The 71,771-nt window shown below is 48.4% G+C and overlaps 1 protein-coding gene across 1 annotated transcript; it reads right to left on the bottom strand.

The window, feature by feature from the left end:
* Positions 1-16,887: 16,887 nt before the first annotated feature.
* On the bottom strand, positions 16,888-63,374 carry UBE2QL1 (ubiquitin conjugating enzyme E2 Q family like 1). Its single transcript, XM_060091578.1, has 2 exons — positions 62,577-63,374; positions 16,888-17,666 (listed from the first exon to the last, which is right to left on the bottom strand). Exons 1-2 carry the CDS (start codon positions 63,348-63,350, stop codon positions 17,535-17,537), a joined length of 906 nt encoding a protein of 301 aa, XP_059947561.1. The 5' UTR covers positions 63,351-63,374; the 3' UTR covers positions 16,888-17,534.
* Between the last annotated feature and the right edge of the window lie 8,397 nt (positions 63,375-71,771).

Below are 71,771 nucleotides of genomic sequence, written 5' to 3'. Positions count from 1 at the left end.
AGTCCCCACCAGGCCGCCCCGGGGCGTCCGTCCTGCTGCTGGTCGGCGCCTCGTCCTGCAAGGCACGTGCTGTTGCTTGCCCTGGTGCTCACGGTTGTTGTGGAGTTTGGCGAACGCCACCCCAGTATTTACTCCACTGTGCCTGCCTCGCTGGGAGATCCTTAACACTCACCTGACTGGAGGACGTCATAGCTCCGGTAACAAACAACCTGCCTTCCTTGGTGTCACCTGCAACCCAGGGTGACTCTATCGGGGATCCTGGCCCCAAGTGGGGCAGCCACCTACCCTGACTGGCCTTTTTGCCACCCATTCCACCCAGATTCTATTTTCCTCAACCCCTGTCTACACTGACCTTCTCACCAAATTTAAGAGAAGAGTGTAAAATTCAAGCCCTAGGAGCAAAGCCTCCAAAAACCAGCATTTTCTGATCTCTGCAAGTACACCCACCTGTCCCAGGGCACCCAGGACCTAAGACACTTTGAAATCCCAGGAATGGATAAATGCTGTTGAATGGGGCATGGGGGGAAATGAAATCTCCCTAAGGCTCCAGATATGTTCTTTTTTTAGTAACATAAAATCATCTTTTACTCGCTTTCTGTTGTAGAATGTGACTATACGTCACTAACTCAGCAATGATACCGTTTACAAAATTAAATAACCAGTTTTCTCTGTGACTGTTTGACTCCGAGTGAACAGTCAGGCTGATTTCCCCCCAGAGTCGCCCAGCCTACGGACCCTTGGTTGTAGCGGCCTCTCCTACCGTCTCCACCTCCACCCCTGCCGTCATCCCCAGCTGGGTGCCCCTCCCCTGGAGGTGGTGATGCCCCTCCCCAAGTAGAGACGGCCGGCCCAAGACAGAGCGCCGTGGGATTATTTTTTAATTTATTAAAACAATTTTTTTATACAGCAGGTTCTTATTAGTTATCTATTTTATACATATTGGTGTATACATGTCAATCCCAATCTCCCAATTCATCCCACCACCACGCAGGTCTAACTGCTACCTGGGCCTGGGCCGCAGCAACCCCTCTATCACTCACCATCGCCTCCTGCATCAGCCTTGCCAGCGAGGCTTGGCTCCCACTTGGAAGTACCCTCTACCGCCTGCTGATCAATCCTCTTTCTAATAATCCAGTCCTCTGTGAGCCCCACCCTGAGCCCCATGTTCTCTGTGAAAGAGGCTGTAAATGGAGTCGTTTGTGAGACCTCCCTAAGCCTGGACATCACCCCTCTTGTCTCCCATTCCCAGGCCTGCGATCCCTGCCCCCGCAGCGGCTCACGATTGGTGGTGGCTGAGACCTCAGGATTGTTCCAACACGCTTCTCTTCTCCAAGCCTTCCATTACGGTGATGCGACGTGGAGATTCTCATGATCACACAGTGCCAGGTCGAGGGGGCAAGTACAGAGCAAGGAAGACAGATCAAAACCTGTCCGTACATGTGCACTTCGGTGGAAAACAAAATCCTTTCAATCCCGTGAAACAAAGATAAACAGGACTGGAGCCAGCTGGGCTCACACAGGCCCCATCAGCCATTCTCTGCTAAGCTGTGTTGAGGTGGAACTTACAACCGAACCTGAGTGACTACACCCCATCAGAGACAAGTGAGGATGTGCGGGGGCAGGACGAAGCCTCTAACTGGGGCGCCAATGCCGGGAGCCGTTGGGGTCCCGAGCTTCATTACCCTCTGTGGTCCTGGAAGTACCTGATCAGGTTTATAGAGTGCTCTGGGAAGCCTCCCATGCCCCCCACTTAGAGATGGGTGTCTGATCAGGGTTCTCCAGAGAAAGAGACAGGACTCAAACTCAGGGGAGAGTAGGGGCTTCAGTCCTGAGTCTGAATTCCACAGGGCAGCAGGCTGGACACTCAGACAGGGTTTCTATGTTATAGTGCTTTTTTTTTTTTTTTTTGGCTGCTCCACGTGGCTTGTGGGATCTTAGTTCCCCGACCAGGAATTGAACCCCGGCCCTCGGCAGTGAACACACAGAGTCCTAACCACTGGACTGCCGGGTAATTCCCTCTGTGTTGTAGTCTTGAGGCCAAATTCCTTCTTCTCAAGGAGGAAAAATTCCAGTCTTTGCTTTTGAGGCCTTGTATTGACTGGGTGAGGCCCACCCACCCCATGGAGCTTGATCTGCTTTACTCAGAGTCCACTGCTGTAAACATTAGTCACACCTAAAATACCAGCAATGTCGTGTCTAGTGTTTGACAGAACTGGGAACCACGGCCCAGGCAAGCTGAGTCAAGCACAGGCCGTTTCTAAAGTCTCACGGTTTCCATCCATCGCCTCCAGTTTTCTGCTCTGTTTCTGGCTCTGCGGGCTGCTGGGACCACGCAGGTCTACCTGCTACCTGGACCTGGGCCCCAGCGTCCCCTCTATCGCTCTCCATCGCCTCCTGCATCAGTCTTGCCAGCGAGGCTTGGCTCCCACCTGGAAATACCCTCTACCGCCTGCTGATCAATCCTCTTTCTAATAATGCAGTCCTCTGTGAGCCCCACCCTGAGCCCCATGTTCTCTGTGAGGAGGCTGTAAATGGACTCCTTTGTGAGACCTCCCTAAGCCTGGACATCACCCCTCTTGTCTCCCATCCCCAGGCCTGCGACCCCTCCCCCACAGCGGCTCGTGATCCTGCCGCTTGGTGGTGGCTGAGACCTCAGGCCTACAGTGGAAATCCACCCGACCTGGCACTCATCGCTCGGGTGGCCCCCCCATGACGCCCAGCCCTCCCCCTCCAGTGACCTGGGTGACCACCGAGCCTCTGCTGGCTGACTCTGCTCTCCAGGGACCCTGGTCTCTCTCTTCTTGCCACCAGCCATGTGTCTCTATGTCGATCAGTCAGCTTTTCCTCCTTCACCTGTAACTGGAGCTGAGTCCTTCGGTGTCCTGTAAAAAAGCATGGGAGGTGTCTCACTAAAAGCATGTGTCCTATCCCCACATGCCCAGACAAACGGACACCTCTGGGGACAGGAATCACCAAGCGTCCTGGATCAGCCTCTGGCCTCAGGGACCCCTAACTTCTCGGGATTTGGGGTCCAGCCTTATTTGTTTCTTCTAAGAACTTTCCTTACTTTCTCATCTGTTCACTATGAATTTAAACATGAACAAAATTTTAAATATATATATAAAACCCAGGCTTTATAGGTCCATTGGAATGGCAGGATTCTCAGATTTTTCACTTTTCCCAGATTTTGTCAAGCAGAGAAGTGTGGAGTCTGGAATTAAAATCATTTTGCTTCTTGTGGTCCCAGCAATGCCCACATGGCGGCTGTCCCCGGACGGCCACGGATCTCAACGAGGCCGCCTGCCTTGGCGTTGGTGGCAGCAAGCGTGTCACTGCGTCGAATCCCGGATCCTCTTCTGCCGTGAATTACAGAGAAAGCCTCTCAGCCTCTACCTGTGTAAGCCGGATCCAGGATTTCACAGTGGTGTTTGTCACATTTCACCCAGCTTGTCTGGCGAGCACTTCAGCCTGCTGACTTTGCCTGTGGGCCTGCAGTCCATGAAGTGTGGAATCACTTTCCCTCCAGACTCCGGCCTTCTGCAAATCTCATAAGCATTCCGGCCATAGCTCACCCCGGCCACCAGCCAAGATGTTGGCCAGGAGAGATATTTGCAGAGGTGATTCTCAGGTCATGGTTCCATCCACCCTTCTGGGTGTCCAGGTCTCATCCTGGCATTGGGACGGAGAAAGATTCAGGGACACGGACATCTCAGCAGCGGACATCTCACATCGGGTGGACATCTCACCAGTGATCACTGAACACTCTCGGGGGACGGTTGTCCAGTGGTTTGAATCTACTGGGCGATGCTATTGCCCACTCTGGATTCTGTAATGGTGCCCACGGGACGCAGTGAGAGGCTTGGGAACGATGCCCCAGAACCAGATGTGCTACGTTGGCCTCTGTTCTGCCCCAGACACATGCCCCCTCGAGGAGAGGAGGCCGTGTTGCCCTGACACGTTGCTGGTCGACCACACTGACCTTTGGGAGACCAGGCTCGACGGTGGCAGGGCTGGTTTCAGAACTGTGCTCTGGACCTGCAGGCAGCCGTTTCCAGAACATAAGTGGGGAACCTGAGGCAGGGTGCCCTCCCTTCTCACTTTCCGGGGCGGCCTCTCTCACTGCTCCTGATTCTGGGAAGTTCCCTGAGCAGCACGGAGGCTCTTGGGAGACCCTCAGTCCCAGGGGTTCCGGTAGTGTGAGGGTCCTGCTGGGAGGCCTGGGGTGGCGGGAGACCACGCTGGGCTCGGGGGCCGTGGGGGAAATCGCATCCCCCTGGGCAAGGAGAAACTCAGCCTCTCTGCCGCTCTGCAACCCAGACGCTGCCGAGGGCTCGCTTTCCTGTCTCCTGCCGACTTCCGGGGCTGGGGGTCTCTGGCGCTCCGCCGAGGGCAGGCACCGAGCTGCGGGAAAGCGGGGCTGGTGCTTACTTCTGCTCCCCCGCCAGCACTCCGCTGCAAGCGTGATGAGTCAGACACTCCCCTGAGTCAAGCACAAGCTCGTCTGAGAAGCACTTTCATCAGCCGCATTTGTTGGAAACAGAGGTTGGGGACTTGTCACGAGTCCAGTTTCTAGCAGCGCCTGCCTCCCTCTCCTGTGAGCGCTTCCAGAGCGACTCGGCTTCTGCTGGCTGGCCTCACATCTCCTTCTCTGACTCTGACCCTCCTGCCTCCCTTTTATAAGGACCTGTGATGACACTGAACCCACCCAGGTAGTCCAGGATCATCTCCCATCTCTAGGTCCTTCACTGGATCCCATCGGCAAAGTTGTTTTTGCTGCGGAAGGGAAGTCACACGGTCACAGGTCGAGGGGGTTCGGAGGCCCGTTCGATGTCTTCGGGGGTCATAGGTCTGCCAGCCACGCTAGTTCAGGCCTAGGTTTTCACCACCTGGTGCTGGTTCTCCATCTGTGGGCAGGTCACGCCTGACACGTGGTACAGGTGTGTCCTCTGCCAGGCCCCACCCCCTCCTGAGTGAGCCCAGCCCCCGTTCGTAAGCCATCTCGTCTGATTTGTCCTCACTGCTGAGTTCTGCTCCTGGGTCACCTGAAGGTGGTGCTCCTGGGTCAATGGGGCACTGAGACCTGTGGGCCCTAGGCCGGCCTGAGCCTTCAGTGTGGGATCTGAGGAGACACCCCCCAGGTTGACCCACACCCTGAGAAGGGCACACAGAGAGGCGGGTGTGGGCGCCCTGGCTGGAGTCTTCCTGTCCGTATGACCTGGTCCCACCCCCTTCCCAGCCTCCAGGTAAACCCGGCGTCTGCCCCCTTGATTGTCCTGATGTAGCCACAGCACCTTAAATATTTTCATTTCTGCACCGCCCCCCCCCCCGGCTTCTTGCTCACAGCGACTCTCTCTGACCACGCATTTCCCTTTTCATTCCTGCTTTCTCATCTTTTTTTAAAGTAAAGATTATAGGAAATATATGGCTTTCCCTCCCTACCAAGATGGAAAAAAAAAAAAAGATTAAAAAAAGAACCCACACAAATAGAAGGAAGCTTAGGAAGCTCAAGTGGGCAGTTTGGACCAATCTGTGTGAATTCTATGCCTTCTGGGCTCAAGCAGGCCACCCTCCAACCCCCAGCCCGCTGAGGCTTCTTTGTTCTGATGGCCCCGCTGGGCCTGCTGAAACGTGGATCCTGGCCAGGCACTGGGGCAGGACAGGAATCTTTTATTGGTGCATCTCCTAGTTCCGTCCAACATTCAGAATTATGGGGAAGGGATGGAAGTTCTTGCAAGAAAAAAATATAGTTCTCCCTATGACAGAGAAAGTAAATTATAGGGTGAACTCCAGACGGATATTTCTGTACAGGTCTTGCTTATGTTGCTGGTTGGTGTCCTATTTGTGGTTGAGAAATGCCAGCCTTCTGTTTTAGGCTTGGAATCGGAAGGGGCAAGTCCTCCTGCAGGCTCATCTCACCAGCCGACCCCCAAATCCTTTGCAGCAAACTCACCCCTACCCCGGGGCTCTGAGGGGGCCTGGTCTCCAGGGCCATCAGTTCCAGTGGAAACCGTCAGAATCAGGTCCAACTAATCCCCGTAGAGAATCTCATCTGAGTGCAGATTGATTATTTCGAACACCACTTGGTGTCTCACTGAGTCCCAGCCTGGATGAGCTCTGGAAAGGAAAGTAATTCCATCGCCCAGAACCCCCCACCCGCTTCAACATGTTCAGAAGCTGCCAGCCCGGAAAAGGGGATGATGCTGAGCATCTAGTCCCTATTCCCCATCTTCCTCTAATTAAAACATTCTCTCTTTCTAGTTAACCCGCCAGCAGACCTTACAGCCTCTGCTCTGCACTGGTCAGACATAGCAGAATTGGGGCTGAATTGTTGCAGCTCAGGCTACAGGAACAACCAACACGGGGAAATGTAGCGCTGGGGGCAAATCCCATACAGACTCGTTTGGGAGAAGTTTGAACCTTCAGCCAATGGAGAGTGCGGAGGGGGCACCCAAGGTGACCAGGAGAAGCTGAGGGAAGGGTGGGGGCTTCCTCTGTTGGCTCCAGGCAGCATTGCTTCCCAGAGGGTGGTGGCGTGTCTTCACAGTTGTTGGTGATGATTTTACAGGGCTGGGGGTTTCCCTTCCTAGAGAAGATTTGCCTTTTCATACCAAGATCAATCTTCCCTTTCTCTTTCTCATGCTCTGTGGTCCCGGAAGACGTCCGTCTGTTCTCAGCCAGGAGGGCGGAGGGTGATGAGTCAAGACTGCGGGGCTTCTGCAGGACCAAATGGCAGGATGGGTGTGTCAGCTGGTGACTCAGTACACAGCTCCCCACAGGTGTTCATTATGCAGCGCTGGTTCGATAGAGGAAAATCCAGTTCAAGAGGAAAGGTGCGGTTTGGAAGTTGTGATTGCCTCTCCCAGAGAAGTCAGCCGTTGGGTTTCCTAATGAGATGCGCTGACCCGGAGGTGTCCTCTGTGGATCCGCAGACGGAGCGGGACCATGGCGGCCTTCCTCTTGCTTTCTCCCCAAGGTCTCACTTGGAGAAGCAGCGGACCCCCTGTCCCTCCCGCTGCAGGGCCTTGGGTGACCTGGCCTGCCAGCTCTGCCCCCGTCCCCTCCCCCTCCCCAGGCCCAGGATGCTGAGAAGAGGGACCCGAGAGCTCGGGCTTCCAGTGCTGAGCATGGGCTGATGGAGGAGCAGGCAGGACGGTGCTCTCTGGAGAGGGAGATCCGCAGACTCAGGGGACGGAGGCTCTGCCCCAGAGTCAAGGGCAGACAGAGCTGGGCTGCGGTGTGCATGTGAATTTCAACATCATTGGCAGGGGTGCCTGGAGCTGGTTGACGGGCAGCTCCCCAGAAGACGTGTCCATGTCCTAACCCCTGGTACCTTATTTGGAAAAAGTGTCTTTGCAGGTGTAATTAAATTAAGGATCTCGGGCTTCCCTGGTGGCACAGTGGTTGAGAGTCCGCCTGCCAATGCAGGGGACACGGGTTCGTGCCCCGGTCCAGGAAGATCGCACATGCCACGGAGCGGCTGGGCCCGTGAGCCATGGCCGCTGATCCTGCGCGTCCAGAGCCTGTGCTCCGCAATGGGAGAGGCCACAACGGTGAGAGGCCCGCGTACCGCAAAAAAAAAAAAAAAAATTTAAGGACCTTGAGGTGAGGAGATCATCCTGGATTATTTGTGTGTGCCCCAAATCCAATGACAAGTGCCCAGATAAGAAAAGGTGGAGTGGAATCTGGCACAGATGGGGCAGAGATTGGCAAAATGGAGCCACAAGCCAGGGAATGCCAGGAGCTTCCAGAAGCTGGAAGAGGCAAGAAGGAGCCTCCCCAGAGCCTTCCGAGGGAGTGTGGTCCCGCCAGCACCATGATCTCAGACTTCTGGCCTCTAGAGCTGTTAGAGAATACACTTCTGCTGTTTTAATCCACCTACCTTGTGGTGATCTGTTATGGTGGCCCCAGAAAATGACGGTGATGCCCAAGGGCCCCAAAGAAAGCATCACTTAACATCTGGGCAAGTGCAGGCCCGCTGTCCTCTGCCAGAACCTTCCCTTCAGCACGGAGTTCAACCTCTCTCAATCGGGGAAGAGGAGGACAAAAATGTGAGGTTCTCCTGGTATATTAACTTTTTACTGCTATTTTTATTGTAGGTGTTCGCTGTTAAAATAACATACGTCTGTCGTCTCACGTTTTGCGGTGGAGCGGGGTCCAGGCAGAGCTGGGCTTGATCCTGTGCCCAGTGTCTCGCCAGTTTGCAATCAGGGGTCAGCCAGGCCATGTTCCTTTCTGGAGCTGGGGGTCTTCTCCCAAGCCCAGGCCTTGCAGCTGTAGGACTGGGCCTCTTGTTTCTTGTAGGTGTCAGCTGGGGGCCGCTTCCAGCTCCTAGAGACCCCTGCAGTCTCCCACCATGAGGCACCCTCACAAGTTGGCAGTGGACTTTTTCAAGGCCAGCAGGAGAATCTCTGCTTTCAAGTAAAGACTAGGCTCCACTGCTTCATTCTTGCCAGGAAATGGAACATAATCAGGGGGTGTACCCCGTCACCTCTGCCATGTTCTGTCCGTCTGCCCCACCTCCACTGTCGGGGGGGCATTGTACAAGAGTGTGACTCACTGGGGGCTCACCTTCAGGGGTGGCTGACACACCTGGAGTGTCTTCCTTCCTGGGTCTGCTCTTCGCAAGCTTTCCGTTTCTTTCCCGCTGGCTTCCTTCCATACCTGCCACCTCGGCACCATCACACCACTGTGATCTTTGCCTCCGAGGGAAGAGAGTGCCAATGTCGTGAACGTCTTGGCACTTACATTTTCGGAGATTTAAAGAGAGAAGCTCAAAGGGACGGCTTTTAGTAGGACAGCATCTAATAATCTGCCAACCCATGAAGTCCAAAACTGGGTTTGGTTCCTTCCGGAGGCTGTGAGGGAGAATCCATTCTCCACCTCCCTCCCAGCCTCTGGTGTTGCTGGCCATGCTTGGCGTTACTTGGGTGGTAGACTCATCATTTCAATTGCAGCCTCCGTCTTCACGTCACCCCTCCCCGTGTCTCAGTTTCTCAAACCTCCCTCTGCCTTTCTCTTATAAGGACACCTGCCATTGTCTTTAGGGTCCAGCCTAAATCCAAGGTGATCTCATCTTGAGATCCTCAACTTAATTACATCTGCAAAGACTTCAAATAAGGTTGCATTCACAGGTCCTGGGGGTTAAGACTTGGGCATATCTTTTGGGGGACCACTATTCAACTCACCACTACATATATATTTATATATATATATATTTTATATGTCTATAAGCATATATATATTTTTATGTTCCAGACAATGACTAGTTCTTAGATGCATCACACATACGTGCGAGTGTAGATATGTTTTGTACATCTAAGACAATATGAATGGAGTAACAAGGCCCTCAACTCTGGTCCCAGCTTCACGATGTGTTGGATGAGGACCTTCACGATGCTCTGAATTTAACTTCCTGTGCCTTAAAAACACCCTTCTGAAAAGTGAGGTCCCTAGGTTACACTTCTTTTGTTGTAAAGAGTCCTTTCACTAGTCGAAGTCATTGGGACAGGCTAGTTTTAAAACCCCCTATGTGATCTGAGGGAAGTGTTTGAACAGCTCTGAGCTGAGGACTCAGCCTGGGGCCGACTGAACCAAATTAAATGCCGGAGTCATTCCCAGTGACCGCTGAGGTCCTTTCCAGTTCATTTATTAAATAAATGATTGGCAAGAAGATTAGAATTCAGAGCCTTTGCTTTTATTTCCAACACTAACTTTCTAGAGTAAATATGAGCAAGCTCCAAGCTATCATTTACTAAAATCAGTTTCTATTCCCACCATGTGAATGTGGGAAAGTTGGACCCTGGATGCCACGAAGTCCAGGACTCTGACGACAGCCGAAAGAGGACACAAGCCCCCCAGCAGGTGAGAATGGAGACCCCCAGAGGCTCCAGATTGCAGGAGAGAGGAGGTGGCGTGGCATGGAATTGTGTACTGTGTCAGAAATCAACATGTTTTATGGAAAAGCAACACCATAAAATGGAGAAACTAGAGTAAAGGAAGAAGAAAACCTGTGAAACAATGAGAATAAGGTTACATAAATCAGGTAGGGGTGTGTGTGTGTGTGTGTGTGTGTGTGTGTGTAGACACACAGAATTTGGTAAAAATAAGAAGGACTGTCTAATGCAAAATGATCTGTATCATTTAAAAGCAGTAAACTTTGGAAAGTTGTAGCTAGAAATATCCTTTGAAATTAGAGATTTAAGAGTTGCTTTAGGATTAACTTAATGTAATGTTTAAGTGACACAGGAAAGTAATTGACCACGTTTAAGTAAAATCAGACTAGAAAAATCAATTAAGCTTTTAAGCCCTGCTTCCTATCTGTAAGCCTGGCATAGTACGGCCTATAAATCTACCTCAAAGTGTTGCCTAAGGTGATGATATGAGAAGATAGTTCTAAAAGGTCTTTAAGAAACTAAAACCTTTGCAAATGTAGAAGAAGAGGAAGGGAAAAAAACAGGAATAGTTCCCCATGGGAAAGTTTATTCATGTTGTTTAGAATTATTTGATTGGATTTAACCTTCAAAATTATTTATTAAAGAAACTTTTCATGACTCAAAAAATATCTTAAAAAATACTATGGGATAAGTTTAAACAAAAAAGTTTTGCTTTCAAAACTCACCATATTCTGACCCTGTTGCTTCTATAAGGACCAATCCTTGCAAGATTATACACAATCCCTACACTTGAAGGCTGACCAGACTAAACACTATTGATTTAAACTTCATTTTTGCCAACAGACTGTGTACACATCTACCGCAATATCTCTACCTTATCCTTGTGTTTTAGTAAAAGTAACTTGTTTCCGTTAACATGTAACAGTTATTCTAGCATGGAAATAGAACTCAAGACAAACACCTAAGTGACAAACATAGCAGGGGTCAAGAGCACACATTTTATGTCGTTTTGACCAGCCCCTATCCTACAGACACAGACCACACCTTGACGTCTTAGGGTGACAGGTCAGTTGCAATCCTTCGGGATCTTTAACTTTTGCCTTAAGGAAACCATGTCTCTGGACACAGGTTACCCAGGCCACCGCAGTCAACTCCCCCACCAGCTGGGGTTGGATATGTTCAGGGAAGAGTGTGACTGGACACACGTCCATCTCCATCGCCAAGAGAAAGGCAGAGCCAGTGCCCAATTGATGGAGGACCTTCCATGCCTTTGCCCAAAGAGAAGGGTGCAAATTCACTTGGGATGAAGTGAACAACTTAAAGTAGATCCTAACAGCCAACTCAAGCTGTCAGATCGACTATACCAGATCAATCTCTTTGTGGTTTCCAAAAGAATGTATTGAGTATCAGTTACCTGCCAGGCACAGGGCTTCGAGACTTGCTGCCTGTCTCATCACAGCAGCCTCAACGGTAAATAGTAACTTCATGATTTTAGTTTAGAAAGTGGAAAACAGTGTCTGAGTGGCCAAGTTCCTTATCTACATGTGATGAGAGGCAGACGGGATTCAAGGCTGTTTGATTCCAAAGCCCGTGCCTATTCAATACCAAAATAGTCATATTTTCAGATTTTAAAAGAAAAGTATGCTCTTGATTGGAAAACAGTTCCAAATATTGACACAGGGCTGAGAAGTTTCTCTGATAAACAGTATAAAATAAAAACTGAAAGCCAACTAGTGTGAAAAGTTGGCTGAAGTATCTTTTAAATAAATTGAACTTAGGTTATGTGAAAATTGTTGCTTTCTAGAATTACTACTCTATAAGAGTTTTCCAGAGAAATATCTCTGCAATTCAGTATTAGTTTAAGCTACAGTATTGTGCTAAGCACACAATTTCAATTATGTTGAGAAACTTTAATGGGAATCATCAGCAAACACATTTACAAATCTTTTTAATGCATATGGCAGCTGAAGGAGAAATCTTCTAAATCACATGAATACTTAATTAGATTTGGTTCAATTACATTTCATTGACTTTTATAGAGAATATCTGTGACATGCTTCAGAGTTTTCATTTGGCAAACCACAAATAAATCAAAGCAAATCAGAGGGGACCAGGTGACAGAGAGCTGCCCACAATGGACCACAGAGGATAACACATATGGAAACCCAGAGAAATTCTGACAAATCCTGAACACAGACCTTGCAAGAACACAACCAACATTCCGTGGAAAGACATTTATTGGTTTTAAAGTCTTTTCAGCATCATTGTTTTCCCCACGAGGACAATGCCTCTAGATTATGTGACCCATGCATTCACCTCCTTTCAATAGTCAATATTTCTTTCCTATTTATTTTACGGCACATGCAATTCCACCCACCCTTTTGAGCATCACAGACTAGGATAACTGTGGTGATAGTTTGAAAGTTTCCAGTAGCCTATGGCATGTAGATTAGCATCCAACCATGGTCAAAATGGGGACAACGTTCGTGTAAAAACATCACTTCGGTAAAAGGGACAAGCGGGAAGTGAAACCAAGCATATCAGTTTACAACCGTTCTATTTTAGCTCAGTTAGTGTCATCACAAGTGATTGCCCAAGATCTAGAGATACAAAGTGATTGCATGTCTACAAAGCAGGACAGCCAATTTACCTCCCATAGAAGAAATGGGGGGGGGGGCTTCCCTGATGGCGCAGTGGTTGGGAGTCCACCTGCCGATGCAGGGGACACGGGTTCGTGCCCCGGTCTGGGGAGATCCCACATGCCATGGAGCGGCTGGGCCCGTGAGACATGGCCACTGAGCCTGTGCGTCTGGAGCCTGTGCTCCACAATGGGAGAGGCCACAACAGTGAGAGGCCCGCATATCGAAAAAAAAAAAAAAAAGAAATGGGGAAGCACCTGCTTGTTTTAACTCTGCAGGACAAACAGGGTGAATCTGCAGTGAGAAGGAGTACAGGTATTTATTTTCTCACCACATACTGCCTTCATGACCCAAGAGGACGACCTTGGAACCAGACTCCTCAAGGTCCACTCTACTATTTGTTTAGCCCTATTATGACCTTGTGATAAAATCTGGGTTACTTTTGGTTCTACACTCGTTTCAAATACTCTGCCTTGATTATGCCTCTTTGGCCAGCACACTTTGCTCCTGTGTTTCTTCTGGAACAGAGCTAACATTCTTATTTCCTTCCCTATGACAGCAGTGTTTGGCTCTCCCAGTGCATTGGTCACATACTGCAGGTCAGATGGGCCCTGGGATTGAGTGATATTCAATACTATGTAAACTGGAGGCTGCAAAAATCAGACAGATAAGATGGAACATAGCATCATAGCATAAAGTTAAGGAATGAGGCTGTATTTTATTTTAATGTCTTTGGAGGGAAACAAAAGTATTGATTGTGACCACATGGACTGAGCTCTAAGCCCCTCGCCATGGCTTCCCAAAACAGTAGGGAGTGGAAACTGCCCTTTGCACCAAGTTGCTTTCAACGCAGAGCAGATGACTTTGGGTGATTCCCAGCCAGCTTGGAAGACCTGTGGCTCTTCTGACCCAACAGTGGGCTAAAAGGTGTGTGCTTGGATGTGGTCCATGTGAATTGCCAAATGGTCCATAGGAAGCATCAAGGAGGACCAGAAAGCACCACCCAGACAGTGGGCTTATCTTCACCTCTCCAGTTGACTTTGGAAAAGCCACTCAACCTCTCTGGGTTTATGGCCTCTACTGTAGGGTGTATAAAGTTAGACTAAATGTCTCCTAGATTCAATGGGTCTGCCCTCACTGCAGCTGGGAAGCAGCCCTGCTTCTCTAGAAAGAAAATTCCATGAAAATTCTGCATGCTTTTAGGAGGGTTCAGATAAGACACGGAAAATCCAGTTCTTAGGGGAGGGGCCAGCCCCACAAGCCATGTTAGGCTGTGGGGTTGGACTCTGTCCTGCCTCCTGAAACCAGGTCTGCAGACAGGGTCCCTGCAGGGGAGAAGTGACAAGTGGCTGCCGAGATCCTGCCGAGCTCCCCCCTCCAAGGCCAGTGTGGATGGAGACCGTGCCCGACTCCTGTCCTTCCCGATCCCCCAGCCACAGCTTAAACCTGAATCACTCTGAAATCTTCCCTGGTTATCAGTCAGGAAGCCTCTGGCCTTGCACCACGTCGACAACTGCTGCAGCGCAATGTAGCATTTAGCTGTCTGTGTGGTATTCTTGTCTTGCGAGTTTCTCCAGGAAGGAGCCATATCTTTAACTTCTACATTCCCTGTATCTGAGTGGGCAGAGAGATGCTAAGTTTGGTTGATTGACTTAAAGTAAGGGATTGGGGACAGAAAGCCAGTGTAGGGTTATAAGATAATTGTATTTGAACCATTGTAACTGCTCAATCTGAGCCTTTATCCAAGTGTGTTCTAGTGAAATCCTGTTGTTATTATAATTTCCCCTTACTATAAAAATGACACATAAAGTTCATATGACAATTTTTGGTTCCCAAGCACTTTCCCTCATTGTTTAAGTCAATTCTCACGCCAACCTGGTAGGAGTTTACGGCCGAGGAAATTGGGGCTCAAGCAGGTGACGTGACTTGCCATTATCACACAGACACTGTGGGCATTTGTCTTTCTATACCAGGTCTTTCTCATGAGGCCACAGATTTTCCTCTCATGAGATAAGGCTGAGTTGTGAAAAATGGAGTAAATTGGGGGCTGAAAAATTGAGGCTTATTTTTTTCTGAGTAATGAATTTTAGATATTGTGAGTCTTCCAGGGACTGTGTCTGTGTGTGTGTGTGTGAGTGTGCATGGGTGTGTGAGTGTGGAACCTTACTGCTCATGGAGAACTTCCTAAGCAGACGTAATTCTTGATCTTTATGAAGCCGATGAACCACCTGCAGCCCCACGCACAGCCCTTGGCCCGCTGTGGAGGGGATACCCAGGAGTAAGGGCAGTCAGTCCAGGAAAACTGCTGAAGGGAAAGGAGGCACATGTGAGTTTGTACTTTCTCCTTATCTTGGTTCTGTGGCCACTGGCTGGATTCAAGTTCCTGTCCATAAGCAGGTTTGTGGAGCTGGTGGGCCGTGAACATCTGCAGGCCCATCCAATTACTCCCCTGCTGTTGGCCTGGAGAGGGATGGATCTCTTGGCCTGTGTGGGAATGTGAGCCCAGCAGGACCCACATGCGGGGTCATTGGGAAACTTCCATGGCCAGAGGGCTCTGCTGGTTGGCCAACACTGCCATGTTTTTCTCCAGCCCCCAGAAAGGGAGTTCTTGCTTCAGACTAAGAGTCAAAGCAATAGTTGAATTTTAACTTATTCTCTGCTGCTTTTAAAATAAGAAAGTCTTACCAATTTTAGCGAAAAATAATATTTCTTTTACTAAAGAGTATTTTTTCTATAACTTCCAGTTTCTAAAAAACCTATTGGAAATGCCATGGAAAAAAAGTCAAGTTTAGGGTGTACAAAGAGGTTGAAATTGAGCCGATGGTCTCCCTCCCCTTTGCTGTTGGCAGTAATCTCTCCCACCCTTAGGTTATAAGTCAGCTCCTGGCTACACCTGAACCAACTGTGGCCAAGCTCCCCAATCAGCTAATAAGCAGCACTGAAGTGACCCAGCTGTGGCTATATAGACATATGTCCAAATATATACATACATTCCTAAAAGAAAGTTGTTTTTAAAACCTGGAAGAGGAAACTATCTGGAAAGAAAGAAACTCAGGTGCTCTGCCTAGCCGGTGTTTCTGCCCTAGATGTTCAATATCCACCGTGTAATTCCATTACAAGCAGGAGCCCAGGGGCCCAAAGACCATGGGTTAAACGTCAGGTTTCCAGGATGGAGAATTCCGCTGTGGAGGATCAGGTGAATGGACACTTTAAGTTCATTGTCATCAAATTTCATGACTATTATTTCTCACAGGGAACTTGAGCAGGGGGTCAAGCATTTTGGCTGCACAGAACTGCATGTGTATCTGGGGCACATCAGAACCTTGTAAAAAAAAAAGAAAAGTAGCAATGAAGGGTAGATTTCAGGGGAATGACCGAACCTGCTGGGAGGAGCTGACCCCCGTCCTTTGAGGCGTGGTGTCTCAGATCTCTGATCACCTTGGTGAGTGAACAGGTCTCTGAATACTCAAAACGGCCTGAAGAATTTAATACAGTCAGCAAAGAAAATTCCCCTTCCTTCATAGCGGCAAAATATAATTGGCAACATCCGAGTTTGGCCAAATCTTCCCTTAATGCTTCCAGTTAGTTTCTAATTGTCTCCCTGGTTGCTTCTGGGGGTGATTTTAATCCACTGGATTTTTGCAAAGACCATGGGTTCCTAAGACTCTTTCCCTGCACCTTGTTGCAGAATGCTGTCATGGTATTTGTAGTGTTTGAAATATTAAATTTTGAAAGTAGATTAAATATTTTAAATCAAAGGATAGCCCACAATGACTGGATTCAGGTATGCATGATTTTATTTAAAATGTGTCCGATAAGATTTTTCCACTTGGAATGAACATTTTAACCTCTTTCCACATATTATTATAAACAGTGTTTCTTCATTTCATGGTTTTTCTTAGAAAGTTTCTAAGTAACTTAACAGAAGAGAAAAATGAAATTGTGGGGAGTTAAATAACAGAAATTTATATCCTAGCAAGGGTGCTCACGCATCCCAGCCTCGGGGACACACAAGTGACTACTGGGCCATGCAAATCATCGTACGGTCACTGGGTCTCCTTTGGCAGTTCTGGCATTCCCTGTCACGAGCACACAGAAGAAAATGAGTAAGGTGACTTCAGTGTATGGGACATTGTCTTTTGCTTTTGGTGGTGGGTTGACCAGCAGAGAGAAGACAGGAACACAGATGTCGTAGGAGCATCTCAGGATATCGGAAGAGACTGTCCGCATCTCACCACTGTTGCTCTGAGCCCCAGGGAGGGCTCCCCTGGTATCTGCAACGTGTGTGCCCCATTATGGCCACAGCACGCCCGGCTTCACCCACGGGCACGAGCTGAGCTGTGGACAACACACACACACTGCAGCATCAGCATTGGGAGCACGGTTTGACCAAGTGGGCAGTTGCTGTTTTAAATCACTAGAACCTGGCAATATTAAATTTTTGTTTTCATGAGCCAAAGGTCATAGCACAGATGAGGTCTACATGTCATGACATGGGGCCACAGGAAGACACATCTTCAAGTTATGTTGACCTGCCAGGGAGAGAACCGGAGATACAGAGCACAGCAAACATGTACTGGTGATGCAGGGCGTTCCTGTTACCTATGAACTGCGCCTTTTACATGTAAACGGGTCGAGCATGGGGCACGGAGTTTCCTGCCTGCTCTTTGGAGTTGGTGTCATGGAAAGAAGCTAAGGGCCAAAGTGATGGGACGGGCGGAGGGGCAGGCGGGCTGGGGAATGTCACCTTCTTGACATTGTTCTAAAGTGACTTAGGGATGATCATTCATTTATAATTGAAACCTAATCCCAAACAGCGTCGGCTCCCTCTTTCTCTCTGTAAACACATCTGGTCATAAATAACTTAAATGTCTCCTTGGCATTCAGGATTCAGTTCCGGCTGGAGTGAAAAAGGATGAAGGATGCTGAGCGTGGAGGAGGAGATGTCGGGTGTCTGTGTGTGTGCAGAGGCGGCTTAAGCGTCTAATGCACGTTGCAAACATCAGCCATCAGAGACGGGCGGGGTGACCCAGCCGTATTTTTCATGAGTCTTCACCAAACTCTTAAAGGTAGCTTCGGCCTCCTTGCGACTGAAGGACTTTTTTGATTTGCCCGCTTTTCTACAGATCCGCCCCTGAGTGAGAGGAAAAGATAAACCAGGTTAGAACCCATCAGCAACCCCAATTCCCGCCCTCATTGTTAAGAACACACAAAGTGACGGGGATTTCTGATGTCTGAATCAGTGTGGTGAAAGGAGAGATATGGAACATCACAGCTTCGTTACCAAATGGACGGAGGAGTCCAGTGGCGGGCAAGCTTTTTGGGGAGAGAGAGACACGCGGGCTGCTGGCGTCCTCAGAACGAGCTCATCCCAGGATGCTGGAAGGCGGCCACTGCTCCAGGTGCCGCGCCCGAGCGGGGAGGACAAGCTTTATCAAAAGAGCATCAATGCGAAATGGAGCCCATTATCCTGGAGGCAAAATGCTGTGCTAACTTCCCTTCCCCCCCACCACAGAATGCCTTTAAAGATAACTTAGAGATACATGTTTCTGTATAGATGTGCATATTTATAGATTCACACACACACTTTAAAACTCCAAGTTTTTATGTTCAAGCTCAGCAGCAATGAATGACTTTCTTGTAATTCATGCCACGAGGGAGCCAGTTCCTGAGAAGACGGTAGGGCCATTTCCACGGAGGCGGAAGCCTGTTCTCGAGTCCCCAGTGAGGGGTCCAGGGGAGGCCAGTGTTTCCTCACACAACCGCCGGTGGTAGGGGGGTGGTGCCGGGAGAGGTCCACTCCCCTCGCAGTGACCAGCGGTGCCCTGGTCTGAAGGACGGAGCCTTTGGGTCTGCAGGGACCAGAGAGTCTGGTTCAGCTCAGGATGGACGCAGGCTCTAGACCATGAGCGAGAAGGGACCAGCAGACACCGCCGAGGTGGCCGTGTCTCAGGCCATCGCCACCCCTCCAGGGAGCCCTGGGGAATGAGGCTCACTTGGCATCAGAGGGGATGGGCAGGCAGAGGGCCATGAGGGGCTGGGCGGAGCTGGACCCTCCATCAGACGAGTCGGCGCCACTCTTACTGCTCCTGGCTCAGCCGCTCGCCACGCCGCCTCCTCACGGTCCATCAACAGAAACGCTCTCTTAGCCTCTCAGCTACAATTCCTCGCACTTGACTTCCCTTCGCCCGTCCTGGAAGATCTGCTTGTCTTCCCGAGCATCCCACGCACGTGTTTTGTAGGTGGGATGGAAACACCCTGAGTTTCACCCACTAGCAAATGCGCGCACACCGTTCCCAGCAGTCTCCTGTCGTTTATGAACTTTCACTAACAACGCTCTCTGGACAGGCCCTTGGCAGGTAATATTTTTGTTACAGCACGCTGCGGGCAAGTGCCATCCGTGTAAGGGGACCTGAACGGGACCTGGGCCTCACCCGCAGGGCCTGGCTGGGCTACACCGCATACCTGTTCCCTTGTACAGGAACTGAGGGCAGCAGCCACCCAGGTCTGTGTGGTTTGGGGACCAAGATCCTCCCGTCTTAGGTCTCTTTGATAACCCACCCATAACTCCCCTGGGAAGACGTCTTCATTCACAGGGAAAATGGCACCGGATCCCTACAAACTGGGAATGGGAGGCTGTTTCACATATTTAAATTCAGAGCTTATGGTTCCTTTTTAACATTTGTCTTTTCAACAGTGGAGACTCAGAGCAAAGCCCAGTTGGGGGTGGGGGGTGGCGAGTCAGAAACCCAGAGCTACTACTTTGCTCTGGCTGCTCTGGATGTCCCTCTGGCTGAGCTTTTCCATCCGCCAATCAAGGGCAAGACCACCTCTTCTAATTAGCTTCTTGGTGCACAAGAAATGAGCTGCTAAAGGGTGAAGGAAAACTGGAAAAGAAGACAGGAAACCACCATTTATTGGCTTACAGAAACTTCCCCCGTCTCCCCTGCTTTGCTTATGTGGTGTAGTTACACTTATATAAAGGGACTATGAAAAGCTAATACGTTTATAATCATCATCATGTGGGTCAAGATCAAAGTCCAACGTTATTTCATTAAACACAGGCAAATGCATCTTTGCAGGGATGTCGGCATCAATTGTTACATAAGTGGGAGTAAGTATCAAAGGCTATTGTTTTGTATAAAATGCAAATTCTAACCATCTCTATCATTCTTTTCTATAGTACTGAAAATGTATGGTATGACTTGAGAATTCTGAACTAAAAGCAGCCAGGCAAATACAAGCTCACAATAAACTTGGAATATTCCAACCCTCTTGGCATGAACATATACTTTGCTAATTCTTTGTGAAAGTCTCAATTGTTACAAAAAACAACAGATAAACCCCCAGATGAACAGACCAGTCTTTGTTGCTTCTTCTTCCCGAGAAGAATTATGAACATAAAGCACCAGCACTCAGTCAATTCAGCAGCCGGGAGACAGAGACCGTGTGTGGCACTCGGAGGTCTTAGCATCTTCACTGCACTCAGCTGGCCACAAAGCACTCCCATCTCGCCCCCTGTCTTACACCCTAGTTTGCAGCTAACAAATATCTTTTCATAGCTCACCTGTCCTCCTCTGATGGGCTGTTCAAGCATCACCCAGAAACACCCTGGGCTCGAAAACCAGGGCAGCTGAGCTGTTGTTGCTGGAATGCCCTTGAGGTGCCCACTGCACCAAGAAGGGGAGGGTCACTCTGTCCATCCTGGGCCTCTGATGGTCCAGGGCCATTCTCATGTTGAACCAACTCCCATTCCTTTTTTTTCTTTTACTTTTTTTTTTTTTGGCCATGCCATGCAGCTTGCGGGATCTCAGTTTCCTGACCAGGGATTGAACCCAGGCCTCGGCAGTGAAAGTGTCGAATCCTAACCACTAGGGCACCAGGGAACTTCTTTATTTTTTTAATTGAAGTATAGTTGATTTATAATGTTGTGTTAGTTTCAGGTGTATAGCAAAGTGATTCAGTTATATATATATATTCCCAGAATATGTGTATTATATACATTCTTTTCCATTATAGGTTATTACAAGATACTGAATATAGTTCCCTGTGCTGTACAGTAGGTCTTTGTTGATTATCTGTTTTATATATAGTAGTGTGTATTTGTTAATCCCACACTCTTTATTTATCCCTCCCCCGCCTTTCCCCTTTGGTAACCAGAAGTTTGTTTTCTAGGTCTGTGTGTCTGTTTCTGTTTTGGAAGTAAGTTCATTTGTATCATTTTTTTAGATTCCACATATATAAGTGATATCAGATGATATTTGTCTTTCTCTGTCTGACTTACTTCACTTAGAATGATAATCTCTAGGTCCATCCAGGTTGCTGCAAATGGCAATATTTCATTCTTTTTATGGCTGAGTAACATTCCATTGCATATATATATATATATATATATCACACCTTCTTTATACATTTGTCTGTCGATGGACACTTAGGTTGCTTCCATGTCTTGGTTTTTGTAAATAGTGCTGCTATGAACATTGGGGTGCATGTACGTTTTTGAATTGGTGTTTTCTCTGCATATATGCCCAGGAGTGGGATTGCTGGATTATACAGTAGCTCTATTTTTAGTTTCTTAAGGAACCTCCATACTGTTCTTCATAGTGGCTGTACCAATTTACATTCCCACCAACAGTGTAGGAGGGTTCCCTTTTCTCCACACCCTCTCCAGCATTTATGATTTGTAGACTTTTTTTTTTTCTTTTTTGCGGTATGCGGGCCTCTCACTGTTGTGGCCTCTCCCGTTGCGGAGCACAGGCTCCGGACGCGCAGGCTCAGCGGCCATGGCTCACGGGTCCAGCCGCTCCGCGGCATGTGGGATCCTCCCGGACCGGGGCACGAACCCGCGTCCCCTGCATCGGCAGGCGGACTCTGCCACCGCTGTGCCACCAGGGAAGCCCGAGACTTTTTGATGATGGCCATTCTGACTGGTGTGAGGTGATGCCTCACTATAGTGTTGATTTGCTTTCCTCTAATAATTAGCGATGTTGCAGCTCCCATTCTTCGTTCCAGGGTACAGTCTCCTAGAGTCTGGATTTTGGGGAAACCTTCAGCCTAACTCCTCTGACCCTCTGTATTTTCCTCTATAAATCAGGGACAAAACCCACATTATAGCATCATTATGAATGTCAGATAAGATGAATTTGAAAACATTTTGAGAATTTTAAGGTGTGTACAACCAACTAAGAACAGTTTTTCTTATTTTCCTAACATGGATATTTCTCTCTTATCTATTTCCATGTAACTAATACTCAGAGAGTCTTTTCTGGAGATCTTCCTTCCAATAACTCTTGTTTTCCCTAAAATACCTCTGCTTGTATTTAATGCCAAGGGACCTGATGTGATAGTTTGCTTAGCCCACCGTGATAGCTCTGTGCGAGCATCCAGAGGTTAGAAAAGTAAACACTCTCTCCTGATTACAATCAACCTGTCTTGTTCCAGACTGTAAACGTAGGGTTATGTGCAACCATAGGATTCTGACCTAACAAACCTTAAAAATCTCTCAGTAATATTGATGCCAAGCAATTCTAATGATAACACAGTTCTCTGGGGCTGCATCTGTCAAACAAAACCATTAGTTGGTGCTTTGGTTTGACCTGTTTTTTTTTTTTTTTTTTTTTTTTGCTTATAGCTTTTTGGGGGGCCAATCACAGTGATCAACATGAAAACATTTCCACACAGCTAACAAGCGACCCCATACTCAGGTCCTCGGACAGGCCACCTGGTCTTACGTGGCTTTCATTACCCTGATGTGCACAGTGAATTTCAGTCTGCCTCTGTCACTTCTTCACCTCTTGTTCATTCATTCATTCACTCACTCAGTATGTTGGGTGCTGGGTTTAGAAAGACAAAGTGATCCTGGCCCCTGCCTGTAGGGCTTTAGAATCATTAAGGGGAGGGCCTCCCTGGTGGCGCAAGTCGTTGAGAGTCCGCCTGCCGATGCAGGGGATACGGGTTCGTGCCCCGGTCTGGGAGGATCCCATATGCCGCGGAGCGGCTGGGCCCGTGAGCCATGGCCGCTGAGCCTGCGCGTCCGGAGCCTGTGCGTCCGGAGCCTGTGCTCCGCAACGGGGGAGGCCACAACAGTGAGAGGCCCGCATACCGCAAAAAAAAAAAAAAAAAAAAAAAAAAAAAAAAAAAAAAAGAATCATTAAGGGGAGAGAATCAGGGGTGTTGTCGCCACTGAGACAGAAGGGGTGCATCGGGGTTTCTCAGGCCCAGTACTGTTGACAACATGGGCTGGATAGTTCTTTGTCGTGGGGTGTTCTGTGCACCACAGGATGTTTAGTAGCGTCCATGGCCTCCACCCACTAGATGCCAGCAGCACCTCCTGAGCTATGACATCCAAACTGTCTCCAGACATCGCCAAATGTCCCCTCAGAGATAAAATTGCTCCCGAATGAGAGCCACTGGTGTATGGAATAAAGACGGCGCAGAGCAAGGAGGAGCTAGTCCATCTCTAGTCACCGCTACAAGTCCTCCCCGGGTCAGGGAGTATGCTGGTTACTGGGACTGCAGGGCTTTCTAAACTGGAAACGATTTTGGTCCTCATAGAACTTACAGCTCAGAGGGGAGGATGGATTCTACCTTGGAGGAGAGGAAAAGAGAAGGGGTAGTGTTTGTTGTCTGTGTGGTCAGAAAGATTTCCACATTTGAAGACACTTGAACTGAGCCTTGAAATACGGGTAGTAAATGTTTATCAGGTCATGGTGGATGAAGATAAGTGGTCCGAAAGTGGTGGTTGAAATATGCAGCTGTTTTCAGAGGATGGGCAGACACTTGGTGAAGCTAGGGCACTGTGTGTGTGTGTGTGTGTGTGTGTGTGTGTGTGTTGCGTGGGTGTACAGAATTCAATAGACCTGACTTCAAATTCCTGCTCCAACACTACCTGGCTGTGTGACCCTGGGTGAGTTACTTAACCTCTCTGAATCTCAACTTCCTCATCTGTAAAATAAGCATAGTCACAGTATTATATGACACTGAATTTTTATAGGGATCTAATACGTTAAAACGTACAAGATGCTTGGCACAGTGCCAGGCACAGGATGAACACAATAAATGTGGATTTTTATTTTTGAAACTATCACAGAGGATCTTATCCTTATTCTTTGGCAAAGTTAGTTTCATTCTGCCCTCTTGGAAAAAAAACACACAAAATTCTCTGTCTTTCATGAGGATATTATGACTTGGCTTAGTTGGTCACAAAAACATCTTCAGGCAAATCCAATATTTTGCATTTGTAGGGCTAATTTCTCAGCCTTTTTGATAATGTCATTTTAACTTGTTGACATAAACATATTCATTCAGCATTTGTCACTTGGTTAGATTGTCCGTCTCACTATTTTTTTTCTCTGCAAACATACTTTCATGACATTTTTGTGTTTCACTTGCCCGTGAATTACCGGCTTCTGCTCCTTTAAAACCAGTTAGAATTTCAAGGCTCCTCCTGTAAAATTTTGATGCTCTTCACTCACTTCCTGGGCTGAATTTTAGAGCTGTTGCTACTTGTTTTTAAAGTCTCTGAAAGTGTATTTTTTAGTCTAAAAGCGTTCACGCACCCTGACCCCTCCGACGCCGGCTTCAAGCATGTGTTGTGCTCAGTGTGGACTCCCTCCAGGACGCTGCCTGTGGAGGGGAAGCTCAGATGGGTCACACGCTCGGCTTGAGGAAAGCACAGGAACAAGCGTCTTTGAAAGGAGGTCCGCTCGGAGAGACAGCAGTGATTTCGCCTCTCTTTTAAGGTCTGCTGTTCAAAGCAGATCCACTTACAAGTTCTGAAGGACAGATAAAACTCTGCAACGGTTGAGACGGCTTCCAAGAGACTCTTTCCCAAATCAAAACAATGACTCTGAAGCCACTGACCAGTGAGGGAGGGACTCCTGCTGGATCTCTCCAATGGAGCCCCAAAGAGAAGCACGTGCGGGTGGAAATGCATTGATGTGACTCTGCAGCCCTTACCATGGGTCTGAGAATGTGTGTATGTGGGTATATGCTTGTGTGCATGCTTGTGTGCATGCATGTCCACATGTGTGCATACCAGTGTGCATATGCATGTGTGTGTATGTACATGAGCATTCACATGTGCGTTTGTATGTGCACGTGTGTGTGTGTGTGTGTGTGACTGTAGTGTTGGGAGAGATGTGAGGGTCCTTGCAGTGACTGGAACCCAAGAGTAACCTTCCCGAGGGAAGCCCCGGGCCTCATACGTCGACTAGGAGGACGGTGAGTTTACAGGGGGAAGACCTGCTGCCCGTCAGGGGTCCCACCCAGCACCAGCCAAGGTGGGGAAGGAGGAGAGGGTGCTGAAAGGGCAGGAAGGAGAGGGGGCGGAGTGACGCGGTGGGGACATGCCGTCAACCAGCTGGTGTTGGGTTTCGACGTGAAACGCCCTGAATCCCCACGTGGCCTCTGTCCACAAGTGCGATGGCATCTGGTCCACATCCAGTCACATGTGCTGACGTGCTGCAGTGGTGTGGCCACTTTCACATGTAGTATCTCATTAAACTCCCACAGACAACACTCCACTTGAGCTTGATCATCAGGGCTGGTCAGGAAAGTGGGCTTCCACTATCAGCTTCATCCCCCCCAAGCACAGCTGCCTCCTCTAGACCACTGGGTGATGACCAGAGGCCCCTCAAGGTCAAAGTACCAGGGAGAGATGCGTCAGGGCCAGGCTTGCAGGAGGCACGGAACCCGCCAGGGAAAGGGCTTTGCTAGTGGGGGTGGGAGGGGCTTGGCGGGCTCCCTCCAGGCAATCAGTGCGTCCAAAGACATAGAGGCTCAGCCCTTCCCTGCGTCCCATCCCTCTGCTGGGCACTTAGGTCCCTGTGCCCTCCTTGGGTTTTAAGCAGAAGCTCATGCTTCTATTTGCTTCCATTATTTCGACGTCCTATAGCAAACTTATTTAATGCCATCCCCTCACCCCACCTTAGCTATTTGTAATTTAGTTCCAGATCTTGTTTTTTTTTTTTTAAGATTTTTTTTTGATGTGCACAATTTTTAAAGTCTTTATTGAATTTGTTACAATATTGCTTCTGTTTTATGTTTTGGTTTTTTGGCCACAAGGCTTGTGGGATCTAGGCTTCCCGACCAGGGATTGAACCCACATCCCCTGCATTGGAAGGTGAAGTCTTAACCACTGGACTGCCAGGGAAGTCCCCCAGATTTTGTTGATAAGATCTTTTGTGAGATACAAAAAACTAAAAATAGGACTACCATACGACCCAGCAAATCCACTCCTGGGTGTATTTCTGAAAAAAAAAAACCCAAAACTTTAATTCAAAAACATATATGCACCCCAAATATTCATAGCAGCATTATTTACAATTGCTAAGATATGGAAGCAACCTAAGTGTCCATCAACAGATGAATGGATAAAGAAGATGTGGTATATTTATACAATGGAATACTACTCAGCCATAAAAAAGAATGAAATATTGCCATTTGCAGCAATGTGGATGTACTCGGAGAGCATTGTGCTAAATGAAATAAGTCAGACTGAGAAAGATAAACACTGTATGATCTAAAAAATAAAACAAACTAGTGAATATAACAGGAAAGAAACAGACACAGATATAGAGAACAAACTAGTGGTTACCACCGTAGGGGGGAAGGGCAAGAGAGGGGGAGGGGTTTAAGAGACACAAACTATTATGCATAAAATAAGCTACAAGGATATATTGTACAATGCAGGGAATATAGCCAGTATTTTATAATAACTATAAATGGAGTATAACCTTTAAAATTGTGAATCACTATAATGACCACCTGTAACATATAATATTGCACCTCAACTATACTTCAATTAAAAAAATCAAACTTCTATATCCTTGTCACAAAATGTTGTAAGGATTCTACTATATATTAAAGGTCTTATTTTTATAATATAAATCACAAGAAAAGACTGTAAGGCAGATTCTAGAAATCGTTAACTCAAAATATTCACCTCAGAAACAAAAAGCTAAGTTTATCTTTCTGGAAGTTACAGCTTGAGGACACAAGGTCTGTTTTGTAATTCTGACATTGGGTACTAATTCATAGTCACACACATAAAGGCTATTAGAAAAGCAAGTTTCAAGACAGACCACTAGAACATTCCATAGGAACAAAGGATGCTGGGGACAGGGCACTCGTGCTGAGCAGCACTAGGGGCCGCACTGCCAGGTAGACAGAGTGGAGCCACTCTTGGGTGGTTTTAGGTGGAAAAGGCCAGGATCCTCCATTCAGGGACCAGGATGAAAGCTTTGTGCACGTGTGCACGTGGACATACCATCTGCTGGAGGAAGGCACTGCAGTTTCTCCCTAGCAGAAATCTTCTCACAGTGCATCGTGGGCTGTGTGTGTCCACCCAAGGCAGGCAGGGAACCAGCAGGGGATGCCGTGTTTTGGAAAGATGCCTGAGTGAACCCCTGGGGACACCCAGAAGGAAGCTGTGACTCTCTTCCCATCAGGACACAACCTTTCACTGTACACACGTCCAGGGGCGTCTCCCTTGTGGTTGACCCATCCTTAAAGAGACGCTTGGGTCTATCAAAGTCGTCGACATGGAAGGGACTGTACCCAGGAGGTTAAACGCCTATTTTCTCCTATGGATGCCAACAAGGCTGTCTGATGTTACGACCTGTAGCCCAATTACGAGAAGGGAGGTGACGTGGCAGGCAGCACCTCTGGCCTCTAACCACTGCATGCAATAGCGGCCCTGTGCCAGATGTAGTAACCACAGATGCCTCCACATACTGACAAGTGTCCCCAGGGGTCGGGGCAGAATCGCCCCCTGTTGAGATAGCCTGCCCTCGTCTGTGCAAGGGGCGTGCTGTGTGGGGTGCAGATGGAGCGCCAAACCTGGCCTGGGGGGCCAGGCAGGGGAGACTTCCTGGAGGAGGCAGTTCAGGAGCTGGACTCAAGGACAAGAGGAATGATCCATCCAGGACACAGGGAGGGAGACCGGGGGAGCACAGGGAATACGTGTCCAGGTGCTCCCGGGAGGACAGAGAGGGAGCAGGCAGGGATGGGAGGTGGGTTAGTTCCTGGGGCTGCCGTAACCGAGGGCCATACTGGCTGCCTTAGAAGGACAGAAATTAATTTTCTCTCAGTTCTGGAGGGCAGAAGTCCAAAACCAAGGTGTGGGCAGGGCTGATCCGAGAGGCTCCAGGGGACAATCTGTCCCATGCCTCCCCTCGGCTCCGGGTGGTTTGTTGTCCATCACAGGTGTCCGTGGGTTTGTGGACGCATCACCCCAATCTCTGCCTTCAGGTCACATGACCTTCTCCCTATGCGTCTCTCTGTCTCTCTGTCACCCTTCCTCTTCTTACCAGGACACTCACTGGCCATGGCATTAGGGCCCCTCCTGACCCAGGATGATCTCTTCTTTACTACTGCAAAGACCTTGTGTCCAAATAAGGACACATTCACAGGTCGGGGGGGCGGGGGGGAGGCGGGAGAGGGAGGGGGCGGACTTCAGTATACCTTTGGGGCACAACTGTCCCCACTGTAGGAGGAAGGTTGACAGAAAGGTCAGCACCTGCGTCTCTCCTGGAGGGGACAGAGAGCAGGGTCCGGGTTTCCTCTGGGACAGGTCACTTGGGAGGTGGGTGGCCGTCAAGTACGGGGTGGGGGCCAGCTGCGTTATTGCCACCGCCCAGAGAAGACGGGCAAGAGCCTGGCCCGGGACAGAGGCAACTCGGGGGGAGGGAAAGGGGCTGAGAGCAGCCGGGCGACGCCTGCAGGACTGGGAGGGATCTGTCGTTGAGGGAAGGAAGCCAGTTTCTGACCCTGGAGGAAACAGGTTTCCAGGGTAAGATAGGAGCCCTTGGGAGCGGGTGGGAGGTGAGGCAAGAGGGGAAGCAGGGGGCTTCCCTGGTGGCGCAGTGGTTGAGAGTCCGCCTGCCGATGCAGGGGACGCGGGTTCGTGCCCCGGTCCGGGAAGATCCCACATGCCACGGAGCGGCCGGGCCCGTGAGCCATGGACGCTGAGCCTGTGCGTCCGGAGCCTGTGCTCCGCAACGGGAGAGGCCACAACAGTGAGAGGCCCGCGTACCGCAAAAAAAGAAAAAAAAAAAAAGAAAAAAAGAGGAGAAGCGGGAAGCGGAGGGCTTAGCAGGTGGACCCAGCAAGGGGACCTCGGGGAGGTGGGCACAGGTGGCGGTCCACGAAGGGTGCCTGCGAGCGTCCAAAGAGCATCCGTGGTCCAGCCCTCAGGAAGAAGCAGTCATCTCAGAAGTGTGATGCTCGCTTGATTCATAATAAAGTCAGAACTTTAAAAACTCTTCCCGACCTTATTTAAGTGTGATGCTCGCTTGGTTCATAATAAAATCAGAACTTTAAAAACTCTTCTCGAACTTATTTAAGTGTGATGCTCGCTTGGTTCATAATAAAGTCAGAACTTTAAAAACTCTTCTCCACCTTATTTAAGTGTGATGCTCGCTTGATTCATAATAAAGTCAGAACTTTAAAAACTCTTCTCGACCTTATTTAAGTGTGATGCTCGCTTGATTCATAATAAAATCAGAACTTTAAAAACTCTTCTCGAACTTATTTTTTAGCAATTACTGCATGTTAAAAAAAGATCTGGTTCTTTGGAAAAGTGCAGCTTAGCTATGAGAAAGCCCCAAAAGGGCAAACTGTATTTCCCACAGATTAATAAGTGCCTGCCACGGAACAGACCTCATGCGGGTTTCTGGAGAGACCAGGTGAGGCCAGGTGAGGCCAGGTGAGGGAGATGTCCAGGGCTTGGCCCCAGCCTCATGGGCAGCCGCCGTGGGAATGCATGAAGGAGTAAACACATGAGTGCCATGGGCCATACTCGTGCTCCCTCCCTGGAAGGACCACAGGCCAGCTTTCCACGGCATTGACACTCATCTGGGTGAAGGATGAGAATAATGCCCAGGATGCAAAGCCGCTGCAGTCAGGAAGGAATATTTCCTTGGTGGAACATTCTAGAATTGTCCATTGAGAAACCTTATGGAAGGACAGACTCTCTGTGACAGTCTCTAAAATAGCTTCCCAATTATTAGGCGATAAATGTCCTCAGATATTTCCTTTTGATTTTTGTGAACCTCTCAGGATGACAAAGTCAGCATCAGTTTTATATAACCTGGATAATATTAATATTTAATAGAAATTAAAGTGAAACTACATTATTTAACCCAGTAGTCCCCCTTAGACACCGTTTCACCTTGTGTGATTTCAGTTACCCTCGGTTGACCTTGGTCCAAAAATATTAAATGGAAAATTCCAGAAATAAACAATTCATGAGATTTAAATTGCACACCGTTTTGAATAGCGAGGTGAAATCTCATGCTCAGTCAGATCATGGAGATATTTCAGGTTTGGTTCCAGACCATCTCAATAAAGCAAATATCGCAGTAAAGTGAGTCACACAGATGTTCTGGTTTCCCAGTGCGTATAAAAGTTATGTTTACATCACACTATAGTATACCAAGTGTGCAACAGCATTGTGTCTAAAAAACAATTTAAACATTTTAAAACAGCATTAATTGAAAAATAATGTTGTTGAAAAAAAATGGCACTGATAGGCTTGCTTAATGCCGGGTTGCCACAAACCTTCAATTTGTAAAAGACACATCTATGAATTGCAATACAATGAAGTGTGCCTGTCCCACTCCATCTCACCTGGGACGTAAATCATCCCTTTGTCCAGCATCTCCACGTAGTATGTGGGAAAAAAACATAGTATATGGGTTCAGTACTACCGCGGTTTCAGGCATCCAATGGGTGCCTTGGAATGTGATCCGCTGCAGATACGAAGGGACAACTTCATTATCACTAAAACATCCTCACGCCACTGGCAGCATCAAAGGCATACCTCATGGATAGTTTTGATTCTTGCAAAACATAAGCATCTCTCTCTTCTACACTTTAAAGAAAGTTCTAGCAATTATGGAATCTTTTAAGACAGATTATATTTTCTTGGAAGAAGCAAGCAGGGACAAAGGAACTTTTTGCTAAAACTTTAAACTGTATCAGATAATCATTTCGAAATTATGTTTTCTGGAGATTCCGCTAATACTTCTGCTTAAGTGGTTGCGTCCCAGTGGGTCTCACTAGCTGTGCAGGGACACAGGCAGTGGCCGCTGGACGTACTCTTTAAAGGCAATCTCGGTGGTGGTGGCTTGTCCTCGCCGTGTGCTGGGCAGTGTTCTCAGGATTGAGCTTGAACAGACTCCTGAAACCCCCTCTGGAACCCCTCCAGGTGGGCTCCACTACCGTCAACCCTGATTTATAGATGAGGAGACGGGCACAGACAAGCCAATCACGTGCTCGAAGCCACACAGGGTCCCCATGCAGGACCAGAGGCCACATTCTGAACCCCAAGGCCAGGTCGCCTCTCAGAACACGAGAAGGTTGGCAGGTGTCAGCGAGAGAACAAGATATCAACCCTCCGCTGCACAGAATGCGCCCGGCCTGGCCTTCCCTCACTGGATGTGCGCCCTGGGGTCACTGAACCCCTCTATTCCTCTGCACCATAGCCTCCTTTCAATGTGGAGCTCCAGGCCTCCATCCCGCAGGGAAACCCCAAGCCGTTCAGCACTGAATCTGCCTTCACCACCAAAAGCCGGGTCCTCCGGCCACAGTCATGTGGACCTCGGGCCCCTGCCCAACTCTGGGGGCCTTGCTCAGCGAGGCCTCCTTCACCCACACGCCCTGTTCCCTGGGACGCCGGCCACCTGTGCTTTCCATTTGCTGCGCACAGGATGTAGGCAGAGCTGCTGGCCACAGGCCGAGCCAAGGGCGGCGTGTTCCATTCTCAAGGCTGAAGTGCCTGTTTAACACAACACAGCCACCACTTCCAGATTTTCTACTTGCGAGCTGAGTCCAGCCGCCGGCATGTGGCGTTCTAGAAAAGCTCCTGAGTGCACCCTCTGTCTTGCCGGACGATCCCCACGGTGGCAGCTCTTCATCACGGACACGCTTCCCCAGCTGGCTCCACCGACAAGCACGCGGTCACTTAGCAGCCTTCTTACTGGGACAGCTCCATGACTGCCCTGCACCCGGCGAGTGGACAGGGATCGGTGGTGTTTTCCTACCCAACTGGACTTCTCAGGTCAGAATCCAACCCTCTGTCCTACACAGGCAACCTTCCAAGGGCACCATGTTTTCCCTTCTGGGAACACATTTTGAGAAGGACGAGACTTGTTCATCCCCAGCACCCCACTGGTTTTGGAGTCCACCTGTCCATTCCCTGCAGCCCCCTGTTCTGGGGATGGGACCCCACTGACTCCGACCTACAGCCACCCACCCACTGGGGCCCCATGACACGCGAGGCTGCTCCTGTCCGGCCACGTAGCCTTGATTTAGGGACCAGGCACTGGGGATGCGGATCCTTCCTGCTGCTGCCTGGGGGAGATGCAAGAAGGGGTGCATGGGCTGGGGCAGGGGGGCTTTGTGGGAGAGGCCGGGTCTTCCTTTATCCCGGGGTGGCCAGAGCTGACGGCTGCCAGCGGGAGGAGACACCCACTCCCAACACCTCATGCCCCTGTGCCCTCCCGAGAGAAAGCGGCCGTGCTGACAAGGGCCGCTCACTCCTGCAGCTTCACCCCACATGCGCAGGGCTGGGGGGAGAGAATCTGCTTCCAGCCGATGCCCTTCTGGGGGGTCTGCTGTTGATTTTATGACCCTCAGTAACCAGGTGACCTGGACACTCTCGTTACCCACTCCTGTCGACGGAAGCAGTTCTATGTGAGTATAGACAGTAGTTACGGCCATGTCATCGGTGGGAAATCCAGAGAAATAAAGGAGACTGAGACTGTCACTAGGAAAGGTGACAGGAATCAGCTCAGGGAATTAACCTGTCAAAACAGAGGGCAGCCGCCTTCTGCCCTCGGCCCTGCCAGCAGAAGCTTCAAGAGTTTGATGAAATAATCCCAAACTGTGTTGTTCTAGAAAAATTACATCAAGAAGTAACCCGAGACTTTCACAGGCAACCAAGGTAACGTATGCTTTCACTCTCAGAATGGCTTGATGGCTTCTAGTTTCAGGAGGCACGTCCGCCTTTGCGATTTACGGTGACATCTCCCAGCATCAATGTTTTCCACGAGCAATGTGACATAGTGACAGAAAAAGTTCCCACCACACGACACAGTTGGTACAGGAACGTCAAAGTGCTAAAGGAAATTCTGCAACATTAAAGAAATAAATGAGATTCTGGAATCACTGGAAGTCGCAAGAGGCATTTTCCGGAAAAACTCAAAGGTGGAAATGTTATGATTTGAGCACAAATTCTCTAATATATATTACTTTTGAGAAGAGTCTGTTTTTGCTGAAAAAGCACAGCAAGGCAAAGGCTCTGTGTGGATGACTTTATTCTTTGCTACTTTACCGATTTTCAGTAAAGCGGTGGTGCTCAGAAAGCTGTGAAGTTTCAGCTCTGCCCAGTGGAGAGGCCTCAGTCCTGCTCTTCACCTGGTTCTAGTAGGACGGGTACAAGGGGGCAGGGTCTGTGGTCAGCTGGGTTTTCTTTCTTGAAGCACTGGGTAAAGATGGAAACGATCGTGATGGGATGTGGATGAAGCCTTGGACAACAGCCCTGAATGCGCAGTTTGTCTGTAAAGAGCCACACAGACGGGTCTCCAGTCCACAGGTCACGGTTCACACGTGCCCTGTGCGGGGTCTCTGGAGTCCACACCTCAGCCTCCCCTCCCCTCCCAGATGCCGGTCACTTCCTGCTGGACACGTGCCGCAGGCCAGCCACTGCCGCCTCTGCGTGGGCTCTGCTAGGATCCAACTCATTACCTTCCTGATTAAAGAATTTCTCTCTAACTTCCCTATTTTTACTTTGACCTTCTATTTCTACATAAATTTAAAAAAATTTTATTGTTCATACCATTTTAAAGGTTATTTTCCATTTACAGATATTACAAAATATTGGCTATATGCCCCGTGTTCTACAATACACCCCCTGAGTGTATCTTACACTGCATAGCTTGTACCTCCCACTTCCTCAATTTGTACAAAACCCGCCAACTTTCTAGTCGACCGTTTCTCAAAGTCTGGAACGTCACCCAGAGCCCCTCCCTCAGCCTAGGAGGCCTGTTGGGCCAGCCCTTCCAGTTTGAAGGTGCTGGGGGCTCTGGTCACCCCTGTCCTGGGAGGGAGAAGGTGTGCAAGCTCCCCGTAAGCCCCACCTCAGGCCAGCGCACCTGCCCTGAATCTCAGCAGGTGGACTGTGTGAGGGTTGGGTGCCAGGGGCAGTGCACCAAGAATCCCTAACGGGGCTGAAACCAGGAGCCCATGAACTTGGCCTGAGACAGCGTCTCCTCCTACATCAGTTTGGCTGGGAGGGGTCATGGCCTGAGTCGAGCTCTGTTTGGGAGGTGGGGGGAGGCTTGGAGGGCGCTCGGAGGTGGGGGGAGAAGCCCAGGAGGTGGCAGACGGGCAGACAGCAACTCAGTCTGAGGCAGGAGGCTAATCGGGGTGCGGGGCACGTGGGAGGGTCTGCCCTGCTGGCCCTGCCCCGCCCCGCCATGTGACCATGGACCTTCAGCACCGATGTGACCCGGTGGTCCCAGGGCTCACACGTGAGACCACCCACCGAGGATGGGCAGAGCAGAGATTTCTGAGCCCCTGGAGCTGGGGAAGAGATGTTTCCACCTGTCTCTACACCAAGGTCGGGGGGATGCTCCTGCCCAGTGAACGGCAACCATTACAGGGGGCAACTAGTGTCTAGTAAAGACAATGGTGGTTTGCTTGCACAAATGCAAAATAAGGAGACTCATGGGCAGGTGGGCATCGCCAACAGGATGTGACCTGAAACATTATTCCAAGCAATGAAAAGAGCCAGAAAAGTGTCACCAGGAACATGTCACTCATGGGGCTCCTTTCCTTTCTCAGCATGTCCGCACACACTGGCGTAGGTTTGGGGTGGGCTTTGCACGCTTGTGAGATGCACCTGTGCCTCTTCAGGGGGCCCCCAAGTTTCCATTCCATCCCATAATGAGTCAAAGCGGGGGCCTGAACCCCGTCCTTCCTCAGGTCCCGCCTACCCCCGAGCACCGCCCCCCATGGTCTTAAAATGGGGTTGTTCAAAATAGACCCACAGACACAGAAAACAAACTTACGGTTACCAAAGGGGAAGTGGGGGAGAAATACATTAGGAGGATGGGACGAACACACACACAAATTCTATATATAAAAGAGATCACCAACAAGGACCTACTGGATAGCACAGGGAAGCCTACTCAGTATTTTGTAATAACCCATAAGGGAAAAGAATCTGAACAATAATATGTGTAACTGAATCACTTTGCTGTACACCTGAAACTAACACGACATTGTAAATCAACTCTACCCCAATTTAAAAAATGGGGTACTTTCCCCCGTGGGAAAAGTGGCCAGCTACATGCTGGAAAACATTTAATATAAGCAAGCACTTTGTAGTAAACTTGAGCCACGCCTGGGGTATTTGCCCTCAATGCAGTGCTACTGAGGGGCAGGGCTGGGGGCAGAGGCAGTGCTCAGGGAGGCTGGAAGGAGGGAAGTGTGAGCGCGACCAGCACTCTCCCCACCCCCCGCCTCAAAGGTTGCAGATACTCCCCAGATAGCCCAGCAGGCAGTTCCCCACGAGCCACGTCAACGGGTGTGAAGACCTTATCCTGACACAGGAATCCTAGTGCACTTGATCTTAACAGCTACATACATGTGTTTCATCAGGCGTACTTTCTGGAGGGTCTTGGGGTGAAATGCAGAACCCATAACTGGGGCGGGTGCTGGAAGCCTGTGCATTTCTGCCCCGCGAGCATCCGTCACAAGGCAGCATTTCACGTCCAAGGCTGGAGTCTACTGCTCCGTGCCTGGTGCCCCTGCCTCCCTGGCTTCCCCCATCCCACCTCCCTACACTGCCTTCCCTGTATCATTTTCTTGTTAAATTAAGAAAACACTAGAAGCCCAAAGAGCCCATTTAGCCACATGTACTATGAAGACCTGGATAAAAGTAAGGCATGCAAACCATTTCAGGGCTACATACTGTCATCCGTATTTGCTGGTGTCACACACGTGTTGTTGGTTCCAGTGCTGAGGAAACCCAACGCATGCTATTTCTGTTTGTGAGAACATGCAGGGCAACAATATGGCATGAAGTAGCTTGCTCTGTGTTGAGAAGTAAGGGGGTGGGGATCTTTCTGGAAAACGTGGTATTCTGTTCCCAGAAAATAGTCTCAAGATTGTAATCAAGAAAGGAAGTTGGTTCTAAATTCAAATTTCTGGTCTCTGTCGGAAAAGCTTAGAAAACTGAGGGGCTCATTTTGGTTGACCTAATAAAAATTAAAAAGTGATTTTCTACAAGCACCTGGGATGGCTATTATTACTTTTAGGTCATCACTTTAGGGATGTTCTGACTTCAGCTCTTGTATCTGTATAAGCGTGTGGCTACAGAATCTTTTCCTTTTGATGAAGTCAGATTCATAATGAGCAGAGAAAAGAATTCAGTCAGTGATTTTTATAAACATCACAGGGAATCTTCAAACAATGCATACTTTGTAATACAATATAGGTAAAACTTGTTCCAGTCACAGCTCTGAGGGATTTACATGTATAAACTCGCTCAATCCACACCACAGAGAGATCACTATACCCGCCATCATGATGAGGAAACTGAGGCTCGGAGTTAAACTGTCCAAGGTCACACAGCAGGTAGGGGGTGGAGCTGGAATTTGAACTCTGCACAGTTGGATTCCAGAGTCCCTGCCCCTCAGTGCTCTGCTGTACTAGAGAAAGCAGCCATCAGTGATGGAAACATAAATACTGGGTGGTTTGCTGCTGTGGCTCACTCCCATATACGCTTAGATTATCAGCAGGTTTGCACGATATTGGTCCAATTTTTAATTGAGCATTTCACAATCGTATTTAAATGCTAAATAGAATTTTCTGGCAATATACCCAATTGTGCCAGTCCCTTTAAAAAAAGATCATTTTATTTATTTATAGCAGACTATTTATTTATAGCAGAGTCTTAGGTCCTTTCCTAGCCCCACCACCTCCTCTCATCTCAATCAGGATTATATTTGTGTCATTTCATTGTTTCCCCAAATTAATTTTCCTCTTTTGTATGAAGGCACTGAGCTTTGGAGCCAGAGGAAGAAGTCTTTCCCTCCCTCCAGTCCTTTTCCATGAGCATACGAACCTGCTGTTGCCCGTGACGGGTCGGGGAGCTTGTCTTTTATCAAAACCCGTGTGAGTGCTGAGAACTGCAGCCACAGACCCGCAGGGATGCGTGTGCGACACATCCCTGCTGAAGGAGCACGCCGAAGCACAAAGGGCGGGCGTTGTAATGGAGACAGAATGGCCAGGTTGACTTATGATCGACCTGCGGGTTACTTCTGCTTTACAATGCTGTGTAAACGAAACCCGTTTTACAAATTGAGGACAATCCCTGAAAAGCTTGCTATGGTTTCTACATCACTTTCAACTGACCTTTCTCATTTGCATCTTCGCTCCTTGGTGTGGCAGAGAGAGCAACTATTACCTTCCGTGATAAAAAGGGTGGAAGTGGGGGCTGGCAGGTGGGGAATGGGGTCACCCCATCAAGAAATGCTGGAGTCAGGACTGGAGCTGGGACCCCCATTGGATTCCTAAACATTCCTCCCACATTATTTAAGGCAGTAAGCAGCTACCAAACCCCACAGATTTGGGGAATTTTAGAAGTGAGACCAAAAGGAACCTCTGATTCATACATCATTATCAACATAATCTCAAGGTCAAGACTACACCATGGCAAATCCAGTTACTTTAGTTTTCTTTATTAAGATCAGGTTGGGTAACTATTTGTCAATATAATTGTCACAATAACAATTAATGTAGCCAAGAAAACTGATTTAGCCACAGAGAGCCCAATGGTGCCTCTATAAAGACACAGCATTCGAGAAAAAAATCCTAGAGTTATGTTTGCACACACGATGCATACAAACTGTGTTTTGCAGATACATGAATTCTTCTTAAATGATAGACTTTATATTAAGCCTAATAAAAACTATATAAATTGAGTACAAATATATTCTCAAGACATCTAAAATGTAATAAAATTAAATAATGCAGTTTTTATAAATTAGATTTCTAATTAAACAACAGCATACATCAAATGTTTTGAAGATTCTTACTTTTAAATTTTTGAAACCGAGCTGGACACTGCAGGGCTTTCTGGGGGACAGACTTCTCTCCCCCAGCCCCGCCTCTTGTTTACAGAAAAGCTTTAGCCTTCTAGGCCCTCCCGGAGTCCCAAAGAACAAATCTAATCGGACAAGCGAAAAATGCAGAAACAAAGGAAAACAGTCAAGCAAGACAAAATACTAATAGTTTAGCCATAAAACAAAGTCAAGGACCTTTAGTTCCTTCTCAGGAGCTATAGATAACATCCTGAGCCATATCCTTGAGCTGTTTTGCAGATACTGAAGTCCCCACCAGGTAGAAGAAATTAACTTCATGCTGCCCACAAGCACCTAGACCCCAGACTGGTTGGAACCAGAAGGTTGGTGATGTTGACTCCCGAAATACCACCTGGTTACCTCACCTCCAACCAATAAAAAAATGTCCATGAGCTGATCAGGCACCCTTCGACCCTCACCCTTAACACTGTCTTTAAAAACCCTTCCCCGAAAGCCATCGGGGACTTCGGGTCTTTTGAGCATGAGCTGCGCATTCTCCTTGCTCGGCCCCATGTTGGATGCCTTGGAAAAAACACGGTGCTTTCCTTCACCACAACCCGGTGTCAGTGGATTGGCTTTACTGCGTGTGGGCGAGCAGACCCGAGTTGGTTCAGTAACATTTGTGGGAAAAATGAGAAAGCCATGCTGGCTGTCAGTTGCTAGCCTACTGTGTAAGTTAAGGGAATTATATTTCAATTTTGGATACTTAATTTTAACCATGGACATAATGTATGGATTTAGTCTCTAAGGCAAATTCAGGTCAGCTCTGATTATGTATTTTATTCCCACAGTCACCTGTTTTCGTATGCCTGTGAACACAGGGCACAGGCTGGAGGTGAACAAAACCACTTCTCATATGTGTCAGGATGAACATGTGAGGCTATGGCATCTCTACTCACTGTCTTGGGTACCCAAGGCCTCAATGAAAGCATCACACAACTACATAACCGGCACCCAGCGTGTGCACCAGCACACTCCCTGAGGAGGGCAGGAGGAATCTTATAGGATTATCAGCACTGATCTGAAGGCTCCTTTCCGTCCCAGCCAGAATTCCAAAGAAAAGGCAGTACATGGGTTGCCATTTCCCAAAACCTGTCCCGTACAGTATTTCACACACTGGCTCATCTAATCCTCACCCAGGAGGTGGACACACTCGTCCTTTGGCAAACGATCCAGTGGAGAACGAAGGGACAAATCACTTTTTTTGTGGCAGCAGAGGTAGTTAACGGCAGTGTGCCTCAGCAACTATTGCTGGAATTAGACTTGAAACCCACGATGCCAAATTCTGCATCGTAGAACCGCGTCTGAACTTTCACAAGAAATATCACCATGTTATTGGCTCTAAGAAGTTTTAATAGCTCTGAGCAAGCCAGGATATCCCAACCTTATCTGACCACAGTATACCCTGCTCCCACCATACTGCCTCCTGCTCGCACCCATCGTCAGTAACAGCCTAAGAACTAGCGTTCCATGCTGGATGGGTGATCTCCACGGAGTCCCAGATTGCGGTGGTGGATGGTACCAGCCAGATACTGTGAGCACGGACCAACATCAATATTAGCCCTGCAGAGTCAAAACCAACCATTGTGCCAGTTCTGATCAGAGCTTTCCAATAGGAATCTTTAACAAAGTCGACATTTTCAGAAGACAAATTTCAAAGTAAAATCTTTCACTTTTACTGAAAGTACCTCATAAAATGGGTTGACACGTTTACAGTCGCTAATTTGGGGGAGGGTTTATTTTGGAGGCACTAATCACATGTCAAAGGAAGTGAAGGAGTAAATCAGCAAAACTGCCGTTTTCCCAGTAATGGGAAAGTTAATCTCAGGTATATTTTGCAGTGATATTTTAAATGGTAAAAGGGCAATTTTTCAAAACTTCCTGGCTTTGTTATGTAATATTTACGTTGGCTTGTGTTGAGATTCAAATATACAAAAATCAAGCTTATTCAATCCTTTTTTTGGATTGCATTGGGTCTTGGTTGCTGCATTTGTGCTTCTCTTCTTTGCAGTGAGTGGGCTTCTCATTGCAGGGGTTTCTCTTGTTGTGGAGCACAGGCTCTAGGCATGCAGGCTTCAGTAGTTGTGGCTCGCAGGCTCAGTAGTTGTGGCTCGCGGGCTCTAGAGCGCAGGCTCAGTAGTTGTGGTGCACCGGCTTCGTTGCTCTGTGGCATGTGGGATCTTCCCAGGCCAGGGCTCGAATCCATGTCCCCTGCATTGGCAGGCAGACTCTCAACCACTGCACTACCAGGGAAGCCCAAGCTTATTCAATCTTGATATTTGAAGTGGCAAAAATAATCGTTTCGCTCTGGCTTTGTTTGCCTGCCTCTCATGGTATTAAGAGGTTTTCTGTGCCGTGGGATGCAATATTCTGTTGACCTCATTATTTGTAGATGATACAATCGCCTATGCAGAAAATCCTAACGGCTTAGCAATTTTTTTCAACCACTTTGAGGTATGATTGACATGCAAAGAGCTGTACGTATTTAAACGTGTACAACTTGGTGAGTCTGAGACATGGCTATTTTTGAGGAACTTGATGTGGTGGAGAACATTGGTTCTCCAGAAACAGCCACATGCTTCTCCTACATTCCCACCTCCCTGGCATCAGATTGTGGCCGTGTGGCTAGTTCTGGCCAGTGGACGGTGAGAAGTGGGCATATCCGTTCTGAGCGTGGGCAGTCAGAGCTGCTGTGCTCACCCATTCTCAGCCTCCATTGCTGGGAATCTGTGAATCTGCTTCACGTGCTCCAGATGGAGATGCTACAAGATGGAGAGGGGCACCAGCCCACAAGAGACTGTGTGCCAGAAATACACGTTCATTGTGTGATACTGATGCATGATGTTTGATGTGTGATGATCTCTTGCAGAAATGAGAGCCCACTACTATGATAAAATTCTTGACAAACAATTGAAAACAATTCACATGGAGCATGAATGATCCACAAAGAGCTGAGAAAAGCAAAGAGGAGGTCTTGCCCAACCTGATGTTAGACAGACTAGGAGGCCATATTCCTAAGACAGAATAATATTCGTGCAGGAGCAGGGAGATAGATGAGTGGAATGGAAGAGAACCCCATCTGTATGGGACTTGTACATGATAAAAATGGCAAAAAAGTAAGACAGTGGAAGACAGCCAGGTGGTTCTTCAGTACATGAAGAAGCTGGGCTCCTACCTGATGGCACACAAAGCAAACGGATTACACTTAAAATGCATAAGGTAGAGTTATAAAGCCAATGGAAGATCATATAGGGGTGTATCTTGTGATATAGGGTGAGGAAATGGGTCTTAACAAACAGTTCTTGCTGTGAAAAGATGGATGAATGAAACTACTTCAAAATTAGCGATCATTTCTTCAGTAAAAGAAGAGAGAGAAAGACTGGTGGGCCATGATTAACCTAATTCTCTCTGCACCTGAGGCAAAAAGAAAAAGTCACAGTAAAAATGAGGTGTAAATTGATACATAGCTATGTAAATACATCATGTGTATATGAAAATTTGATAGTTTTCCTATATATCAATAATAAATGTTTAGAAAATGTAATAAAAAAAGGCCATATTGGGGCTTCCCTGGTGGCGCAGTGGTTGAGAGTCCGCCTGCCGATGCAGGGGACGTGGGTTCGTGCCCCGGTCTGGGAAGATCCCGCATGCCGCGGAGCAGCTGGGCCTGTGAGCCATGGCCGCTGAGCCTGCGTGTCCGGAGCCTGTGCTCCGCAATGGGAGAGGCCACAGCACTGAGAGGCCCGTGTACCGCAAAAAAAAAATAATAAAAGAAAGAAAAAAAGGCCGTATTGACAAAACCAGCAAGTCCTGCCGTTCCTGTGATGGGCAGCTTCTAAGCTGGGCCCACTGATCCCCCTCCTGGTGTTCATGCCCCTGTGATCTGAGTGTGGGTAGGACCTGTCACTTGCTTCTGATGAACAGACTATGGCAGAACAGATGGGACGCCCCTTCGGAGATGACGCCTCTGTGTTCTGGGCTCTGTCCCATTCTCTCACCAGTTCCCTCTGAGGGAAGCCAGCCGGCCCAGAGAGAAGCCCAGGTGCAGGCAAGAGGGGAGGCCCCAGCCAGCGACACCAGGCCCCTGGACGCTGCCAACACCATGTGAGTGATCTTGGAAGCAGGTCCTCGCCCCGTCAGGCCTTCAGATTCCTCAGCTGATCTAGGCCCTAATCTCTAAGTGACTCTACTTGGAGATGGGGCCTTTGCAGTGGTAGTTAAGGTTAATGAGGTCACTAGAGTGAGCCCTGATCCTATAGGTCTGGTGTGCTTAGAAGAAGAGGAGATTAGGACACAGACACGCACAGAGGGACGACCATGTGAGGACATGGAGGAAACACATCTACAAACCCAGCAGAGAGGCCTCAGAAGAAACCAACCCTGCCCACACCTTGATCTTGGACTTCCAGCCTCCAGAGCTGTGGGAAAATAAATGTCTGTTGTCTAAGTCACCCAGTCTGTGGTATTTTGTTATGGTGGCCCTAGCAAACCAATACAGATGCTATACCTCAATAAAATAAGAAATACATAAGTTTAAAAATAAGATCTGGGGGGCTTCCCTGGTGGCGCAGTGGTTGAGAGTCCACCTGCCGATGCAGGGGACACGGGTTCGTGCCCCGGTCCGGGAGGATCCTGCATGCCGTGGAGCGGCTGGGCCCATGAGCCATGGCCGCTGAGCCTGTGCGGCCAGAGCCTGCGTGTCCGAAGCCTGTGCTCTGCAAAGGGAGAGGCCACAACAGTGAGAGGCCCGCGTACCACAAAAAAAAAAAAAAAAAAAAAAAAAAAGATCTGGGGCTTCCCTGGTGGCGCAGTGGTTGAGAGTCCGCCTGCCGATGCAGGGAACATGGGTTTGTGCCCCGGTCCGGGAAGATCCCACATGCTGCGGAGCGGCTAGGCCCGTGAGCCATGGCCACTGAGTCTGCACATCCAGAGCCTGTGCTCCACAACGGGAGAGGCCACAACAGTTAGAGGCCTGCGTACCGCCAAAAAAAAAAAAAAAAAAAAAAGATCTGTTTTTGCAGAAACATGGATGGACATAGAGATTATCATACTAAGTGAAGTAAGCCAGACAGAGAAATATCATATGACATCACTTACATGTGGAATCTAAAAAGAAAATACAAATGAACTTATTTACAAAACAGAAATTGACCCACAGACATAGAAAACAAACTTATGGTTACCAAAGGGGAAAGGCGGGGAGGGATAAATTAGGAATTTGGGATTAACATATACACACTTCTATATACCTACTGTATAGCACAGGGGACCATACTCAATATTTTTTAAGAACCTATAAGGGAAAAGAATCTGAAAAAGAATGTATATATATATACACACACACATATATATATATATATATATATATACGCACACACATAACTGAACCACTGTGCTGTACACCTGAAACTAACACAACATTGTAAATCAACTATACTTCAATTTTAAGAAACACAAACCCACAGATTAAATAAATAAACAAATAGGGAGGCAGTTAAGTGTAGAGTTTAAGAAAATAAAAGATCTGTTTCGTCAATGAGATTAGGAAGTACGACTGGAATAACAGTTACTGGGGTGAGGGGAGGCTTCTCGTTCATGCTGTTGATGGGATGTAACCTGGCATAACCTTGGTGACAGGCAATCTGATCACATTCTCCCATCCATATGTGAGCGTTCACACCCTCTGATCCAGTGACCCACTTCTGGGAGTGTCTTTCATGGTAACAGAAGCGCAAGTGAGGGACTGTGATGTACAGGAAAGCTAAGAGGGAAGGCTGCCCAGAGGACAGATCAGGAACGCACGATTCCACACCCAGGGTGCTCGGTGGCCTTTTATTTATTTATTATAGTTATTTATTTTTGGCTGCATTGGGTCTTTGTTGCTGTGCATGCACTTTCTCTAGTTGCAGCGAGCGGGCGCTACTCTTTGTTGCGGTGCACGGGCTTCTCATTGCAGTGGCTTCTCTTGTTGTGGAGCATGGGGTCTAGGCACTCGGGCTTCAGTAGTTGTGGTGCGTGGGCTCAGTAGTTGTGGCTCACGGGCTCTAGGGTGCAGGCTCAGTAGTTGTGGCTCACGGGCTTAGTTGCTCTGCAGCATGTGGGATCTTCCTGGACTGGGGCATGAACCCATGTCCCCTGCATTGTCAGGCGGATGCTTAACCACTGCGCCACCAGGGAAGTCCTCCATGACTTTTTAGAGTGACCTCGATCTAGATTAGCTGACCTAATATTCAGACATCCACAGTGCACTGGCGAGAAAAGATGTGCAAACTTCAGACCATAACGCAGAGCATAATTCCATTACTGTTTACGTTGTTACACTGGTGTAATTGTATGTGTGGTGTGCGTGTGTGTAAAAAATTATTATTTCTGGCAGGTGGAATTCCGGATCTCTTCATTCTCTATTTTGTACTTTCTGCTACTGCATGAATTTTGTACAATAAGCATGTACTACTTTCTATAATCAGAAAAAACTCAAGAATTTTACACATTAAACAGAATAACATACAACATTAACATTTTATACATTGCCACAAAATCTATGCATTTCGTAGCCCCTTCAGGAAATCCTGCGCCCCTAGTAGTCATGGTAAGAATTGAAAAAATTAATGATGATGATGATGATAGAGCTGTAATAGCATCTTATAACCACCTCATCACAATCCCTGCCTCGGGTGGACACAGGCCACTCCCGGACTGCCCTCTGGGAAGGACAGTCCTCTGGGGGACCATCTTGCATTTAGGGGACAAAGGCATTACACCATGTGCTTCCTTCTAAGGATCTTCGAGCCTCTGGACTCAGCGCTGGTGCACAGACACACACCTGCACCTTGGCTCCCCTTGGCGTTGTTGGCCTGTGATGGCCATGGACCAATGTGGGCTCTTACCTGAGTCTCTATCATAAAATGTCTCCTGGAAAAAGGAACACTCCTACACTGTTGGTGGGAATGCAAATTGGTGCAGCCACTATGGAGAACAGTGTGGAGCTTCCTCAAAATACTAGAAATAGGGGCTTCCCTGGTGGCGCAGTGGTTGAGAGTCTGCCTGCCGATGCAGGGGACACGGGTTCGTGCGCTGGTCCGGGAAGATCCCACATGCAGCAGAGCTGCTAGGCCCGTGAGCCATGGCCACTGAGCCTGTGCGTCCGGAGCCTGTGCTCCACAACGGGAGAGGCCACAACAGTGAGAGGCCCGCATACCGCAAAACAAACAAACAAACAAACAAAACAACTAGAAATAAAGCTACCATATGACCCGGCAATCCCACTCCTGGGCATATATCTGGAGAAGATGAAAATTCTAATTTGAAAGGATACATGCACCCCTATGTTTATGGAAGCACTATTTATAATAGCCAAGATATGGAAGCAACCTAAGTGTTCTTTGACAAATGAATGGATAAAGAAGATGTGGTATATACACAATGGAATATTACTCAGCCATTGAAAAGAATGCAATAATGCCATTTGCAGCAACATGGATGGACCTAGAGATGATCATACTAAGTGAAGTAAGTCAGACAGAGAAAAAGAAATATCATATGATGTCACTTATATGTGGGATCTAAAATACGACACAAATAAACTTATGTACAAAACAGAAACAGAAAAAAAAAAAAAAAAAAAACAGAAACAGACTCTCAGACATAAAGAACAGACTTGTGGTCTGTTCTTTACAGGGGAGGGATGGAATGGGAGTTTGGGGTCAGCAGATGCAAACTATTATATACAGGATGGATAAGCAACAGGGTCTTACTGTAGAGCACAAGGAACTGTATTCAATATCCTATGATAAACCGCAGTGGAAAAGAATATAAAAAAGAATATATATACATATATATATATATATATATATATACATATATATGTATATATATACATATACAGAACTGAATCACTTTGCTGTACAGCAGAAACTAACACAGCACTGTAAATCAACTGTACTTCAATAAAGTCAATTAAAAATAAAATAAAATAAAGACTAAAAAAATAAAACATCCCCTGGTCTCACTTTCATCGCAGAAGGGCATTTGATTCCAACTCAATAACTGTTGTTACATTGAACCGAATTAGAGCCATCTATTCTCTAATAAATCATTATCATCACGGGGGAAGATGAAAGTCAGTAGCAACAGAGAAAACCCATTTGTTATTTCTCATTTAATTGGCTTTTTGTGGTTAAATGCATTTAGTGGAAGAAAAAAACCCCACAGATCATTTTAATTATGATCCTGTGAAAGTCAGTGATATCATCCTGAAATTAAAATGAAACCTCTAAGTGTATGCTGTTTGAATAAGAAAATTACCTCAAAACTTTAAACATGCATTTTTATTTTATAAGAAACCTTGGATGATATGTATTAACGCTCAGTCTTATGACATTTTGTTAGACTCTGATATTTGTGAGGTTTATGGAAGAACCCCTCCACTCAAGTAACATCTGGGGTCAGTTGGCCTTGGCAATCAATCGTGACAAAGATGCTGAGGGTCATCTGCAAAGCATTTCGTCTGGACCCACAGAAATAACATAATTGTGATTGAAGAGACGCAGGAAGGGCTCAGTGTTACTGTCCTCTGTCAAGGCTGGTGATAAAACCAAGCCTGTCTTGCTCTACAGAATTCCAGGTTCCAAGAGGACCAGAGATAGGAGGGATGGTTTAGGTGGACCGGAGCTGAACAAGAGGAGTTCAAGGACGTTGGAAGGAGACGGGGATGGCTGTGTGTATGAATCACGTTGGCCTCTGCCGGGAATCATCACGAAGGGCTGTCCTAGCCTGTTCTCAGGCTGGTGGAGGTATTGTGGGATATTTAAATGAATTCCTCTACTTCTCAATAAAACAAGAATGCACGCACAGTGCAAATGGCTGAATAAAATGGTTCTTCCTGATAAGCCTTGCGATCTGATGTATCCCTCAAACTCTTAAGTGCTTGTTTCAGACATGATCAATAAATTTACCAGTGAAGAATTGTTTTCTCACATAACTTAATTGAATGAATAAAATTACCATAAGAATGGAAATGAGGGCTTTCAGAAAGCGTCCTACACCTAAAGACATCTAAAATGATAAAAATCACTTTTGATTAAAAACATGCATCAACTTGGATGTATCAGCATAAAAATCAATTGCATTAAACCATATTCACTATAATTTTGACCTCAGCTGGTCCATTAGTGCGGCCTTCCAGGATCACTGAATCCCAAGCCGTCGTCTGAAATACTCATCAACCAATCAGCATCTCTCCCTTTTGGTCCACCCGGCATGTCTACACTGCCTGCCTGACACCATCCCCTCTGCAACGTGGCTTTGCCCAGAGTCCTCTTTTTGGCTGCAGGCCCCCAGGAAAATGCACAGAGCAGAACAGCCCTTTCCTCAGCCGCCTGCCCCCAGGGCTGAGATGACCGGGAGGAGAAGAAGGCACAGAACCCTGGTGAAGCACAGGAGAGGGAACACTGAACCAGAGAGAGGCAAGAGGATGGGCGGCCGCTCCCGTGTGGACGCGGATGCGGGAGACAGTGACGGCTGGAAACAACGGAGAGAAAAGAACGCTCCGGTCAACCGCGGAAAAATGGGAGAAGCAGCGTGGGAGCAGGAACGGGGAGATTTACAGGAGCTGTGACGTGGAAGAGTGGAGCAAAACTCACAAGGCATGCAGGGATAAAGGGGGAGCTGGGGGTGGGCGCCAGAGAGGACGGGGAGCCCCTGATCACTGGCTCTAATAAAAGTAGGGGGAGAAGCCCACAGCAAACAGAGCCAGAAGAAATCCTTCAGGTGAAGAAGAAAAGGAAAGCGTGAAAAAGCAAAGGCAGTCGCCGTCTTTGGGGAAAAGTAGAAAAGGAAGATTCTGAAAATGCCAGGAAAAACTGAGAGATGTGGGAAACCTGACAGTGATGAGGAGGAACGTGTGGATGTGGCAGGAGCTGCTTAGATGAGAAACGTCTGGTCACTCAGTCAAGGGGCCTGGACGTAGCCAGATCCTGGGACAGCGACGGGAAGATGTGAAATCGGAGACCAATGTCAGGAGAGGAAAACAAGTGGCTAAAACTTACACGCTTTGAAAGGAAGAACCTGTTATGGGTTTAATGGTGTCCCCCAGTATTTGTATGTTGAAGCCCTAACCCCTCAGAATGTGACTGTTTGGAGACAGGGTCTATACAGAGGTAATTAAGGTAAAATGAGGTCAGTAGAGGGGGCCCCGATCCAGCCTGACTGGTGTCCTTGTAAGAAGAGGAGATTAGGACACAGACACACACAGAGGGACGACCACGTGAGGACACAGGGAGGAAACGGCCATCCACACACCGAGGAGAGAGGCCTCAGAGGACACCCACCCTGCCGACACCTGGATCTTAGACTTCCAGCCTCCAGGACTGTGAGAAATAAATGTCTGTTGTTTAGCCACCCTGACTAGGTGTGAGCCCTCCAATAATAATAGAGGCCATCACAGGCTCCGATAAGCTGAATGGAAGGAGGGAGAGAGGAAGGGAGAGAGGAGAGAATGAAGTTATGTGGCAACACGGAAACCTCCAATCAGGGTCAGACCACAGAGAAACAAAAGAGATGGTTACAGGGAAGCTCTTTCATATTAAAATTGCTTGACATAATAATCACGGAGCCCTAGGTGTGGACTGATCATCTGAGGACAGTGGGCAGGAACCCTCACCCACTGTCTCTTGGACCCTAAATACCAGCCTCCATCCAGTGTCCACCTGGTGTGTTTCTGGCAAATAGAATGATGACATTTCAAGGGCACATGACCAAAAACAAAACCTCATAAAATGAATTCTCACTAAGACACCAGGATCAATCAATTCAGTGTTTAGAGAAAAACAAAAAATTTAAATCACATGGGATGGACACAGTGCAGAGGGTAAAATTATTTTGGTACTTAGCATCAACCAGAAGACACCATCTTGACTGAGTGTCTGTTGCTAAAAATGTCCATTTTCCCGACACTGCAATTACAGGGCACTCATCACCCTTAATCTTTCTTTGATGATTCATGGCCTTGCGGTACCTGAAGGTCATCAACTCAACTTCATTCTACAACAGCTGTGGACTGCCTACTAGGGTCAAGGGCTGGGCTAGTCCCCTTGGATCCCACACCCCCCCTGGGAGCCCCACCAAATTGCTCCCCCCCACGCCCCAGGAGAGGTGCTCCATCTACAGGGAACTGTTGCCCCCATGGGGAGTTACTCCCGCTGTGGGGAGATGCTCCTCCTGGGGAGGTGGTAGCGTCCCACTGGCTGTGACCGGAGGCTTGTGTGCACACTCGGGGCAGGGCTGTGCAGCCCTGCAAAGGTGGCCTTCCCAGACCCCAGACCCGCTGAGCCCCAGGGAGGGCTGGTAGGAGTTCGTTTTCTCTCTGACCGCCACATAACCAGTCCAGTCCAGCTGTAACTGAGAAAAGCAGCCAGAAGTGGACAAGAACCCTCACGTATGAGAGAGTGAAATCAGCTACTTCTGATAAAGGACTTCAGAACCTCACAGACGAACAAACAAACGGAGAATCTGTGTGCTAAACAGTTCTACTGGAACTGACTGGGGCTATTTCCCATTTCTTTTTCATTGATGAGACAATTCACCACCTTGACTTTGGAATTTTGCGTGGTGCAGGATTTCAAATCTCTTGTAGCTTCGGTGTTCCTAGCACGGAATTTTAAACCATGTTATACTGGGGACAGAATTTGCTTTGCATGGCAAGGAAATGCCAATGTTATCACAGCTCAATAAGCATCACTGAAATCTGGGATTATGTGCTTCCCCAGCTCTGCTTAATCCCAAGATTCCACAAATTTGTTTTTTTTTAAAAAAAACCTTAGCATATTCTGGAACAAAAATTCAGTATAAAATCATAGCACAAATGCTAAGCCTAACTGGGTTTGGGGAGATCTTTGGATCAAGGCCTGGCACCTAGTCTCTACGGCCTGACCATGGCTTGAGGGCTGGGCAGTGTGGGAGCAGGTAATGGCCACACTGCAGGCCTACAATTTTGCAGTCTACGCCAGTGCAGAGAAATGGAGGGCCACCTCACCCGAGGCCCAGCATAGAGGAAACACTACCCTCCTCTTCACTGATGGCTTTCTTTTCCCTTCCAGTCACTACTAAACCCATATTCTTTCCCCAGACTCTCTGCTGCACATGGCTCTGGTTCGTAATAAGTAAAAGTCTTATTGTTTAAGTAAAAAAAAAATACTGGCATCACTGTATTATAAATTTAACACATGGTACATGGTCAAGGTTTGCAAGAAATACATTTTAAAGGATTCACTCACCCAACCTCAGAGTAAAACCTTCTAGAACATTCTGAAAATTTTTTCTAAAATGCTACCGATCTGTAAATATTGTGACTTACTGACTTAGAAGTGTAGCAGAAAGTAGTGGGCTAAATGAGACTGGCAAGAAATGAAGAAAATAAAGATGGGGTACAATGCACCAATATTCACTGTAATTATGAAAAGAAAATAACATGAAAAGGAAAGGAAGATACTAAGTAGCAAATAAATGGATGATTTAGACATTCATATGTCTGAAAAGTAAGATTATTTATGAAAAACTCTCCCTTCTTTCTATCACTCACTCAAACTATGCTTGACTTATAAGACTAGCTAGTATCACTGCATTGTCCTAAAGACCAAACAAATTACAAAATTCACCATAGGTTTCGAAGGCAGACATGTCAGAAGCATTTCCTTGCAGCAGAAATCTTAACATTTCCCTCAGCCTTTGGGGGCAACTTAATTTAATGGCACAGTGTGTAAGTTTTCATTGACTCTATGGGGACTGTCCCCAGGAATTTTGGACGAGGCTCGTTCTGTCGTGAATGCACACGAGCAAGGGCATTCTCTTACCTCCCCGAGTTCTGTAACAAGCTCATCTGTCCAGCCCTTCAGGGTGGACCGTCTTCTTTCTAGTTAGTGGTCCTTCAGACTTGACTATTTGACAACTTCTACTTAATGATGCTACAGAATGAGACAACAGAGAGAGAAGATGCCCCTTGGAAATACTCACTAAGCCCCTAGTTCCTATTTGAGGAATAATGGTCTGGTTCAATCACGTTGCCCTTGGGAACTCAAGAAAACAGGCACTTGCTGTAGCCTCCAGGCTGCCAGCTTGCCCTGCTCCCAAGCTGGACTCCCCCCTTGTCTCGGACCTCCAGGAAACCACACAAGTAAAGTGCGTTGTAAGCAGCAACAGTGGATGCAAGTATTGCCCCAGGATGGGGGTCTGTTTTGCCCACCTCCATCACAGACACCCATTCAGCACCTGCTGGCAGCACCCCCATCCTTCCTCCACGCAGACCCATGCCTCTTACATCCTGCCATTGGCTGCATCCTTCATCCATCTCCTCCCACATTTGGGTTTAGGGTTCTGGGCCATGGGTGTCCTTCTGGGTTGGGTACTGACCAAGACCCAGTTCTGAAGTCTCCGGGGGTCTTCTGGCCACAGAGATGGCGTGAGACCATCTATCCTTTCTTCAAATGGCCTGAAAGGGTTAAACAAGGGTCACCTCTTCTTGTGCAGCATCCTGGCCCCAGAGGCAATCAAATCAGGTGTGGACCAACAGCTGCTGGGTGCATCCTTATCTGAATGGGGAGACCAGCCAGCCTCTGAGACTCTAAGTGGTATATGGTCGGGGCCAAGCTGCAGATTGAGGGCCTTGGATGTTTTTCTTAGGGTAGGGCGACTGAAATGATCTCAGTGAAAAGATTTGATGACAGCCAAATAATTAGTTTACAGGTGGGAAAAAGAGACATACATAAATGTGAAAAAAACAATCTGAGCAGTGCTGGGTAGAACCGTTTCTATTTGCTAACTATGATGCTGCAAACTTTACCAACCTAACGTGGTAGGTATGGCAACAGCACCCAGGCCCACGCACTGACTTAGATATTGTTACAGACTCTGCTTCCAGGCAGAAGATAACACCCCTTCTCAGAATGATACACACTGCAGGCTGAGAACCCCGGGGGATGGGAGGATGCTTCATGTCTAGTGATCTCAGAGGTCACATTTCAGGCTTCAATATTGCTAAACTATGGGGAAATCAGTGAGCGTACAACAGAAACAGCATAAAAATCCTGGAGGACCAATGAACCGTATACTGTTCCCGCTCCTTGTGAGAATGCTGGCTCCATTCACCTAAGTCTTAAGACTTGAAAAGAACCCTGAAGACATCTAGTCACTTTCCTACCAAGTGCAGGAAGACTTACCCTAGATGCTCAGGGCCTTAACTGCTAAGCAATAAGAGAAGATTGGTGTTCTTTGTTGATTAGCCTCCAATTGTCATAATATCATATATACTTATGTAGGTCAAACATTTCAACTAGATTTCTCTTGAATTTCATTACAGAAAAAAGCCTTTCCTAAAGGTATCAGTCAGGCAAAGGATCACTGACTCAGTGAAATTCTCTTTCAGTTGTACTGAGGCAATTTGTGTTCATTCTGTGTGAGCTGTGATAACTGATGGAATCCACAGCATTTGAAAAAAAAATTACATTTGATTTCTGAACCGGCTTTTCATCTTGAAACAAAATGGTAGCTCAAAAGTTTTCAAGTGAACATCGTGTTCTGTAATAAAGAAAGAATCTTAACAGTATGGAACAGTATCAATGTGTGCATTGAGAGGTGATAAAGGTAAGTGTTTGAAATAATTATATTCTTCTACGTAATTTTCTAACTTAGCAGCAGCAAAAAATGAAGCTAATTTAAAGATACTGCTAACAAATAGGATTCTTAGAGAGCAAGGCTGCAGAGGTGAAAACACAGCTCTCAGGGCTTCCCTGGTGGCACAATGGTTGAGAGCCCGCCTGCCGATGCAGGGGACGTGGGTTTGTGCCCCCGTCCAGGAAGATCCCACATGCCGCGGAGTGGCTGGGCCCGTGAGCCATGGTCGCTGAGCCTGCGTGTCTGGAGCCTGTGCTCCACAACGGGAGAGGCCACAACAGTGAGAGACCTGCGTACCGCAAAAAAAAAAAAAAAAAAAAAAAAAAAAAAAAAAAAAAAAAAAAGCTCTCAAATCTGTGCTTGGTGGATAACATGATCGTGGTTACTATCTGAAATTGACACCTGATGGTGCAAAATGACTTGAGGATGGACAGTCCACAGAGGTGATGACAAGAGTCCACAAGGAGAGGTGGCAGTTCTGAGAGGGCGAAGTGGAGGCTACCGTGTGATTTTTGTGAATATTTATAAAATTCTGGTCAAGTACAAAAATATTTTGAGCCAACTGGATGTCAATATTGCTCTGATATACTAATAGTTATGAAAGCAGAACCCTTCATGTAATGAATGTTGAATGTAAACCCAAGTCTGAGTCTTTGGTCATACTTTTCTTATGTATTGATTTCAATAAAATTCTACTTTTATAAAAAGGAAGAACATCTATTGATCACCTCCTCTGTGCAATGCACCTGCTCACATCATTTCCTCTGAGCATCACGACACATCTGTGAAGTGGGTTTACGCTCCTCATCTTCAGATGAGGCACCTGAGGCTCAGGGAGGTGGCCACCTGCCCAGCAGGGAAGCAGGCTGGGGGGGGGGGTACTAGAGCCCGGCCCCTGCTCGAGGGGGGCACCCACCCAACAAGGTCACGGTAGGACTGAGCTATATGTTGGGCTCCTAAACCTCATTCCCAGAGGTTCTGGCCATGAGCTGCATGATAAACTTTAAGTTCTTTCCCAAGACAGCTGTCAACACCTGGAGCCATCTACCACCTTGGGGTTCTTGGGGCCATGCATCCCCAGGGAACACAAACTTAGATGGAAAAAAAAGTCTTTATTTTCATTAAGTCTAACTGTAGTCCAGCACTTCGTTTAACTGTGATTGGAAGTAACAAAGCAGAAATATAGCATTGCCTTGATTTTGTCACCAACAGAAACCCCAGACATTTAAAAATCATATGACAGTTGTTGTAGACAACTTGAAATGTCATCAGTTCTCCTTGCTATGTCCAGTTAGGACAGTAACTAGACCTTGATATTAAATGTGTTAATAAAGACATGCTTCTTAATTTCATATTTTAGTTCATCACTTTTTAAAAATAGCAATAACTATTTCTAAGTATGATTGTTTTCCTTTGAAAGCCTATGAATTTTATTTTGTGCGTTTAAAAGCATTATTCTGAGGAGGGGTCTTCAGATGTCCCCAGATGCTGAGGGTGGCCTTTGGGGTCAGAGGTGGCAGGAATTATTCTCGGATCTGTGAGAATAACCAAGAGGCATCCATCTCTCTTGTCTATGAAAAGGCAGATGCCGGGATCCCCTTTTAAATAAAATTACTAAGACAGAAATCACTGTAATTCAATCCAGCAGAATTCAAAGTCACTTTTTATTAGATTAGTTTTAGACATGAATTAAGCCAACCTCCTTTAAGCTTTATGTAATTTTACTGGTTGATCCTACAGTTAGAGAAACTGTTTTTCATGATCTCTCTAAGATTATGATACTTCATAGGATACATTATAAAGGTGATCAAAGGAAAAACAAGCAGTCCTGTGAGGGGAGGGATCACAGTAGCCACCGTGGGCAGCTCGTCTGTGTTAGTTTCAGGCATTCACTGGAGGAAGGGGCTTCCCGAAGACCCTAACCCGCAGATTTGCAGGGCTCTGCCTTCCCCAGGCTAAGCGAGCCTTGGTTTCCTCCTCTGTAAAATGGGAATAACAACAGCATTCACCCCATAGGCTGTCGAAAGCATTTAATCACATGACCCACTAAAGCGTTTTGCAAGCAGCTGGCCCACGGTAAGCACCTGGTAAGTTCACAATCTTACCGTATTCCAAACGGGGACGAGAGGAGGGGATGGGGTGTGTGTGCAGTGGAGCAAGTTGCACGGTGGACACATTTATTCTGCACATACAATGTATTGGGCATTGGGCGAGGGGAAGGGGAAACAGAGCTGTAAATAGGTACACGCAGTCTAGCAGGATGAGAGGAGAAATGAACACCTTCCAGACAACGCAGAGGTTTGGAGGAGGGAGCCGATGCCCTTACTGGAGGAGTGATTGCGGGGCCTCTGCAGGAGTTAAGACGTCTCGGCAGGGCTCTGAGGGATGGCAGGGCTCGACTGACGCATGAGGGGGTGCTTTCCCGATGGGGGCGGACCTGTGAGCTCAGCAAACGTGGAGACCTGCTGGTGTGCCCTGGCTGGAGGGGCTGGTGGGAGAAGGGCTTCCTGGGGGCTGTGGAAGGTGGAAGAGCTGCACCCAGGCTGGGCAGCGATTGGGCGCTTGGATGTATTCCGTCCCCGTCATAACCAAGGGTGTGAGAAAGCCAGGTGTGCGTCTTAGAGGACCCAGGAAGGTGTCAGCAGGGAGGATGGACAGGGACGGAGAGGTTGGGCAGGGGCGTCACAGGAATCCAAGCAGGGATGACGAGCTTCTAAGGAGGCAGGAGGGCAGGCAGGAGAGGAAAAGCCACGCTTGGGAACGTGAACGAGGAGGCCCGGTTAGTCTGCTGCCTGACCACACCTAGGCCTGCCGGGTGGGGAAGGGCACCTTCCGGCCGCTCCTCCCGGCTCCCCGCTCCCGCCCCGCCCTCCTCTCCCAAGCCTTTGCCACCTGGTTGGTCCCAATTCCGCTTCCTCCCCAGAGGTTCTCGATCTGGGGGCCTTGGTCCTCCTGCCCTTAGCGGAGAGGACCAGGGGTGACCACAGGATGGGGGAAGGTCGCCACGGGAATGCTGAAGACCATGCGTGTTCAGTGCCCAAGTCATGGTAGACCCTCAGCAAACGGGTCCGGAATGAAGTGTGTGACGATGGGGAATTAAACAATTAAACCTCATCTCAGTTTGCTGACTCCTTGGGTAGGAAAGCGTAGATGTTATTGGAAATACTTCTGCCATTACAATGACTCCTTTGTCTGTTTTGGGAAATGCCTCATCCTCCCATTTATGAGCAGTGAAACTATGCTCAGAGAAACAGGTTAACCCTCAGTGTTACAATCACGTAACAATGAGCATTCCTGCCATGAGCATTCCTTCTGGGAACGTCACCCAGAAGTTTTGAAGACCCTGCTGAGCCCAGGACCCCATCTCTCTCAAGTCCCTGGCGCACCCACAGGCCACTGCCAGGTGTCCAGTCCACTTGCACCAGTGACTGGGCACTCACCCAAATACTAAGCAAGCGATAACTGCGGAGCTCCCTGGTACATCACAGACAAATGTGAGTGGGTTTCACTTTATCCCCACTAGACAGCCAGTTCTCCGTGGCTGGCACTTTCCATGAATCTGATTCACCAACATGTGCCCAGTGTGTGCCTGACAGAGTGGACACTCAGTACCTGTGCTGTGTGACTAGCTAATTATCCACAGTTCTGGGTGGTCCGTGCACCTAAGCCCTCACAACTGTGTCTGATCCGGGCGTGAGGAACTCTCTTGAGCACATTTCCTTTTTCAGGGTTTACACTCCCTCTTGGTCCAGGGAGGAAGGACTGGGTTGTATGATGACCTCCTCTACAAAAGTAGGGCTTCCAGAGGGCTAGTCGGGGTGGACACAGGACAGTGAGTCCAATCAAGGTGGGAGGGGGCAAGGTAAGGGGTTCATTACATCCACCACCACCTGAAGCTCCCTGTTCTGGCTGTTGGTGGGAGGATGTACCGAAGATGGTAGACGTGATGAGTAATTCTGGTCCAGGGTGGTTTTTCCAACCCTGGTTTGTCCATTAGAATCAACGTAGGAGATTTTCCAACAGGCCTCTACCAGGGCCTCATCTTAGCCTCAAGAAGTATGAATCTTTGAGGAAAGGGCCTGGCATTGGAATAATTTAAAGGTTCCCGGAAGCATCTAATTAACCTGGGGCTGAGGACCACCAGCCATTGTGTAGCCGTAAGTAAAGGAAAGAGAGGAAAGGAGTTACCCAGTCCCCATCCTCTGCCTCATCTCCCCACGACCCTATCAACACAGCAAAAATATAGGATTCAGGAGATTTGAAATGTGGCTCAAAGAACCCACTATTAGTGGCTGCTTAAAAAAAAAAACCATGAAAGCCATTTGGCTGGTTCCTTAGCTGTCCCCAGAGTGGTAACACTGAGGCTGCATGCAAGCCATTTGGCTGGTCCCTTAGCTGTCCCCAGAGTGGTACCACTGAGGCTGCATGAAAGCCATTTGGCTGGTCCCTTAGCTGTCCCCAGAGTGGTACCACTGAGGCTGCATGACAGCCATTTGGCTGGTCCCTTAGCTGTCCCCAGAGTGGTACCACTGAGGCTGCATGAAAGCCATTTGGCTGGTCCCTTAGCTGTCCCCAGAGTGGTACCACTGAGGCTGCCTTCCTTCTAAACCGGGACTCACACACACCTCTTCGTGAGGATGAGAAAGGGCAGGATTCTGGGTTAAAACAAACTTCAACTTAGTGTTCATGTTGGCACTTTCCATTAAACAAACAAACAACACCCCCAAACTCTCCTGACCCTTAAAAAGGAAAACAATCCTCTCACACCCTTTACTGTAAATCAGAAAAGTAAACAGAAATGCATTTGCATCCTCTTTTTGCAACTTTAGATTCTCAAAAGTTTACAACTCTGGGTAAAGTAAGCCGCTACTATTATTAACTGCACCGTCAGCCCCGGGATAAGCAGGCTCGCCAGCGAGCGGGCACGTGGGAGCTTGCCAAGTTGGCGCAGCACTATTTTTAGGGTGCAGAGTCCTGTCTGCATCCTCCTGCTCGTCCTAGTTGATACCAGAACAAGCTATTTTTTTCTCCGAACAGTCGAGTACATGGAGACCTCAAGCTGCAGAGTCATCCTGGGTGGTAATGACCTCCGTCGTCTACACATGGGCACAGGACACAACGACACGGTGACTCATAAGACTCCTCCACAAATCCACTCTCCTCGGTGAGTCACACGGCAGGACCCACCCCCTGGCTGTCACTGTTCACACGCTAGGTTCTCCCAGCTTCCCTTTAAAGCGGCCACCACCTCTGTGTTCCAAGTAGGCCCTCCTCAGTGTGGTCCTGTGTTCACACAGATGACCATCATTTATGTTACTTTGCAAACCAGCAATAGCCTCTAGAGAAATGAGAGGTTGAATTGGTTAAGAAATTCCTGTTTGGGCTTGTTATAGGCTTCACTGTGATCTCTCAAAATTGATATGGGGCTTCCCTGGTGGCGCAGTGGTTGAACGTCCGCCTGCCGATGCAGGGGATGCGGGTTCGTGCCCCGGTCTGGGAAGGTCCCACATGCCGCGGAGCGGCTGGGCCCGTGAGCCATGGCCGCTGAGCCTGCGTGTCTGTAGCCTGTGCTCCGCAATGGGAGAGGCCACAACAGTGAGAGGCCTGCGTACCGCAAAAAAAAAAAAAAATTGATATGTTGGAGTCCTGTTCCCAAGCACCTCAGAACGTGACTGGATTTGGAGACAGGGTCTTTGCAGAGGTGACCATGTTAAACTGGGGTCATTAGGATGGAGCCCAATTCCAATGCGACTGGTGTCCTCACCAGAGGGGAGATTAGGACACAGACAGCCACAGAGGGAAGACCACATGAGGACACAGGGAGAAGATGGCCATCTGCAAGCCAAGGACAGAGGCCTGGAGCTCATGCTCTGCACAGCCTCGGAAGGGCCCAACCCCGCTCTCACCTCGAGCTCAGACTTCTGGCCTCTGGAACTGTGAGAAGTAAATGTCTGTTGCTGAAGCCCGCCAGTCTGTGGGACTTTGTGAAAGTAGCCCTAGCACCCTCACACAGGGCTTTCAAAAATGTTGTGTGACTTATAATAGTTCAGAAGCCAATAAACTTGAGGAACCCACAACGCTGTTTATCTTCGTTACTTTTTTCTGATAAGACCTGGAGATTGTGTAGCCATAAGTAAAAAGCTATTTCCAGGCCTAGTACTTTGGAAGAGGTTCTGAAGACAGGCTCTGTGTGTGTGTGTGTGTGTGTGTGTGTGCACCCGTGTGCAAGATTCTCAGTGACACCCACGGTGCAAAACACTTTAAGCCCTAAAGTCGACCTCAGAGATGCACTTTATCATCAAACAGAGCTGAGCTGCAGAGCCTGTTACTCCTTCATCACACACTGACACGTGGCGACATCCGCCAGTTTCCTGTGTTCAAAAATTCCAGAAACTAGTGATGTCAGGAAACACGTTCCAGAATCACTTAGCAATTTTTAATTCAAACACTAAGAACTGAAGGTGGTTCAGTCCTGTTGTTTTCATTCTTCTGCTGACAGCTGACTGTGTACCTGTCCTCTGTGGACTCAAATGATGATCACACCGGTCACCGCCAACCACTGGCTGGAGACGGCCAGGGGCTCAGGTGGCCTGGGTGTGACTCCGCCGTCGCTGACTTTTACTCATGTGGACTGGTATTCAGAGCCTCGCACTCATGGCTAGTGTTAGAACACGAGGCTGCATTCATTTCACCTGACCGTGTGGAGCTGAGGTTTCCTCACCTGTACGGTGGCCACGGAAACAGTAGGATCAGGTAAGGTTAACACCCTAAGTGCTTCGCTGGCCCGGAGCTTGGCATGGAGCAAACAGTAAATGCCGCTGCTGTGACCGCCACATCGTCCTCATGCCGGGTTGAGGCGCATGGTTGGCACTAAGCGGACAGAGGAGGAGTACGGAACTGTCTTCCAAGTGCCACCTGGTTCCCTGCCCCTGGCGATGTCTAACTAATTAAAAAGGGGACACTCAGGAGGCGAACTGACGTGAAAGTAGAACCCTGAGTTAGTGCGCCCTCAAGCTACTTTTGGGTGCCTTCTGCTCACACAGCTGCAAGGAGAGGGTCTCTGTCGCATCATCAATCATCCCAGGTGAGAGACCTGGTACACACGCCAGTGAACGCCCGGCCTGGGCAGGACCCTCCCAGGTACGGGGATTTTTCATTTAATTGCAGGAACCAAGAGTTACCTAAAATGTTTCTTTGTAGTCAAAAGAGTCTTCGGTAATAAACAAATAGGCAAGGTATGTATGTCATTATCTCTACATAGAATATATCATACAAGAAATTTTTAAGTTAATTTAAAACAACCACAATCCATAAGGTAGCACACGAGAGATTTTGATAACACGGGCCCCAAGAATCAGGTAAAGATCTCGTGAAATGACTGAATCTGTCACACCGTGAGATAAACGCAAACATTAATACTATACACAAAATGGTTAAACAGATCTTTTCTTACCAATGAAACCCTTAAAAGTATTTAAGATTTCTCTAAAGGTAGAGAAACAAAATCAACTTAGGACATCCCCAATTCAGAAAGTTAAGCTTAGTGGTTATGAAAGAGGAAAATGAGCCGTTTCTAATTGCATTGCTTAAGAAAAACGAAAGTGCCAACAGATGGAGGAATGTAACTAGAATGGAACCGTTCTGCCTTTTAAAGTAATTATTGGTTTGGTAGCACTCTTGTTCTCTTTGAATACCTAATCAGGCATTTTGATTGCTTTCCCAAAGTCCTTTAACTACCTTTAACTACGGAAATAATTCGGTAACTACAGTAAGTGCAATGAACAACCTGGAGGTAGGAAATTTACAAAAGCAGGAAAGCCACCATAACGCTGAGGGCCCTGAGACACTCTTAGGATCCTTTCCTGCACAGAATCCTGAAACACTGATGAACACTCATTCCTCCTGTTCTTACACTGCATTTCGAGTTGTTTGTGTATATCCTACACAACTCTCTTTTGGATGTTGAAGTCAGCATGAAAAGTGCAAAGAAATTGAATTGGTATTTTTATAAATTGCTGCGTGCTCACCTTCCTTTCAGACATTTCATAACTAGACTTTAGAATAGATGATATAACACAATATGCTAGATGGAGGGCCCTGAGTTCAACTAAGTAAGATTTTGAAATTAATAAAGAAAAATACTGATAATTACTTTCAACAATAAGGTCTCTGACTTGCTGACTGTATGAAGACTCTCAATTTGGATTACAAAGAAAAGACATATATACACAAGGACCTTCCTAATTTAACAGAAGTGCAGGGGCACCCAGAGAACTATCATTCACAGCATTAATGTGAACATGGAACTTAACTTACTGACATATATCTCTTCTAAAAAGAAAAAGTCCTTAGTTCTCATTTGAAATCTTTACTTTCCTAAATCTTTCAAAATGCAGGCTGTGGCTGAGGTGACCTCTAGGATCTCTTCCAAATCTAAATGCTATGATTCTGTGATTATAAGGCAAAGTCATCTCTGTGAAGAATGAAAGAAGGTAAGAGAGTGTTCCAGAGAGTTCTGAGGAGCAGTGCTTTCAGAAAAAATAACAGAAGCATTTCTGCAAAATATTTTTCCCCATCATTTGTATAAATCCTGATAATAACATAAACCGGGACCCTCTCCCACCCCCGTGGCTTGTATCGAATCACAGGCTCTTCACATCAGAGCCAGCGCTGAACCACAGGCTTCAGAGTGAATGTCTGATGTGAAAGCATTAAACCTCACCTTTCTAGAGCCGCCAGGTCCCTCTTATTTCGAACGCAAGAAATAAGCGGAAGCTAAACCCCAGAAAAGATGGACTAGCAAGATAGTACTTGGTAACAACAGACCTCAGTCAAGAATTAAGTGCCTTTATCCACTGGAGTCACAATGCGATTCGCTTGGAATCCCAGGGGCTCCACCTCTAGTGAAATTGGCAGAACAAGCATTATTTGATTAGTGTGAAAGATCCTGCCCTGAAAGGGACAGAGGCAGGTGACAGGGGACTGATGGCTTCTGAAATGCTAGCTGTAGAAAGATCAAATCGAGGTCATTCCGGGTCTCCTAAACAAAACAGGGATTCTTCATAAATCTAAAGGACACCCATATAAAATTATACTTTTATTAAGTAATGCTCAATAACGATTTGGGAAAACATCAACCAACTTGAACATGATCAGGAACATATAATGTGGGAAGATAAAACCATCATGCCTCTGCCTGCAGCTGCCGGGGGGGGGGGGGACAAATTACAGAAGATTCATTCATTCTCTGCTCTCAAGTTCTCTGGGGTTTCTTTTGGTAAAGCTGCCGTCTGGTGCAATAGGTGAGAAGATTCAGGCACCAAGCCTGCCCCTGATTTCAGTATTTAGTTAAAAATCTTTAGTTCTGATAATGAATTTAACCCCCCGGGGCAGGGGGAACCCAAGGAAGAAACAGGTCTGAGAGAGACCAAGACCTTGAACAACTGCCCAGGAGGTGATGGTCCTGGAAGGAGTCAGGTACCATGCATTTCCTTGAGGGCATCTGGGCTTGTCACACTCAAACCACACCTCTGCCTCTCCAGTGAAATTTCTCAAGAGCAAAATTTTCACCTTTGCGCTACATGCTGGTCAGGAGGCATCAGAGCAGGGGAGCAGATACACCAGCAGGCAGCAGGCCCTCTGCAGAGCCCCCCACCTGCAGAGCCCCCCTGAGTTGTTGTTGGGGGGGAACTTTGCGTGTGTGTCAGGGAAGGGGGCAATAAACTGGGCTGTATACTCAGATTCCTAAGTCCACGTGAAGTTCCACCCTCAGGGAGATTGTGGGGTCAGGAGGTGGGGAGAAGCCAAGGAAAAGGAGAAGGGGGTCAACGGGAGAGGGAGGGGGAGGGGGAGAGAGCGGAAGCCTGGGGCGGGGGCGGAGGAGGAGGAAAGGGAGGGGCACATGGGGACAGCGGGTCAGGAGATCAGGGCAGGGGGTAGAGGGGCAGAGCCAGAGGGGAGAAGCAGCGGAGGAGAAAAGAGAGGAGGGCGTGCGGACGGGGAGAGAGCGTATCCTGGAGAGATGGGGACCGACCGGGAACAAGCGGGAGACCCGCAGAGACGGGATGGAAAAGTAGGGAGAGAAGAAAACGCTCAGGGAAGAGAAGCGGAGGCGCCCGGGAACGTCTCCCCTCGGCAGGCTGGGGTAGAGACACAGCCCCGCGCGCACCAGGAGCGAGAGGGCCGAGGGGCCAGCCCCGCGCGCCCCCGGCCTCCTCCCCGCTTACCTGGCCCTTGACCAGGCTGGCGGCGAACTGGCGCATGACGGCCTCCACGGTGTAGGCGCTGGACCAGCCGCGCGGCGTGAGCAGCTCCATGCAGATGGCGCCGCCGTCCAGCACGTAGCCGTTCTCCAGGCGCGGGCTGAGCACCCGCATGAAGGGCGGCGAGAAGGGGAAGTTGTCGGGGAAGGTGAGGTTGAGCAGGATGAACTCGGTGTTGGTCTCCTTCATGTCCTGCCACAGCACCGAGTCCTTGTCCACCTGGTGCAGCTTCACGTTCCAGTCGAAGAGGCTCTCGTCCACCAGCTCCACGGAGATGAAGCGGTCGCTGAGGCGCGCGATGTCCTGCAGCTCCTTCATGAGCCGCCGGCTGCGCACCTGCGTACAGTGCTGCTGGCGCGCCGCGGGCACCAGGCTGCCGCCCGCCGCCGCCGCCGCCGCCGCCGCCGGGCCCGGCCCCGCCCTGGCGCCCGCCGCGCGCTCGCGGGGGCCCCCGCCACTCGCCGCCCCCGCCGCCGGCTGCGGCGGCTTGTCGCGCGAGGCCAGCTCCGCCGCGCGCTTGCCCTTGCCCTTGCCGGGTCCGGGGCTGGCGTCGCCCGCGCCCCCGGCGGGATGCTGCTGCTGCGGCTTGTGGCCGCCGCTCTTGGCGCCGCCCTTGCCGCGCAGCGACGCGCTCTGCTGGCCGCCGCCGCCGCCGCGGTGGTTGTGGTGATGCTTGGGGTCCTCGGTGTCCCGGTTGTGCAGGCGGATGAGCCCGATTTTGCGGAGCAGCGTGGCCATTTTAGGCTCGGCGCCGGCGCGGGGTTCCCCTCGGCTCCTGCCCCCGGAGCCCGAGAGCCGGGGCGCGGGGGCGCGGGGCGGCAGCGACCGGCGACCACTCAGCGGGGCGCGGCGCGGGCCCCCCCTGGCGCCGGCGGCCGTGGCGCAGCCGAGCGGGCAGCACGCGCGCTCGCCGGCCGCTGGGTCGCCGCTGTCATATGACGGGGCCCGCTCTGGCTCGGGCTCCAGCCGCCCGGGGAGGGGAAGCGTGGAGGGGACGCGCCGCGGCGGGCCGTCCCCCGGCTGGTCCCTGCGCGCAGCCCCCCGGAGCCTGGTGTCCGCGGTCCTTTGTGAGCGGCCGCAGCCTGGCTGGCTTCGAGTCCGAGCGCCGCCTCGGGGCGCGCCGAGCCGTCCGCAGCGCCCCGTAGGCAGCGAGGCGGCCGCGGGCTCGCGCCGTGCGCGCCCGCCGAGCCGTGCTGCGCTGGCCGCTACCGCGGGACCCCGACCGCCGCCGCCGCCGCCGCGGCTGCTGACATTGCAAAGGCGGCTGCTCAGTCTGAGCCGAGTGCGGCGCGAAGGGGGCGGTCCTGCCGGCCGGGGAGGGGGGCGCGGGGCGGAGCCGCGGGACTGCCTGCGCCGCGCCGCTCCCCCGCCGCCCGCCAGCCGCCCGGCTCCCGCGGCGACACGCGCACGGCCGCTGGGGGGAGACATCGGCGCGCGCCGGGCTGCGGGGTAGCGCCGCGCGGAGCCGACCGGCCGGCCGGAGAGGAGCGAGGGTGGCGACCAGGGCGAGAAGGGGCACGTGTGTGCGCGCGCTAATGAGGGTCTCAGAGGCTCCGGGTCCTTCTGCCCGGGATCCAGGCTCGGCCCCCGGCCCGACCCTTCGACCTCACTTAACCTAGTGGGAGCAACCCGGAGGGGAAGGGGCGTCGGAGAAGGATGGAAAGCAACCTGTTTATTGATTCCCGTGTGCACCAGATGGAGCCTGGTGTCCACACCGCAGTCCTGGACCGGGGTCTGCGGAACCGGTGCTCTTCTAAGGACTGATCAAAGAATCAGGGCCTGGGGAGGAGGATGCGGGAAGCGTGCTCCCCGCAACCCCCTAAAGAACCCCTCGAGTCCCGACTTTAAAGGATGCCGTTCCGCGAATTCACCCCTGCGACCGGGCCCGGCTCCTCTCCTCCCCGCCACGCCAGGGGGTCCCTGCGTTCCGAAAGGGGAAGGAAGGGACCACGGAGCACTGGCTTTCGAGTCGTTTCCAAGAGGTTGCGGGGAAACGCATCCGACTCTGGCGCCAGCGGGCGCTCAGGGCGCGGGGCGGGCCCTCTGCAGCCCCGGAGTCCTTGCTACCCGCGGGTAACCTCGGGACTGGCCGCGGAAGGGGTGGGGGTCCTCCTTCAACTTGGACGCTTTCATCCCTCCCCTCCCTTTCTGCCTTTAACTCATTGAAACTTATTTTTATCTGGTGAAATTTCAAGCAAAAAGCACTTTCAGGGCCCCAGAAGCTGGAACAACCGGGGAAGCCGTGAAGAGTCCAACGTTTGCAGGAATCGCGCCGCCGCGCAGGGTCTAGTGTGTGTGGCCCAGCAGCGCAATGGGGAGGTGCGGTGATGATCCCCTCAATATAGGAGGAATCACCCCGAAAACCCAAATGGCCAAGGACTGACTCCAAACTTCACCGCTGTTCCTGGTTTGGCTTTCATCTTGAGGAGCCTCTAAATTCATCAGCAGAGCGCGTTCATTCTGATGTCACCGTGACGATTGTTTTTAAACCTCTTTACCGTTTTCACTTTTTATAAATTATTAAAAATTTTCCCTGTGAAAAATAACCCTTCAGATCACCGCGGAAGTAAGTTCAGACCTAACGGGCCTGTGGTTCGGTTTTCTAGAGTTGCTTCCCGGTACAGTGAGGTGCCCGCCAGTCCTCACCGGTTTGTGGCAAGTGCATGCAACCCTGGGACGTGGTCCCCTGGATCGGTGACTATATATAAAGGTGCCTTGCCGTGGAGGCTGTTCTCCAGTGGGTGGGAGTGGGCAGTGCAACAGACCAGGCAAGACCAGTGGCTGGTGACCAAATCTCGGCTGCAAGTGACTGAGATCTAGTTGTCCTGGTCTCATGGGCTTTCTTGTGATCCGTTCTGTCCAGCTCTGATTTTTAAAGATAGGTTGAGCAGAAAGATGTCAAGGTCTGTCTGTAAAGTACCCTGAGTTCATTTAACCAATGGGAAGAGGGAATGTGAGAAGATCGGGAGGTGACACTGGTAGGGACAGGCAGGCATTACATGCTTTATCACTTCACGGCCACAGAAGCCATCTCGGGTTTTATCTGACCCATTTTACTGGTGAAGAAACTGTGTTTCAAAGAAGCTCAGCAGCTAGCCCAGCTCAGCTGTGTGCTGGGACCTACATCCTGGTCCCTGTGCCCCCAAGCCCTGTGCTGAGGTTGACCAGCTGCCCCAGACAGTACACTGCACTGCAGGGTTTCTGCTGGGGTTGGCTTTCGGTCCCAGTCCCGGAGGTGGAGGTGAGAAAGTCTCCGCAGGTGTGATTGTCATCCCCACAGGCCAGCTGACCTAGGGGGAGGCCTTGGAGAAGCGAAACGTTTCCTACCTGAAGCAGGGGTGTCATCCAGTGTGGTTTGGGAATGGTTTAACTGAAATCCCAGGCAGCCATCTGTAAGGGCTTTAATTCTGATTGGAAGTATTGTTAGGGTGATCATATAATTTATTCTTGGAATGCAGGGCTTTTTTTTTTTTTTTCTGAAAGTGAAAGGATCACAGTTAATACTGATGCTGGGACAAGAGGCCAAAGCAGGACAGACAGACAGGTGAGATAAAGGTCATCTTAATTATTATCTACCTGTCACACTTTCAGCATCTCTGATCAACTCTTTAAAGGGCTAAAGGCAAATGTTAGTTAAAAATTGGAAACAACCTAAATTTACAACAATAGGATAAGTGGAAGGTAAATTATACCTAATCCACTTGAGAGAATATTATGCAGCAATAACTTTACAGTTATGAAGATTATATAGCAAAATGAAAATATTTATGATGTACGTAATAGTTTTAAGAAAGCAAAGTGCAAAATATACACACTATAGCTACAACTGCATAAAACTATGTGTAGGAAAAAAGATAAGAAGGAGGAAAATTGAAATGGTAACAATTATTATGTTAGTACAGGTAGGTATTCTCAACATACCCCCTCCTCAACCCTCCAGTCCATGGACTCAAACATTTGCTTCAGTGACGGGATGCTAGCAGCAGCAGTGGGAAGAAGGACCCCCTCCTTCTCCTATCCCAGGAGATTCTAGAAATTTCCACGTCACCAGTGGAATGAATGGGCATCTACCCAGCTTAGCAATGTGTAGAGGTTGCACTTTGTTTTTTAAATTACTCTCTTTTATTTGATTTTCAAACACTCTGAAAAAGAATATATTGCAGTTACAATGAAAAAAACTGTTAGCAAGTTTTTAAAAATTAGCTTATTGGCGATTAAGTTTACAACATTAAGACAGTTGAATTGAGAGTGTTTAGCAAAATAAAATAATCTCTAAGGACAGCTGTGGGTCTCTATCTCCTCCTCCCTTCGCAAGTAGTGATGGGGTGGGGAGGGGAACGGCTAGGGGATCTCTGCAGAGAGAGCTGAGGCCAATCTGCCACAAAGGGGAGAAAGGCAGGGAGGCAGGGAGGGAGGGAAGCTGGTTCTCACAGTCGTCTGTCGTCTGGGAATTGTGTTGTACCTGCCAGTGATGCTCCCATGAGCATTTGAATCAATGGTGCCAGGGGCCAGCTGTCTCCAGTGGCAGTTTTTATAAAGAGAGGCAGAACTGGTTTTGCCCATTTATTCTCTGTCTCAAAGGACTGCATCCCAGTTTTTTCCAGTTGGTCCTATTTCTTTAGGAGCCCCAGTCTCATAAAGGCATCAACCAGACTAGCTCAAAATATCAGCCCGAATTCATACACCTTGTTTATTCCCTTGAACGAAGGTGTTAAGATCACTATCAAAATTCAAAAACATTTTCTGCTAGAATTCACTGCAAGGAAGCATAGTATTGATCTCTGATGTCACCAGGTCACCTGACCTATTATGGCATTCATTCGTCGATCATCAAAGCCAGTGTTTAGATGGCACTTCATATCTCAAGTGTCATCCAAGCACTATATATATATTATATAAATACAGATATTCACTTACTCTTCATAACAACTTCTAAGTAGGTACCATGTTTAGCCTTACTTTATAGAGAAATTAAGTAACTAGTCCAAAATAATACAGTGAATGGTCAGTGAAGCCAGGATTCAAACCCAGACAGTTTCATATGGTGCTGCACTATTGCTCTGTGGGCACCTGCTGCATGCAGTCATCACTGCAGAGATGGCAGTGAAGAAACCCTGCCATCCTGGAGGTGGGGTTCTGGGGAGGATGCCTTTATCACCCTCTGAGCACTCTGTAGAAAATTTCTCTAGCAGGCTCTAAAGGAAAGAGCTTGAGGATGTCAAGGAATGTTCCATACTCACCTCTACATTTGCTCAAGACCCATGATGGATGCAGATGTATTTTGTTATTTAATTGAAAACTCAGCCTTTCATTTTATAGCACAGACGTCTGAAGTCACAGCAGTGAGGATCTTGCCCAGAGTCACAGGAGGTGATGGAGAAGGAGCCCGGAGCCCCAGGCCTGATGCCTCATCCAGTGCTATCACAATGCAGTCTTCAAATTCCATAGGTTGTGCTATAAGAGGACAGGGCTCTGACTGCTTTCTGTCAGGATGCTCGTCTTGGGAAACCAGCCACCATGTTTTGAGGAAGCCCAACCTTCATTAAAGAGGTCACACATGTGGGTGTCCAGCCATCGACCCAGCTAAGGTCTTTGCACACAGCCAGCAGCAGGGACCAGATGTGAGGGAACTTGTCTTCAGACGGTTCTGGCCCCCAGCCTTTGAGCCTTCCAGCTGAGGCCCCAGATACTGAGCAGCAGGAAGCAGCCATCCCCACTGTGCCCTGACGGATTTTCCCACCCAAAGAAACTGTGAGGGATAAGAAAGAACACTGCTGATGTAGACCATCATGTTTTGGGCAACTTGTTACACAATAATAGATAACCAATACAGTACAAATCTTTCTGATTCTCACTTTCTCGAAGCCAGAAACGTGCTTTCCCAGACTCCTTGCAGCCAGGCACAGACATGGGACCTGGCCTCAGCCAATCCGACACATCAAAGCAGAACTTCAGGTTAGAAGATGGAGGCTCCCTAGAGGTTGGTCGTGGTGAGTGGACTTTGGTCAAACTAATTCACATGAAAATTTAAATAATATATAGCAGTGTTTTTATTTTGAAATATGTTTTGTATTAGGTAGATTGCTTTAACAAAAAGTAATCTCAGGGCTCGAATAAGAAGTTTATTTCTCTTGTATGTAATAAGACAAGGCAGTTGCCACACGGCCTCCCTGGTGGCTTCACCTGCCGCCTTTTGCTCATTCTGGACGTAGCTGTAATTAAATGTCCTGGGAATTCCATATACCAGTCATAGCCAATTCCAGACCCATGTCCAAGGTGGCACGGGAGATGTCATTTTTCACTGGATAGCATGTTCCAGGTTAAACTCACTAGAAAATAACAGGGAGGTATGGATTCTGGGGGTCAGGTAGAAGTCTTTACCACCTGTACTTAATAGCTAATTTAGGAGAGTAAACCGAAGTGAAGAAGTTCAGATCCTGTGTGCACATGATCTTTATCGGGCATTTTCTCTAGCCTGTACCTGAGCAGTTCTTCACTCTGCCCTTTGGATTCGGTGTAAGCTTACACTGTGTTGCAATTCCTCTGGAGTACAAGCTCTCTCCTCTTGGGTCAGACATGGCCTTTGTCCCCTTGGGGTGAGCTGGGCTCTGGTTTGGTGGCAGTGAGGGGTGGTGGCTGAGTGTTGGGGAGAACAGGCCTTCCCTTGCAAGGCAACTCCCTTGGGCAAGATTAGTATGGGGTCTTCAGGCAGAGCAGCTAGTACTTTCACTCAGGTGTGGAGAGACTACTTTCACAGGCAAGGAGTGTCAGGGTTGCAGGTTCTCAAAGCTTTCTGAGTCACCCACATGGGCCCGTTTCAGTTCTCAGGGTGCTATTTCTTCCCGATCGATGCTCAGAGTTTTACATCAGAGTGTTGGCAAGGCTGTGAGTTCAATGTACTTCCTAATTCTGCATCCTCAAGATTCAAATTTGGGGACTGGTCTTGCGCTGTACCAGTCCTGCCACTCTAAGGGTTACGACAGTCTTATGGGGCCACCGTGGAGTGTCCTGCCTGCTCTGACTCTTCTTGGACTGAGTGTTCTGATCTCTGAGCTTGTTGTTTTCCTTCTGTGAGCTCTCTCTCCGCTGCTCAGAGGAGCTCATCTTCCGCCTTTCCACTGTCATCAGCGATTCTACCGTCATGGTCAAGTGCAGCAGCTACTTGCTCTCCCCAAGCCTTCCTTTCAAGTATGTCCCACATCGCAGGCAACCACAGGTGGTGATCATTATGGAACTGTGATGCTGCTTTACACTAACTACCAATTTTCCATTTTCCACCAGCATCGATTCCATCATTGTGCTCGAGGTCAAAGCCATTAGCTGGTCCTCTCAATCTTTGGACCCACTCCTGGTCCTAAGCCCTGTATTAGTTAGGGTCTAATCAGGAACACAGAGCTAGGCTAAGTGTTTCAACAGGAGATATTTAATCCAGATAATTGGTTACAAAGCCACTGAAGTGTTTGAGAAGCCAAAGAAGAAACAGGGGTGCTGAGGAAGCCAAAAGAAAGAAGGGTATTGCCTTTAGGTTTTAGCTGCTCACCTCCCAGAAATGCCATCTGTGCCAGAAATGGCTGTCGAGGTGCTGTGTGCCGTCCCCATGTGCTGCCTTGGCCCGCTGCTGCTTCCCCTCTGCAGTGACTTTCAGAAGGTGTCGGAACATCCTGACCCCTTTGTTCATTCAGGACTTCCAGAAGTCAGGTGGTCCAGTCCAAACGCGGGTCAGCGTGCAGGCTGCCTGGAGCACCCGTGTGAACTGTCGCCATGACGATCTCTGAAGGCTTCCTCCTGGGCTCTACTTAACTTTTTGAGTGGAGAAGACAGCTTTTGTTATAACGGAATTTCGATTTCCTCTGGCAGTTGAAGGCATGCTTGACCGATGAAATGAGTCATGCATTCTTTTCTGAAGAAGAAACTGCCTGGTCCTGGAGAGATTTCCAGAGATAATCATCTCGTTTTCCTGTCCTTTTCATCTTTGCTTGAGGCAAAGGCAGTTAACTTTCTGGTTGTGTGGAAGTGTGAAATGACAGCTGATATTGTGTGTCAAGGTGGTGTCTCTACTCACTGTTACCTTAAATACTAGGTCTAAATATAGGTCCAAATATAGTGTTCTGAGAAAGAAAAGTCAGTTCTGCTTCCTGGCAAGCTGAGGGGTGGTGAGTGAAATATTGTAATTAGCTGAAACTGAGAACATGTATTATATTTATCTTACGCATTTTCAAAGCGTTAGAGTATAATGGAATCTTCTGAACCTTTTTTGCTATTTATTGTAACAGCAGTGTATGACAATAAATGTCCTATTGCTCTCATGTCAGCTTTGAAAAATATAATGAAAAATAAACGCTGCAAATTTGGTACTCAAATAGTATCTTATTTTCAAAGATTTTTAAATAGAGGATTCATTTACATACAGTGTAGTGCACAGATCTTAATTGCACAACTCAGTGGGTTTTGAAAAATGTATGCACTTGTGTAGCTTACACCTCAATCAAGATATGGAGTATTCCCATCACTCCAGAAAGTTCCCCTATGTTCCGTTGAGGTCAAGCCTACCCTAACCCTCCACCAACGGCACCCTTTGTTCTGATTTCTATCACCATAAAGTAGTTTTTTTTTTTTTGAACTTTATATTAATAGAGTTATACAGCATGTACTCTTTTATATCTGGCTTCTGTCAGTGATATATAATCAGTATATGATTTCATGGTGAGATTCGTCCATGTCGTGTATGTGTCAGTAATTGTTTTTATTGATCAATAGTATTCATTGCATGAATATACCACAATATGTTTATCCATTTTCCTGTCGAAGGACATTTGGGTTGTTTCCAGTTTTGAATATTGTGTATATAACTTCTATGCCCACCGAGGTGCAAGTCTTTTTGGATATATGTTTTCACTTCTCTCAGGTTATAGCAAGGAGTGGAATGGCTGTGTCAAAGTCTAGGCATATGTTTAACTCTGCAAGAAACTTCTAAACTCTTTTCCATGTTGATTGAACTGTTTTAAAGTCCCACCAGCATACTGCTAGAAAACAAGAAAGAGGATCATTAGTGGACATGAAACTTGGAGGCATCCTTGAAAGACAATAGCAGATTGAAGCAGATTGTCAGAGAAAAGTAGTTCAGTGAACACATACGTGAAACTTCTGTCACAGAGGCTG

The sequence above is a fragment of the Mesoplodon densirostris genome, chromosome 3 (genome assembly GCF_025265405.1).
Source record: "Mesoplodon densirostris isolate mMesDen1 chromosome 3, mMesDen1 primary haplotype, whole genome shotgun sequence".
NCBI classification, from domain to species: Eukaryota; Metazoa; Chordata; class Mammalia; order Artiodactyla; family Ziphiidae; genus Mesoplodon; species Mesoplodon densirostris.
This window is presented reverse-complemented; position numbering and strand designations above follow the sequence as displayed.

Bases quoted from the DNA above. Each gene is read 5' to 3' on its own strand.
- UBE2QL1 (XM_060091578.1), bottom strand. From the start codon at position 63,350: ATGGCCACGCTGCTCCGCAAAATCGGGCTCATCCGCCTGCACAACCGG. The intron at 17,667-62,576 runs GTAAGCGGGGAG...CCTCTCACTCAG, and splicing joins CCAGCCTGGTCAAGGGCCAG to GGGCGGATCTGTAGAAAAGC.